This window comes from Macrotis lagotis, chromosome 4 (genome assembly GCF_037893015.1).
Source record: "Macrotis lagotis isolate mMagLag1 chromosome 4, bilby.v1.9.chrom.fasta, whole genome shotgun sequence".
NCBI lineage: Eukaryota > Metazoa > Chordata > Mammalia > Peramelemorphia > Peramelidae > Macrotis > Macrotis lagotis.
Genome location: NC_133661.1, coordinates 48,700,704 through 48,772,631, shown reverse-complemented (window position 1 = coordinate 48,772,631; position 71,928 = coordinate 48,700,704). Strand labels below are relative to the sequence as shown.

Sequence of the window (71,928 nt, the reverse complement as noted above, 5' to 3'; positions counted from 1 at the left end):
TATAGAATTAAAGCTGAATTGTCACCACATTCTTCTCAAAAGAGAGGTTTTTTTTCACCCCAAAAGAGGCAGGACAGGAAAAATAACAGTAGTGTCCTTGTCACTCCTCCTGGGATATTCTTTTTTTTTCCTCTTTAGTTTGAATGTGTTTTATTTTAGTCACCCCCATGACATGTTTTAAAAAATGATGTCTCAGCTCCAAATAAATCTAGGTAAAAAATAAATGAAGAAAGGTCAAGATGACATCAGTTCCTAGGACAATCTTGCAGCAAAGTATCTTAGGAAGAAGGAGTTAAGGAGAAACTTGTGACTTGGGGACTAATCTTATCTCTGGGAAGTGTCTTTTGTAGCTGAGATAAAAAGAACCTCCTCCATCCTCACCCCCCACCCCAGCATTATTTGGGTTATTAATTATTTGCTGTCCTCTCCATCATCTCTGTCCTTGGGCAAGTTTCTTCTGTACCCCATTGATGATTATTCATGTTTGTTCTTCATTCTTAGAAGAGCAGGACAAGCTCGTGAATAGGATTTGAGTGAGGCGGGGTGCTGTGCTAAATCACCAGTCTCACTTTCTCCTCTGGAGACATCTGGGTCCAGTGGTCAGGAGGACTGGAGATGGTTCTCGGTGTGAGACTTGCCCAAGGTCACCCAGCTGTAAGGGGCAAGTGTCTAAGGCTGGATTTGAACTCAGGTCCTTCTGACTCCAGGGCTAGTCTTCTGTCCAGTGTACCACCTAGCTACCCCTGTGATATATACTTATTCTCTGTGCTATCCATGTGGCCACCCAGCCTCTCCAAAATTTTAGGTTAAGAGGTGGCACAGTGGATAGAGCACTGGCCCTGGAGTCAGGAGGACCTGAGTTCAAATTTGACCTCAGACACTTAATAATTACCTAACTGTGTGACCTTGGGCAAGTCACTTAACTGTATTGCTTTGCAATCCCCCCCAAAAAAGACATGATAGTCCTATTGTCTTCTGGTCTGTTCAGATTATCTCTAGATGCTGTATTTAGTCTGGGGAGATTACTTCGATAATGTATTGGAGGAGGGTGGGGCGGCCTCCTTTCTACTAGGTAAAATTGGATTAGATGAGGTCAAAATTTCCTTCCAACTTAAAACTTAGCATCCCCCTTTGATGATACCCTATTGAAAGAGTGAACCTTCTCACAGAGGATCTGTCCTAGGATCTTTGACTCTGATTGCTGGGTGAGGGCCCGGCGAAGCCTCTGTGTGTGTAGAAATCAGAGTAAAGATAATACGAAGGTCAGTTTGAGGGGCATCTCTGAAGAGGGTGGGGGTTAGTTGTGGGGGTATGCGGATGGCTTCCCTGGTTGAGTTGACCCCCCAGCCTCTTGTGAACCTCTTCCTTGAAGAGGATGGGATGGCATGGGATGATGTCAGAAGCCAGGTGCAGAGCAGATGTCTGCTATGGCTTGCCAGGTTTCATTGAGTGAGGAGAAAAATCTCTGGTGCTGCCTTGGATCTAGACCTGATCCCTGGCTTTTCATAGGACTAGGAGGCATCTCCCAACCTTCTACTCCAACCCCCATCATTCCAGAAACATGACCCTGCTCTTGCTCATTGTTAGTAATATTCCCACGGATTTTCTTTTGACTCTATCTCTAGGTAATTAGAACAAATGACAATTAGGGCTAAAGGATTTCCCCTGAAGGAATTAGTTCTATCTCCAGGTGGACCTGGAGTCTCATATACAGGTTATGTGTATGACCAATTCTCCCACCCCCAAGATACCTCCCCCTCTGTCCACTGGTTCATGGAGTTTTCTGTTTGAATGAACAAATGACAGGGAATTATAGGATTTCTGGAAAAGGGAGCATAGCTGCTGACCACACCCAGATGAAATGAAACAGGCATTGTATTCTGGAGGGGCTTTACAGGAAGATAACTCACCATATGAAAATGGAAGTTTAGAAATTGGGAGGTTGACTGGATGTGAGAGTTTACTTAGGAAAATAATGGGTAGTTTTTATAGCAATCACTCCAGGGGATATTTAAATATTTAAATAGTCAGCCCCCCCCCCCCCCCATTTGAAATAGGATTGGCTTAAGGGACAGCTTACCCAGGTCCCACTTCAGTAATACTGTCTGGTTTCTAATGACCTCTATGATAGCTGACCCAGGGATTGGATGGGAAGCAGGAGGCATTGCCTCTCTGACCGGAGCCCTGTCTCCAGCTTCTTCATTATATTCTCTGTCTTTTTCTTCTCCCTTGGGGCAGCCGGGGGACCATAGTAGATAGAGTGCTGAACTTGGAGTCCTGAAGAACTGAGTTTGAATCCTGATTTGGACACTTCCTAATTATGTGATCTATTTATCAAGGAAACCAGTTCTATTGAAATTAAAAAAAATATTGAACAAAATAAAACAAGGTCATGGACCCAAGATTATAAACCTCTTAACAGAAGCATCTATAGAGGGAACTTCAAGTGAAGCTATAGGGGCTCTCAGGGAAAGGTGCTTTCCTAGAACCTTTTGAAGTCCCACTATTGTTGAGTAGTGTCGGAAATGGGGACATACTTGCCCTACTTTGTATCGGGTTGGAGCAGGTAGGAAGATTTCACCTTTTACCTGGGGAAGAAATCTGGGTTATCATGAAAAGATGTTGTCATACTTTGGAGACAAAGGACAGAGCTATTCTATGGACTTGCTCAGCAGGTAGGACTGGATTGATTATAAACTAAGATGACCTGTGACTGACTGATCTTGGTTTCCCAAGGGTACAACTCTCCTTTGCCTCTCAACCAAACCACTTCTCCATTGTGTTGCTCAAATGACCTCATTATATTGGATATCTTGAGGAGAGCAGAAATCTCCTCTCTTGTCTTCTTGACTAAGGGTAGAGGAGGTGAGCCTGGATTTTGGGTCAGAGGCAAACAACATCTGAATCTGTGTCACTTAGGAAGCACTTCTCTTTCCACTCCTGAATTCTAGTCCTCAAGTCCTGGTCCTGCCCTCACCAGGTATCTCTTTCTGGGGACCAGAGATTCTTGATTCTCTCTGTTGCTCTTGCCGTTCCCCTTCTGCAAGACTAATCTTCTCCATCTTCAAGGCCAAGCCTGGAGAAAGGGATCTCTTGACTAGTCACCATTGTCTTTGCCCAACCCTCTAGATCTCTCTCCATCCCACCTTCTCATTCCCAAGCCCTTTTGACTCTCTCAGCATCCCACAGAATTATCCATTCATTTCTTTCATATTTGCAGCTGTTCTTTATCCTTTGCCCTGGTGCCTCGTTCCCACTTTTGATCTATTGTTTGAGTTGGGACCAGACATCATTTCCCTTCTCTGTTTCTATCTTTTGACACTTGCTGCTAAGACAGATAAACACAGCTGTTGAAAGAAGAGGCCCCAGAGTCGATTTCAGTATCCCAGCTGGGGCGGCATAAGAGACGGATGCATAGTGTGGAACTGAGTTGGGGAGAAAGAGGATCCCTACTCTCCTGGCACCGGAAGGGAGTGAGACGGGGTCCTGGGGAGCTCTTTGGAATAGTGGCGGGTGACTGGAATAGGTCCCATATTCCATCTTTGGTCGGGGGCAGGATCTTAAGATAGTGGATTTGGCACTCAAGGGAACCAAAGAACCATTGAATCCAACTACCTCATTTTACAGATTAGGAAACTGATGCTGAGGTTAAGTCCTTCCCAGGGTCATACAGCTAGTGAATGTCTGAAGTGGGATTTGAACTCAGATCTCTCTGACTCTAGGTCCTAGCTTCTATCTGTTATATGGATGAGATGGATGTGGCCAGGTGACCTCTAGTCACTTTGTGAGGTCCAGATTTGATGGTTTGGGGTCCTTTGTCTAACATTGACTAGTGTCAAGTTCAAGGGTTTTCAACAAAGACTTCATCATTCATTGAGCAGATAGATGACTACCAACAAGAAGATGGGCCCCAAGAGCTGACCCAACATTCCAGAACACACCTGCCACGAGAAAGAACCAAGGGATACTCAGGATAAGAACCCCATCTGAATCTTTAGAGAACATCACCTAGGAATGAAGCCTTTCTAGATCCTTTCCAGGATATTCCAAGACAATCTACCCCCCAAATCTTCAAAGTCACTTGCCTCTTAGAATCACAGGATTTTAGAGTTGGAATTTGAAAACTGAAAAAAAAATTTAAAAAATAGTTGAAAAATTAGCCCTCTAGGCTAGACTCAATGATTGAACCCTTGTCTGGAAGCTTTGTATCAAGAGCAGGCCCAGCCCTGTTTTTCTCACTGCCCTGTGGAGGAGGCTCCCTGTGCTTTCCAGCTCTCTCTTATAGATTATCTTTCTTTAACAGAATGTAAGATCCTGAGTGTAGGGATCATCTTGTTTTCATCTCCATTGCTTAAGCACATTCCTATTCTGGAACATAGTAAATATTTATTTATCTTTCCTTTTTCTCTCTACCCACTGGTTGTTGTTACCTTGCATAATTCCTTTTCTGGGACTTTGTGGGGCTCTAGAGAAAGACTAAAAGTAAACTTCCTAAGTGTCACACTAAGCAATACTGATGACTTTCAATCAGGATGGGAAGTGGGGCAGAATTAGAGGCTTCTCTCTAGAGACGAAGCAGATCCCAATCCCCTTCAATGGGCACACTCATGCCTTTGAGCTACCAGGCAAGTGGGTACCTCTCACCTCCTTCTGCACTTAATTTCCATATCTACACGATGCTTCTCAGAGGGCGTTCACATCCATTATTGTCTATTAAGTCCTGACAGCAGCCCATATTATTATTTCCTCCATTTCATCAAACAGGCATTCTGGGAAGTGAATTGACTGAACCCAGACTAAGACTTAGATTTCTCCAGTCTAGTGTCCTGCCCATCCCACCACACTACCTGTAAAAGGAAGGGAGGAGTGAGTGGGGAAGTGAGTTAACATCTCTTAATGAGATTTTTAGGATTAAGAACTAGGAGTGACTTTAGGGATGGTGCTGTCCAACCCCTTTTAAAGAGGTGGAAATTGAGGTGTAGAAAGAAGGAGGTGACTGATATAGAGAATAAGGATCATAGATTTGATCTGAAAGGGACCTTAGCAGCCTTCTAGTCCAGTCCTCCATTTTATAGATGACTTTGAGACTTAGACAGGTTAATGACTTAGAATATCTAAAGACAGAAGACCATATAATCCAATTCTTTCATTTAGCAGATGAAGAAACTGAGACTCATAGAGATTAAATGACTTATTCTAGGTCACATAGAATGAGTTCAAAACATGCTGATGAATAAGTGGCAGAAGCACCATTCAAACTCATTCCAACAAATTTAACCCTCTTCATTGAATCATGATGGTTTGCAAGCTCTGAGAATTTATCTTTATACTGTTACATCTCATAAAGCCTCCCAAAAGGACAATTCCCTTTTGGAAACTTCCAGGGTTTGGACTGGGGACTGGAGGAAGGGGTGAGGGGAGGATGGAGGTGTGGGTGGAGAGAGGGTGATGCTGGCTCTGGGGAAAGGGCATATTATAGGGCAGGTCCTGACCATGGCCAGCAGCCACCCTCTATATACTCCTCCCTCCCCTTCCCCCCCCCATTATTTATTCTTGGAGCTTTTAGCTGCTACTTACTCAGCCACTAATGCGTCAGGATCAGGAACAGAGGGGGAGGGGGGGCCCTGGTGCCAGACTGAGCTTCTTTTAGACTCACTGTCCCAGCCAACAGAGGCCCCAGGGACAAACCTGGTCCATCGGAACTGGAGGGGAAGGGGTGGGGGAGGCGAAAGGTGTGTGAGATGGGAGGATGCTTAGTGGGAGGCAGGAGACATAGCCATGAATAGCTGGGCCTCTTCAGGAAGTGGGAGGGGCTGTGGAGGGGATGCGGTAAGAAAGTGAGTTCAAACCTTGAATGAAGAATTTTCTTGAAGGCTCTGGGCAAGTCCCTGGCCTTCCTGGGCCTGGCTTTCCTCATCTGGGTTATTGATAAGTAGGAAAAGATAGTGATATTGATCATGATCAATGTCTGTGGGGGTCCCATCCTATTGATCAGCATAGGACCACCCAACCCTCAGCTGCCTGGGACCCAGCCCCTCTCTCACAACCCCCAGGATTCTTTTTATACCATGCTGCCTGAAGGCTTCATAGATGATGAGAGTGAATGGGGTTCAATTTTTGAGTCACTGGAAGGCATCGAAATTGGGGCTCTGATCTCTCTTGAAGCTTCTGTCTTCTATTGTCCTACTGCTCTGTGGGGCATCTGGGTGTCACTATCTAGACTCTTTTAGAGTTCTAGGGGTCCATAATGGTAGGGATGATTTGGCTTAGACTTTCCCTAGCCCTTGTCTCTGTCTCTCTCTTACCCACCTTTCAGAAGAAAGAAGGGGGAAAAAGGAATAAAGAAAGAAGAAAGATGGAATAAAGAAAAAGGAAGGAAAGAAGGTAGGAAAGAAAGAAGGGAGGAGAGAGAAACAGAGACAGAGAGAGAGAGAGAGAGAGAGAGAGAGAGAGAGAGAGAGAGAGAGAGAGAGAGAGAGAAACAGTTCAGAGACTTGCCCATGTTCATATAAATAGGACCAGGGATTAAAATCCAAATCTCTTGGTTCCCCATCTAACAATCCTTCCACTTCACCATTCTAGCCTTAAAATTTTAATGACTATCACCTATAGGGCAAATTTCATACTCTTTAGCCTAGTAATCTATAATGCTTCCCCATTGCCTACTTTATCCAGTTTGATCTCAATCTACCTTTCTCCTCTTCTCTTCTCTATTAATATGAACCCCTCCATTCCTGCAGAGTCAGTCTTTTCTCTATTCTAGAAATGCAGCCCGCCTTCAGGGCTTTGCTTGTGCCTTTCCCTCTCCCCCACCTCCTACTGAAAGCCTTTCCAACCCTTTGGATTCTTGGGGAGGCAAAAGGGAAAATGGTCAGGAATTTGATTCTTTGCTCCTTTGACCTGGAGCATGAGTCCTAGAGACACAAGAGTCCTAGAATGCCAGATCTGGGGAGGGCCTCAGAACATAGGACAGAAATATGGAATGCCCTAGCTTTAGAGGGACCTCAGAAATCATCAAATAGGCCAGCTCCCTTATATTATTATTATTAATGATAATAGTTAACTTTTATATAGGGCTTTAAGGTTTAAAAGTATTTTACACATTTGAGCTCACTTGCCATTTATTATAAAGAATAGCAATTAAAGAAATTCTATTAATAATAATAATATGACATTTATATCGTACTTTAAGATTTAGATAATGCTTTCTATGCATGATCTCATTTGATAATTTGAGGTAGGTATTATGATTGTCCCATTTTTACAGTTAAGGGAAGGAAGAAAAAAGAGCTTGAGATAATAGAGAAGTCACTTGCCCAAAGTCACATAGTCCATCAATGACAGGGCCATGACTAAAATACAAATCCTGTGAGTCTAATTAAGCCCAAATCCTTTCATTCCCTCTAGACCATGGTAGACTGAGGTCCAATAGTGAGGATAGAAACCTTAATATTATTGGCCTATTTATTTTACTGAGTTTCTTGGGTGATTTTTTCTTCTGCGCTTTAAACAGTGAGGCAGAGGGGGTGGGAAGAGCAAGAATCTAAATTTAATAACTAATAAAACCCATCCCTGCCAGCACCACTAGAGAGGTGTCATCAGGACATAGTAAATGGTAATCATCAGCAGTGTAGCTGACACCCTATCTATCGTCCTCCATCCCCCCCTCTGCAGGCTCAGGGTTCCCTCCTTGTTGATGGTGAAGGCCAGGTGACAGATGTCTGGGGCTTTCCTCATAACCAAGGGGCTCCGAAGGACTCCTTTAGCTCTCTGGCATTTTTGCCCCTCCCTCAGAAAGATGAGGCCAGCTGGGTATGCTGGTCCCCTACTGCCCTCCTCTTTACTCAGATCACCCAGAGTGTTGATGGCAGCACCCCCCTCCTCATCCCCGAAATGAACAAAGCCTCTCATTCTTGCATTCATCCTGCCGCTGGATGCTTCTGTAGGGAACAATCGGGTCTTTTGAGTTCTGGTTGGCCGAGTGAACAGGGGCCCCGAACAGAGGATGAGCCTGGGCCCTTGTTCAACCCTCCCCTCCTCCCACCCAAAGCTGGTGTCATCTCCTCATCTCCAGCTTCCGTTGAACATGCCACCGCTGCCTTTCCTGGAGCAGTTCCCATCAATGGCTGCTCTTCTTCCAGGAAGCCTTCCTGGATTACCTCTGCCCCTTCTTTCCACATGGTTCAACACGGTTGAACCAGGATTCATTGGATCATAACTATTGAACCAGAAGGATCCATTGAGGCAATCCAACCATCTCTTTTTATAGAAACTGAGGCCCCAAACTGAACTAATTTGCCCAAGATAATTGAGGGAATAAATAACAAAAACAGGATTCAAACCCAAATCTTCTGACTTGAAATCCAGCCTTCATTCCATTGTGAAACCTGGTTTCTGGTTTTCTTTCAATGACTAGATAGTTCTGTGACCTTGAACAATTCACTTAATCTCTGTGGGTCTCCATTTCCTCATCAGTGGGGTTAATGATGCCTGCCCTGTCTACCTCACAGGAGTGTTGTGGGACCCAAAGAAGATAATGGATTTGAAAAGTAAGGCTATTTCAAGGCATTATTAATATTATTGCTCCTTTATCCCAAGTCTCCTGAGTGGGCTGGTCTGGACCACATTAATTGTTATCTGCCTGTGTTCTTAGAGCATTTCTAGACGTGGAGCCTGGCTTTGTCATAGTAGGCTCAGAGAGCTTGGAGCTCTGTTTTCTTCCCTCTGTCCCTGGTACCTAACCCAGGGCTTAATAACACATGCACCACAATATGGGGCGTTGGGAGCAGGGTTGGGCCAGGGACAGGCTAGACCCTGATGCTCAATCACCTCTTAAGAGGTGAGGAGCTTGAGGAGATGTTCCCGGGAAATGACCCAATATCTTCCAGACGTGAATTCAGCGTTTTCTCCTGTTGTGGTGGGGCCTACCCTTAGGACATTTTGTAAGGTCGAAAGGGGAGGCCTCACAGACATTCTGGATCTCATGCCCAGCTCCCAGGGGATGAGTGTGGGGGGAAACTTGGGTCTTAACTCAATGACTTAATGAAATTGGAGATGGCAGAGAGCTGAGTCCTTCCAGTGTAATTTTACCCTCCAAGAGGAAAGAAGGGAAGGAGAACTTTCACACTGAATTGCCCTAGGGCTTCCAATTTGTGAGAGGTCCTTGGGGGCAGCCTAGGACACCTAAGTGCTGGCAAAGACCCAGATGCTTCTTTTCCGAGGAGGAGGAGAAATTGGAAGATTTAACAATCTAGCCCCCAACTTCTACCTCATTGTTGGCTATTTACAGAATTTCAAACAAGGTCTGGTGTGTGTTGGGGGGCATGAAGCAACAGGTCAGTGACCCTGAATGTTTTTCTTTTCCTCATTGACCTTTAACTACTGACTCAGCTCCTTAGGGTATGTACCCTCTCACCCAATGAAGGGAGAAGGAGACTTACCCCAGAACACAGACTCTGTAGAAAGACTGTTAAACTCCTGTAACCTTGGGCAAATCACTCAAACTTCCCAGGGCCTCAGTTTCCCCAAATGCAAAATGAGGAGATTGGGCTAGAGAGGGTCTTAGAGGTCTCTTTCAGCTCTAGAGTTACTCTCCTACTCTCACAGCTATTTGACCTGTGCAAGGCAGCTGTTGGCAGCTGTTGGCAGTGGCTAGACTGATAGAGCTAGATTCAGGTAGACCTGAGTTCAAATCTGACCTCTGACAGTGTTATAGCTGTATGACCCCAGTGAGCCACTTAGATAATATTTATAGAGCGCTTTGTGAGTGGTAGTTACTATTATAGCTTTTATCTAAGACCCTCTCTAGCTCTGATTCCTAGGATTTTATGAGATGATCCATATCAAGGTCTAGAGGTCAATGTCTCTAGTGGGAGATGGAAAAAGGAAGTTGGGAGAAGTTCTAGGAATTAGGATGACCTGGAAAGGCCCTTAGTGGCCATCTCATCTAACCCCTTTGTAGCATGGATGAGGAAAGAAAATCAGAGTGAGGAGGAAGCAACTTGCTCAGACAGCAAGTTCGTAAATTTGTTTGTGAGAAGAATGGCGTTGTGACAATTTCCCCACCTTCTAGAGTATTATCCCATGGTGGATTTCTATCAAATGCAGACCGAATGCCAATGGATTCAAATTGGGCCAGCAGGGACTTGGGTTATAGCTCAGGAGTATCAAGGCTGTTGAAAACAAGGACTGAGGAAGAGTCTTGTCTGTCCCTGCTGGGATATAGCCAACTGGCCACTTCCATTTTGCCACTCTGTTAGCTTCAACCCCATCATGACTGATTTCACAGCCCCACTGAGTCACCGAGCCTGACATTTTGCCCAGCCAGTAGAGGTGTTGAGGCTGGTGACTGGGGAGGGTTACTGGGTTCTGGGAGGAGTTATTTCCCTAGATGTACCCTACTTATCTCCATTCCCTTACCAGTGGAGAATAAGTTATTCTATTACTATTAACTATGGGGATCAGGTTAGGATGACGGTTCCTAAGGATTTCTAGGAAATGGATCAGTGTGAACGTCTTCTGGGGCCTGGGTCTTTACCTAGGTCTGACTATACCCTTAGTAGAGCTGGTGACTCTGCCTACAAGGCTGTGTTTCCTGGCCCCTCAGGGGGTTGGCCTTTCTCTGAAAATTTCTCCCCACCTTCTGTGGAGTCCTGAGATGCCTTTCTTAGAGGAAAGAATAATCATTCCCTATGGAGAGCTCAGGTTTAGGATGAACATGACCTGGAGGATGGAAGGCTACCCTACCCCAAAACAAGTCATACTGAGGGAGAGGGGTCACTAATTGAATATATAATCTCTCCTGAGACAAGAGGTTTCTGGAGAAGGAGAAGGGATGGAGAGGAGGTCCTCTCTCAGAAAGTGGACCAGAAGCAGAGACAGGAGAGCATCACGGTCCCTTCTATTTGTACTTTGTCTGGAGGTAAAAACTCTCCTGCCCCCTTGCCCTAACACTAGCCAGATAGGAATAGAAAATAGAAATCTTATGTTTCTGAATCAACAATGCCTAAGTTCCCTCATGAGGATTATTGGAAAAGGGAAGAGGGGTCTGTTTGCTCTTTGTGACTGAATGAAGGCAATTAGATTGGCAGAATGTAACTGCAAATGCAGTATCCTTAGGACCCAGAATAAGAATTTCTATAATGGAATTTCCATCAAGTTTTAAGGTATCTTCATCCCTGCATGTAGATAATGTAGTTTTTTTTGGGGGGGTCTTTTAATAAATTGAGGGAACTTCTTGTGTGGATCTCTTGACTACCTTGGTCCAGGATTTGTAGTCAATGTGGTCAATGACCATATAACCTTGGGTGAGTAACTCTCTCCCTGAGCCTCAGTTGCTTCATCTGTAAAATAAAAAGGTTGGTCTTAATGACCTCTATCACCCCTTGCATCCCTTATTTAAATCTGGGATCTTGTCATCTTTTGTTCATAGAAAAGTATATTAGTCCCATTGCACAGATAAGAAAACAGGCTCATTGAGTTGGAATGATTTGCCCAAGGTCATGAGGCTGGTCAGTTTTAGCAGGACTCTGGCCTGTAAGCCAGATGCTGCCTGTTCAGTTCTCAGTCCAGACTACATTTGGAAGCAAAGATACATTTTCTCCCTCGAGGCAACAAATCTACTGTTTCCTCTTTGGTCAGAACCTTCCATCTGCCCAGTCAGCCCTTCTTTTAAAGGCACAGGCTGTGGCTCTGGTGCCCCTGGCCCTGCTTCAGAAACCTTGCAATAACAAATGTCTTCTAAGCCCTCATCAATCCACCCGGCAACCACTAAGGCTAAGGAGGACTCTGGTCCCCTCCCTAGCTCCTTTTCTTAGCTTCAGTCTTGTGTCAGACCTTGTGGGAGAGACAGGAGGAGGGGGAGTGGCCCAACCTCGCTCTGGGTTGGGGGGACATGATCAGGCCTTGGAACATGGTAAGAACAATTGGGGAGCAGTCTGGGATTTATGTAGACTCAGGAAAAAAAGTAGGAAAAAAATCAGTGAGGGCTCCTTAGGGGAAGTGGAACAGAAGAGGGAGAAAAACGGGACCCAGGTGGCTTCAGGACAATGCTGTCTCCTAGCACACCCTAGCTCTGAGGCTCTCCAAGATGTAAGCTTCCTACTTTTCTTTCGTATTTCATTCAAGCAAACTGGGTTTGGAACTGGAAAGATCAGAGACCATTTTGCTCAGTGCAGGAGGAGAAGGAACTGGGGTCATGCAGTTTGGGGAGGTGATCGAAGTGGAGGTCTAGAATCCTGGGAAGATGAAAGGGGACGTAGAGCCAGGGCTGGTGTGGCAACGTTGTCTGGACAGTGAAGGTAACCCTGAAAAACAGCTCCTCTTAGCTTCAGTTTGAGGGTGGTAGAGGCTTTGACTGCCTCCTAACAGAAGCTCTCTTGTTCTCTCACTTAACAGCATCCACAATCCCTCTCTGCTTACGGAGGGAAAGTCTGTCTTCTCCAGGCTTGAGGAAGTCATATCTTTTGTGATGCCTCCCTCCTTCTCCCCTCCCCAACTGCTCCCCCATAGTCCATATGTTGTGGGGGAGGGGGACAGGACTTGGGGGAGCATCTGTGGGCAGGCTGGCACCGGCTGCCATCTCTCTGCTTGGCATTCATGCTGTGGGTACCGTCTGGGCTGACGGGCCGTCTCCAGGGAGGCTTTGGATAGGGGGGAGAAGGCTGACAGGCCTTCTGGCTGACTGATGGGAGTCCCGGAGATGGGAATGGATGCTCTATGTATGGTCTCTGCATGTGTTCTAGACATTCCTGGCCTTGGCGCTGGCCCAGTGCTGAACACTGTGATTGGGAGCCACCTGAGGTCAGGCTGGGTGACTTTCCTTGTGCTGAATGGTGCCCAGTACCCAGAGGGCAGCCTTACTTTGGAGGATTCCCAGGACAGCTCTTAGAACTAACCTTCCTAAATAACACTGAAAATAGAACTGTTTGGGGTGGCTAGGTGGCTCAGTGGATAGAGCACTGGCCCTGGAGTCAGGAGGACCTGAGTTCAAATCCAGCCTCAGACACTTAATTACTTATGTGGCCTCAGGCAAGTCACTTAACCCCATTGCCTTGCAAAAACCTTAAAAAAAAAAGAAAAAAGAACTGTTTATTAGACTCATCCCTTTTTAAAACAAAACAACGACAACAAAAAGTATCTCCTGGTTGCTCTTTCAAGGAACTGATCTCATTTCCTTGTCCCTCAAATCCCCTTTCCCTCAGGAACTTATAACTCCCTATTCCCTACTTTCTAATCTATGGTTTGACCTTCAAGACCCCATTTTCCTTTTATGCTACCGTTCTCTAACACATTATCCTCCCCTGTCAGCCAAGATAGTTTCCTCTCTATTCTCTCTACATACTAGGTTCTTTTTTTACCACCATGCCTTTGTCTATGCTGTTCTCACCCCGCCCCCCACCCCAGGATGCTGTTTCTTCTTCTCTTTGACATCAAGTAACAACAGCCAGAATAAAAATGATAGACATTTATATAGCATTTTGCAAAGTGTTTTCTTTATTGCTGCATGTTAAAATAAGTTTCTCAAAGGTTGAATAACTTTCCCAAAGGTATGTCACTAGCTAAGGGCAGATCTGAGGTTCAGACCCAGGTCTCTGGACTACATACAGAATAGTTTCCTAATCACTGGAGGAGTCAGAAGGGGAATGGGGAATCAGGAGGTGATGAGATCACCATATAGTCAGAGGCACTTGTCAAGGGAAGACTCCATGTTGTAGAAGTTATTTCTGCTGAGCTAGGGGCCGATGTCCTGATCCTTGAGGTCCCTTTGAATTGTGGGATTCTATAAATTAGATTGTGACTGCACCATGTGGTATTGGTAGAGAGAGATATAGACTTGCTGTCTGGAGACCTGGATTTTAAATCTGACTCTACCACTGATGGATGAGCAAAGTCAAACCCTGCCTCTTCTCTGGGCTTTAGTTTCTCTCTCTGTACTATGAAGGGGGTCAATTAAATGATTCTAAAGGTCCTTCTAGAAGTAGCAAGTTGGTCCTAAGTCAGGGAGATATGAGTTCAAATTCTATTCCTCCTCTTTCCTTCCTCTTCCTTCTTCTCTTCCTCCTAACTCTTCCCTTTCCCCTTCCCTTCCCTTCCTTCCTTCCTTCCTTCCTTCCTTCCTTCCTTCCTTCCTTCCTTCCTTCCTTCCTTCCTTCCTTCCTTCCTCCCTCCCTCTCTCTCTCCTTTCTTTCTTTCTTTCTTTCTTTCTTTCTTTCTTTCTTTCTTTCTTTCTTTCTTTCTTTCTTCTTTCTCTTCTTCACATTCAGTAATTTCTTAGTACATTCTCTTTTTCTTGCCATTATGATCATAAAGGACCTCACCAATCTCTTAATTTTACTAATGAGGAAACTGAGGTTCAGAAACATTAAGTGAATTTTCTCAGGTTTCACAACTAGTAGGTATCATAGCAGTGTTTGAACTCGGGTTTTCCTGATTCCTCTAAGTCCAGCATTCTATCTTTTACCACATGGCTGAATGTTTTTTCCTCAAGCAGATTGTGAACCTCTTTGAGGGCAGCACACTAGGCATCTTTTCCTTTACAACAGACCCTGAGTGTTTGTTGACTGAATGGCTAGAACTCAGTGTCAGAACCTTGGGTATGAGAGAGAGAGAGAGAGAGAGAGAGAGAGAGATAGAAGGGAAAGTCAAAGGACTGAGGTTTAATTTATTTCCTGATTCTGAGACTCATCCCAGGAGACTAGGAAAGGCTGGCTTCTAAAGTTACTTCTAGTTCTAAATTCCCAGCTTCTCTGAGATGCAGCAGTTCAAGGTTTCCCAAAGACAGTTTCTTTGTTATATAACCTGCTGGCTGGAACTGCTATCATTTTCCTCTGCTTCCAGAAGCCAGTGGGATGGCACTGATGGCCCATCTCCAGGGAGCTTAACCCGGCCTCCAGGAACTCGGGGTGCTTAAAAATATTTTGAAAACTGCATTGAAATAGAATTAGTTTCCTTTAGAAATGCATGTATTTTATTTGATGCATTTGAGAAGGGTCCTAGAAGCTTCACCACATATTGGTAGAGGAGGTTTGAAACCTCACTTCAGAGATGAGGTTCTACTGCAGAGAGCTTGTATGGACACAGCTGTTTGCTTGTCGTCTGGTCCATTAGATTGTGAGCTTCCTGTGAGCAGAGATCCTGTTTTCTACCTCTCTTTGTATCCCTTCCTTCCTTCCTTCCTTCCTTCCTTCCTTCCTTCCTTCCTTCCTTCCTTCCTTCCTTCCTTCCTTCCTTCCATAATCGCAGTGGCAACATTTCCTTTCTTTCCCTTTCTTCCTCTTTCCTTCCCTCCCTTCCTTATTTCCTCCCTTCCTTGCTTCTTTCCTTCCTCTTCCCTTTTCTTTCCTTCCTTCCCTTTCTTCCTCTTCCCTTCCCTCTCTCCCCTTTCCTTCCTAAAAATAATCCAGAATCTAGAATAGCAGGCACATATGGTCCCAAGGTTAGTCAATGGTCCTTTTGTTACTATGTTGACCTATATTGGTGGGATTGAGGGGCAGAGAAATGACCCTTTGCCATTGGGGAACTGAGGGAAGAGGAAAGACATGGCCTACCATGTCAGATGGAATCAATCAGTGGGGACTTCCTGGAGGAAATGACACCTGAACAGGGTTCAGAACATATCTTCTGTCTCTGGGGGAGTGTAGGGGGAGGGATGGGACTGATGCGATGCTGACTCCCCTTTCTCCTCTCTTCTCCCTGCTAACCTACCTCTTCTTTGGTCTCTGCAGGGCAGGAGAGTTACAGTTTCCCACAGGCTGAACCCCACACTGTGCTGTATCATGAACTGGGCACCGACTCTGTCGTGGTGGGAGGACGAGGGAAGCTCTACCATTTTGACTTCATCCAAGGGAAAAATGCCTCATTATACATGGTAAAGGCTCTGCTTCCTTCCTTGTGTCCAGGGCAAATTACAACTCGCCTTTCTCTTCCTTCTCTCTCTACTCCATCTCTTCTCTTTCTCTTTTCTCTTTTTTCCTCCTCCATTCCTTTATCTCTTCCCTTTCTTCCTTCTCTTCCTTCACTCTTTCCTTTTCCTTTCTTCTCTGTTCTACTAGTAGTTCCCTTCTTCCTTCCCTTCTCTTTTCTTCTCTCTTCTTTCTCTTCACCCCTCACTTTTTTTGACTTTTTTCACTATTATCTTCTTATCTCTTCTTTCTTCTTACATCTTCTGTCCCCCCTTTCTTTCTTTCTGTTCTTTCTGGGTCCCTTCTCCTTCCTCTCTTCTTGTCTTCCCTCCTCCTTTCCTTTTCATTCCCTCCTTCCCTTCTCCCTTTCTTCCATTGTCCTTCCTCCCTTCTTTGTCTTCTCTTCCCTTCCCACTCTCTTCCATCCCTTTCTGCTCTCTGTGTTTCTTCTTTCTTCTCATTATTCCTTCTTTTCCTTCCCTTCTTCTTACAATCTCTTTTCTCTCCTGTCCCTTCCTTTTCTTGCCTTCTCATCTTTGCCCCTTTCTTCCTTCCCCTGTCCTCTCTCCCTACAACCTCTCTTCTCATGCCATCCTTTCCCTTTTTCATTTCTTCTAGAAAGGGAAAATCCAGATGAATCTTTCTCTTTGCCAAAACCCCTGAAGGTTTTTACAGTTGGTGGGGGAGGGTAGGGTGAAACACCTCCCTTCTAAGCCCTGGGCCCCTCTGTTCTCTTGGGAGTTGGGAGTAGGGAGTAGGGTGGGGGTGGAGGTGAGGGTGGGGATGGCTTGGCTTCCCCTCCCTGCTCCATCTGTCATAAATGGTTCCTGGGAGAAAAACCCTGAACAATAGGCCAAATGGAAGAGCCTGGGGGTGGAAACTGCTTGATATAATTGCACTTAACAAACATTAGCTAATGAGTCCCACCTCTTCTAGTGGAAAGAGGGCCCTAACCTGAGTGGCCTGGGACCTGGGTTCCAGTCTTAGCTTAGTGACTCATGGTGACCCTCTGGGGACAAATTGCTAAGTGCCTCAGGACCTTGGTTTGCCTCCCTGGAGAATTAAATTGAGTCTTCTTCCTTGGGAGAAAAAGGGAGATCCCCAGGTATGAATGAACTAAGGATGCTAAAAACATTAATATGACTAGATTTTCCTGTTTACCAAAGGCCCTCCTTATCCTCAGTGATCCCAGAGAGGAGATGGCTCTCATGTTTCCCCTAGAAATACAGGCAGAAAATTTTGGCTGTTCTCTGGGAACTTTGGGGTCTGACATAGGGAATCACAGGGTCTACTTTCAGAGAACTTCCAGGCTAATGGGGAGGCAAGGATTTGCTTAGAATGAAGGTGCAATTGAAAAGAGATGTAAAACCCTGTGGTTTATAGCTACTTCCCATTCCTTAGGATTCTCTTCCCCCCCCTTAGGTAACTTGTTCAGAAAAGCCAGTGTCCCAGGGGCTGGGGCAGAGAGATGTGGCTGTGATTCAGACTGAAAACTATGGGCTGTTCTGTGTTCTGATCATCAGATGACACTGCCTAGAGACCTTGTCTCTCTCCTTATTTCACTTTAGTATGAGCAATATGCCAATGATACTTTTCTTCTTTTTCTCTGCCACAGATGAACATTGGGTCTAATAAAACATTCTGCCAGAATCAATTGGTGAGTAAGAGTGGGCCTTATAAAGGTTATGTGGGTTGTAGAGTGGAGTGAGCGTTGCACAGACAGAGGCAGAGATGTCCTCAGGAAATGAGTCTCAGCAGCTAACTCTGTACCTTTCTCAGCCTACCTTGTTGCTATTGGGATAGGGAGTAGCCTATCCTGCTACTGGAGTAAGAGATCCCTACTCTTTGTCTCTAGTCTGGGTATAGGTGTCATGGGCAGAGAGGGGAATAAATAGCTGGAGAAATGTGGAGGGTTGTTAATGTGGAGAAATGTGGGAAGAGAGTGAGGATCTTCTATTGAGATATGATTGATCTTTTCTTAGTAGTAAAAGAGGCCCTGACTCTTGTTCCATGGTCTGGTCCCTTTGGGGATGGGACTAGATAGATGGCTTAGGATAGGGTATCAGGTAGCTTTTGTTTTTGACTTTCTGTGCTTAATATAGACAAGGAACCACAGCTGGTTTTCCTCTTCCTCTTTCCCTTTTTTGTCAACTCTTATAGAATCCTGTAAGAGGAAAAGGCCTCAGAGCATGAATCTTAATTATAATATCTCTGACCAGTGGCCATCCAGTCTCAGTTTGGTCATTTCCTGTGACAGGAGGATTGCTGTCCCCAGATCCTGCTTTTTGGATCAGCTCTGATCATTAGGGAGCTCTTCCCAGGAAGGGAAATTATCCAATTTTATTCATCAGTGAACAACTCTCCAGTCAGTTCAGGAACCCCTTTGATGCCAAACCTGACAGCAATCATCCTACCTTTGTTCAAATACGGCCCAGTTACCCAGGAACTTTCTCTCACACAACAGTTCTTTTCACTGTTAGTTCTGATTGTTAGGAAATTCTTATGTTGAAGAGAAACCCACTTCCAGCAAATTAGGTCTTCCCTCTGGGTTCATCATTTGGCGATCTGGGTTCCTTTGTTGTGAACAATCCTTCACCCTTTGAGGTGGTGGCTGTTTTGCGTCACCCTTGAAAACTCCATGCCTGTTTCATCTTTGCTAGGACTGTGAGAATTACATCACTCTTTTGGAGAAGCAGACAGAAGGGTTGCTCATTTGTGGAACTAATGCTCGTCACCCTAGCTGCTGGAACTTGGTGAGGCCACCTTCCCACCTTCAGCCTTTGGGGGGGCTCTGAGGAAAATCTGGCTTATTCTAGCCAAAAGAGGCTACAGGAGAGTGGGGGGGGGGGCAGGTTAGGGGAATGACAAATCAGCATCATATTGGAAAATGGAAGAAAAAGAGTTCCTGTGTGAAAGACTCCACTCTGAGGAGGAAGGGAGGAAAGGACTATCTTTTGAAATAAATATAAGAACACACATGCACACATATACCTCAGAGATATAAGAAGGGGCAATTTAATCTAGGCCAAGTGTATTAATTATAAGGGAATATGGAGTGAGAGGGATTTGGGGGGTTGAAGAGTTTTGATGGAGCAGAAGGGCATGGATTGGCAGAGAGGAGAGTGGGGAAGAGTCTTCAGGTAGGAGGTTCAGGGAAAAGGAAGAGAGGGCCAGGGGCTGAATAAGAACCCTCATTCTTCATAGATCCGAAGAACAAATTGGCCTTTAGGAAACCTATGCTGACCCTACCCCTTCTTCTCTCCCAGATTAACAAGACCATCACTCTACTTGGGGAAAGACGAGGCTACGCACCATTTACCCCAGATGAGAATTCCCTTGTTCTGTTCAGTGGTATGTAGCAGTTCCAGGAAGGAGGAGGGACCAAGGTCCATCTGGAGGGATTCTCAAGCTTGTAGATAAACTTGCTAATGGCACATATACAAGCAAAATGTGTCTATAATAATGTGTGTAACACTTGGCAATTATCTGGTTCAACTCCCTCATTTCTAGAGAGGCATTGTGTTCTGTTAGAGTCAGGGAAACATGGGTTTGAATCCTGCTTCAGCCACTTTCTAGCTCTGTCAACCTGGGCAAGTCACCTCTATTTCATTTGTAAAATGAAGGGATTGGACTAGATGACTTCTAAACTCAATCTCAGCTCCTATGACCCTACAGTTCAGAAAAGGGAAAAGATGTGCTTAAAGCAAGTTGATGGAAATGTTTCTTTGATGAGATAGTCAAACAGAACAGAGGGGGAAAGGGTTGGTGTTTCCTACTGGGAACCCAGTTCACTCTCCAAGAGCCTTCATCTGCTGCTGTGTGACTAAAACAATGGTTATAGGACATGACTGGAAGACAGGTGGAGCTAGGATTTAAACCTAGGCCCTCTAATTCAAATGATTATTGAGTTATTAAATTCCTGATATGGGAAAGGAACTGGGCTAGTTATTTTGGTGATCTTTCTACTATACCACATTGCTTCTCTTTGGAAAAGAAGGAAACAAGTTCCTACTATGTGAAGGCATAGGCTAGGTGCTTTTTCAATATCTCAGTTGGTCCTTATGACAATCCCAGGAGATAAATGTTAGGGTGTTTATCCACATTTTATAGTTAAAGAAGCTGAGGTAGGGGTTAAGTGATTTGTCCAAGGTCACCCCTGTTGGTGTCTGAATCTGAATCTGAACTTTGTTCTTGACTCTGGACAGTGATCGATGCACTATGGAGCCACCTAGCTGCCCCAAATGTTCTGTGCATGGAATGACTTAGTGGAAATCCTAGGGGGACTTGAGTAATTAGACCATTAGCATTCATAAATTGAAAGACTAAAACAATAAATTTTTATTGAGATATTTTATTTTTATATCCTTCCACAGAGTCATTTTATAACAGAATAAAAAAGGGTAAAAAATTTCAGCAAAGTTAACCAGAAAACTATTCAGAATCATCTGAAACCATATGTAATATTGCATAACCATAGACCCCCAGGACTGCAAAGAAAGAAGAGTGATTGGGAAAGCTCAGTCTTTTGGGTGAGGTGACTGTAGCCAGTGTAAGACTCTGGAAGTCTCAATAGCCTCTCCTAGCATGTGGGCTCCTTTGAGGATAATGGTGACTGATTCTATTCCATCTGCAGATGACCAGGTCTACTCCACCATTAGAAAGCAGGAATACAATGGCAAGATTCCAAGGTTCCGGCGTATTGGAGGAGATCGGGAATTATACACCAGTGACATGGTCATGCAAAGTGAGTCAATCAATCCTCACTCTGTGACTGTAGGGTTGGGGTTGGTGGTTTGGTTAGCAGGAGAGGACAGGAGGAGATTCTTCCCTTTTCCCCCTACTCTTGGGGGGGCTCACAGAGAATTCATTCCCATGAAACATTTGGAGAACAATCCCAAGAAGTCAGTGACCAAGCACTAGATAACGTGACCCAGACTGTAAGGGGAAGGGAGAGATTACTGGGACCTGGAAGAGATTCACAAGGCTTCCTCTTGGAAGTGGGGTTTAAGTTAGAGCAACCGCTGAAGAGTCTTTGAACAGAGAAGGGAGAAAGGTTCTCACCTATAAAGGTAGAAATGAGTCCCAGGTTGAGGGAGGGTGGGCAGGTCTGAGATTCAGGTGAAGGGTTCATGTTAGGGAGGTGGGTGAGAGTAGGAGTTTGGGGAAAGACTGGACTCAGTCAATGCAAAGTGATGGTGGTGGGGTAGAGGGGCAAAGGGGACAGCCAAACAGCTAAATTGGACTTTCCACGGGCCTATTGGGAAATGTGAGTTGACTCTGGGACTAGAAGGAGAACAAAAAAGAAGACAGGAATTCAACTTGTGGGTATGCCATCAGCAAGCTCTTGTGGGTATGCCATCAGCAAGCTGGGGCTGAGACAGTTCTTCTGGTAGCCTCAGAGAGGAGGTAGCCCCAGGGGACTGGGAGTTCCTCTCTCTGCTCTTGGCCTGCTTGTCCTCCTGCCCTAGGGAGGACTGATCTCATCTGGAGGCCTTCCATCCTCCCTCTTACTAACTCATTACCCCCTCCCACTAACTCATTACCTGATTCCACCTCATTGGCCCAATTGACAGTCAAAACATCTGGGGATCTTCTGGCTGTTCCCAGGGACATTAGGTCATTGTTTCTCCAGGGCTGATGTGCTCATAAAGGTTCAAAAACAAATATTCTTCCTCTGGGACCTGGCCTCAGCCCCACCTGCAGTCCAGCCCTGCCTCTCAGTTCCAGACCATTATAGCAAAAGAAATGCAGGAGAAATTCAAGGCATCATATATTTGACACAACTGACTGACTTTTCTACCTCAACAAAAGACCGATGCCTTCCTTAGTCCTTTTCCCTCTCTTATTTTTCCCAGTGATTATCCCTCTCTTCCTCCATCCCCTATCCCAGGATGAGAATGGCCTAGAACTTCCTGCTCTTGTTGCTTGACTCAGAGCATCAGCCAGGACATTGATCATTTGCATACATGTAATAGGAGCCTATGTAAGCTGACATGAGGGACACCAGGAAATGATCCCCTTGAGCAATATGCTATCACTCTGACATGGTGTCTGAAGTCTCCCAATTAGCCCTTCATCCCTTTGGGTTCATATAAAGTGATGTCTCCCTACCACCTGCCTAGGTGTATCTCAATCTAGTCCCCTCTCTCTTCAGGGAGGACGGATTGGGACATCAGGGAGGAAGTCCTAGACAAGGGTGCTGGAACCTTGGTACTGTGGTTGACTGTGGGTGGGGTTCTTTGTCCCTTTCAGATCCACAGTTCATTAAGGCCACCATCATCAATCAAGATGAGGCCTATGATGACAAAATCTACTACTTTTTTCGGGAGAACAACCCTGACAAGAATCCCGAGGCCCCCATGAACGTCTCCAGGGTGGCCCAACTGTGTAAGGTGCAGCCACGGGGCTTGCTTTCTTGGGGGGCTTCAGGGAGGGCTGAGCCACATCTCTATAAGGGAGGATTCCATTTCTACTGTTGCTTCTGGCTACTGGACTCACCAGTGTTGTCCTGGAGAGTGGATCTCATACCGAATCACTGATATAGTCCCACCTTCAGTGATATCCCTTATTAAGAGGTAGGGTGGCCCAATGGAAAGAATTCAGATAAGGTCCTTACTGGATTCTAGCCTCAGCACCATTCATACTTCCCTGAACAAACTCCAGGAACTTGTTTCAAACTCCAGGAACTTGTTTCCCTTCCCTTTGAGTCTCAGTTTCCCCATCTCTAAAAAAGTACCTTCCCTACTTCAAGGTCTATAGAGATCATTAAATGAGGGGATATCAGTGAAAGCACTTTGGATAATCTGTCACTGTTTAAGGGTGAGGTATTACTGTTATCATTATGATTATTTTTGTTGCTAATGGAAGCAGTAGTCCAGGAGATAGAGAGCTGATATCAAAGTCAGGTAAAACGAGGGTTCAAGTCCTGACTCTGACTTACATTGGCTATATGATCCTGGATATGCATTACCTCCCCAGTGGTCTAGGTAATTCAGATTCTTGAGCTTCAGAGCAAGAGTTGACCTGTGTTGACTGAGGCAACTTCCTAATGGAGACATCCACATAACCAATACAATTTTAGGTCAATTAAAATATTTAACACAATATTGAGGTATTATTATTATTAATAATTTTTCAGTAGAGAGATAGGGTGGGAAGAGAAGCCCCCAATTTTACCTCTGCTCCATCCTCTGTGAGGCTGTCCACAGTGATACCTTATCTACTCCCCTTTCATCTCCACCCTGGGCTTGTTTGCTTTGAATCATACTTGAAATTTGCTCAGTCTGGTGGGTAGAGGCTGATCTTTTACTTGGTGGTAACATGGCAGAGTCATATTCTTCAGACATGCTCAAGCCTAGATGTGATATATACTTAAAGGGGAAATTTCCTCTTCAGCTTGGGTTCTGGTAGGGTCCTCTGAGGTTGAGGTTGACCATTGTTACCTTCCTAACAAGGCAGGACAGGCTCCCAAAACCCTATGATCTGAGAATTTCTGAGCTACAATAGACCTTAGAAGTCACCTAATCCAGGCCTTCCATTTACAGAGAAGAAAACTGAGGACTAGAGAGGATATTAAGTTTGAATTTGCACCCAAGTCTTCTGATTCTAGATCCAATGTTCTTTCTATTACACTTTCTGAATTCTCTTTGATGACCACTCCAAAACTTTCTCCACATCTTTTAGTTGGAGAAGCTGGTTGTATATTCTACTGAACTCCTTATCAAAGACTCTATAGTAGCTTGGGATTGGTTCCCAAACTTCTTTCTTTTAGTGCCCCTGGGGTCTGGATAAAAAGTCAGACTTGCTCTCAATCCCCTACAGAATGTCATTAGGTTTTAAATCTAAAATCCGGAGGGATCTTGAAGACCATCTAGTCCAACTCCCTGATTTTAATAGATGAGGAAACTGAGGCTCATGGATATGAAGTGATTTGTTCATCTTATGCAGACTGCAGTTCTCTAAATAGGTCCCCACATGTGAGTTATCTGTGATAACCCCACATCTCTTCTTTCTCCTAAACAGGGGGACCAGGGTGGTGTGAGCTCTATGTCTGCCTCCAAGTGGAACACATTCCTGAAGGCCATGCTAGTGTGCAGTGACCCAGTCACCAACAAAAACTTCAACTGGCTACAGGATGTCTTCCTGGTTCCTGATGCTACAGGAGACTGGCGTGCCATGAAAGTCTATGGTGTCTTCTCCAACCCCTGGTGAGCTGGGGAGGACTGGCCTAAGGGTCTGGTCAGTGTAGATACAGTCGGAAGCTAAGCACCAATTGAGGGTAGAGAGGTGGGCCTCTCATTGAGTTGGGGGAGGTATCTGTTAAATGGGGGGGCTTGGGGAAAGGGAGGAGGATTTAGAGAAGGAGGGAATGGGGGGTCTAAAAGGAATGTGAAGATTCAGGGAGAAGATGAGAGGACTAAGGGAGGGAATATGGTATCAGGAGGGAGATTTTAAGGAGGAAGGAGATGAATACTTGGGAGCTGAATTTTCAGTAAGGGGGATATTGGGTTCAGGCATGGGAATTGGGGCCCAGAGGGAGAGGATAGAGGCTTTTGGAGAAGGATGGGGCATCAGGTAAGGAGACAGGTCATTTAGGTAGAGACATGAGTGAATAAGGTTCTGAATTTCCCCTTACCCCCAACCTAAGTCTCTGTTTCTTCATCTGAAAAATAAGTGAATTTGGCTAGATGGATTCTGAAATCCCTTTCTACTCTAGAATTGTGGTTCTATTATTCTGTGGGGGCTCTGTGAGAGAGATGGTTGCCAGTTCTGGGTCACCAGCTATGTGATTCCAAAGAAGTGAGATGAGGTCATGCTACCCCTTCTTGCCGCATTGGTCTCTTGAGGAGTGTTATCACACCAGGCTCAATTACTGTGCTCAGTTTTTTAAATTTTTGTCTTTTACTCACCCTAATCGATTAAAAACAAGAAAGAGTGTATATGGGGGAGGTTAGAAAGAATCTCACTGCCCATGATTAGGTCAGAGTTGGCATTCCAAGGAGAGAAGAGTGAACCCTGTGAACAGAGTGGAGATAGGGATCCAGCACTAAGGCCCAGGGAGGAGGATTGGGAGCAGACACCATTCTCCACTGGACAGAAGGTGCATAATGAAGTCCAAGATGGTACACCATATTCCATATTTATTGAGGACAGTATTCTATGCTGGGAGGAGGCTAGATTGCAGGATGCCCCAAATCCTTAGATTATAGTGGGGAAGGTTACCTTTCCTTTGAGGCCCTGAGGGCTGATAGTGAAGCTGGTGATAAGTAGGTAGCTGTGTCCTCCCAGAAGCTGGGCAAATTCTTCAGATGTTACCAGAGGCAAGGGACTGGCCTAGATTCTGAGACAGGGTGCTTTCCACAGGAACTACTCGGCTATCTGTGTATATTCCATTGGTGACATAGATCAAATCTTTCGGACATCACCACTCAAAGGCTATAGTGGGAAGATGCCCAACCCACGACCAGGCAAGGTGAGTCTCAGTCCTATTGTCCTCCCCCTTCTCCTACCTCCCCCATCTTCAGACACAGGAATAGAGTACTGGGTTTGGGATTGAGGGAGATCTGAATTCTAATCCTGCCTCCAACTAACTATGTGACTATAGAATCATTTAACCTCTGTCATATTCAGTGTCCTCATCCATACAATGGGACTGGTAAAATCTATGCCTCCCCACCTTACAAGGGTTCAAAAGAGCAAGCACTAAAGCTGATAAAATGTTTTGCATATCTTTAACCTACTGAATCATTTGTTATTGTTGTTATCTTATCTTCCCTTCCCCACTAATCTGTGTCCTTTTTTTCCTTGACCTAGTGCCTTCCAGAACAAAAACTGACACCCACAGAAACATTCCAAGTAGCTGACAGCCACCCTGAGGTGGCTCAGAGGGTAGAGCCTTTTGGGGCCAAAAAGACACCCCTCTTCCATTCTAAGTATCACTACAAGAAAATTCTGGTGCATCAAATGCAGGCCAGGAATGGGTCTACCTTTGATGTTCTCTACCTGGCTACAGGTGAGGCTGACATTTTGAATAGTTTCTCTGTAGAACTGTCTTTGATTTAGTCTATATAATTTTTTTTAAATCAGTGTTTTGGGTGAAAGTGTAAATGACATTCTTTTCAAATTCAAGTGCCACAAAGCTGGCTATAACAGGTAACATCTGAATAATTTGGGATCCCCAGCTATCTTTTTACTCCAGAACACTGAGCTAAAATTGAGAGCATAACATTGGATAGTGATCTATGTAAAAGTCCTTCTCTTGTGTTCAAAAAATCAAGTGTGCAAATACAAGATGAGGGAGATATGAATACATAATAACTTCTGTGAAAATCACTTGGGGGTCTTAGTGACCTCAAGTCCAATGGATGTGATAGCCAAAAAACTGGTGCCTAAATAGAAACAAGAGCTAATGCAAAGATTTTTAGGCTTTCTATACTCTGACCTGACTACATTTCAAGTATTATATTTAATTCTGAATGTAATAATTTAGGAAAGACATTGACAAACTAGAACATGTCCAGAGGCAGCCAGGTTGGCAAAAGAGCACTGGAAATTATTCCATGTGGGTGGGGTTCAGGTGGAGGAACTGAGGTTGGGTGGCCTGGAAGAGAGAAAACTCAGGAGACCAGATAGCTGTCATGAAGCGTTTGGAAGGTTGTCATAGGGAGGAGATTTGTCCTACTTTGCCCTAGCAAAGGAAAATTCAGAATCATGGTTGAATAATGGCTGGATTTAAAGGCAAATTTAAGTTCTTGTTTGGAAAAACTTTCTGTGAATTAGAGGGGAATTCATCCCATGGAAGAAGCCAAATGATCATGGAGCAGGGAAGTTGTAGAAGGGATTTCTATATAAATAAATGTTGGACTTGGGGCAGGTAGATAATGCAATGGATTGACCTTGGAATCAGGAAGATTTATCATAGTGAGTTCAAATCTGACCTCAAACACTGGTTGTGTGACCCTGGGTGAGTCACTTAACCCTGTTCGCTTCAGTTTCCTTCTCTGGAGCTAGAGAGGGAAATGGAAAACCACTCGAAAATCTCTGCCAAGAAAATCCCAAATGGGGTCATGAAGAATCAATCAGGACTGAAAAATGACTGAGCAACAACAACTGAATGACCTTTGAAGTTCCTTCTCACTGGGAGGTTCTGTGATGCTAGAAGCAGGTCCAGGAGGTAGGATTTGACCAAGCTGATGGTTTTCACTGGCTGTCTGCCATGTCTGGTATGCCCTCCCTTAGCTTCTTTCACATCTCAGCTAAAACTTCACCTTCTCCTGGAAGCCTTTCCCAGTCTCTTCTAATTTAGCCTGTTTGATTGCATAAGGTCTTCCCTTGTAAACTGTGAACTCCTCAAGAGTGGGGATCTTTCTTTTTCTCCTCAGTGTTTACCACCTTGGCTATACACAATAGGTGCTTAATAGACATTTACTGAGGAAGGCACTTCATCATCCTCATCTTCATCTTTGAGTGTTTCTGTGTTCAGGGTTCTTTGCCAGACCTTCTCTTTGGAGGAGGCAGGTAAGGGTGCACGGGTATACTTTCCCTGGAGAATTTGCCTAGTACAAGAGGGCTTAAGCAGATAGACACTGACTTATTTATAAAGGATGTGATGGAAAGGATTTCTGGGCAAATAAAGCTTAGATGGGTTGACCTCAGAAGAGCCACTCCACTGAGATTCTGGGAGTCTGAAGTCAGGGCAATGGACTGAATGATCCCTGAAAATTTATGAGTCGCCCTGGAAAACTTTGTCTAATACAAATACAAACCTCAGGGGGTAAAACCCAGTACTGGTTGTGGTTGTGGCCCCAGTAGAGAGACCTGTGAAGGTAGAGAGGGTCCTGGCACCAACCAGGAGCTTAATATGGGTCACAATAGGCACTTAATATTTGTTGACTTCTTCAGTTATATTTCTACAGAAGGAAAGCCCAGGCCAATACTTTGGGAAACCAGGTCCTCTTGCCAGAGGCTAGAGGGTTGGGAAGGTGAGGGGTAGAGTTTGGTTTGGGGAAGAGCCTCCATCACCACCTCAGGCTCCTAGGACTCTAGGGACTGGGTGGGGGAGGAGTGAATCTAGCCTTGGTCCTTGTGGGAGGTCTGATCTGCCTCTGGGCCTCTTCCTGACTTTGACACATGGGCCTGGAGGAGTTGGCCTTATTGTCTTTTTCTCCAGGGAGGGAGTAAGAATAATCTGAAGGCTTCCTCTCCTCATAGTTAACTTCTTCCTCCCTGTCTCCTCCAGTCATAATAGATGCTTTGTAATTTCTTTCTATAGGACATTCAGTCTTCTGGTGCTCTTGTCCTGGCTATCTGTTCCTCATACACTGAATTCTTCCCCCTCCCCCCATCACTTGGAACCTCTCAGTTAAGTCCACCACCCCCAACAAAGATATTTCCTGATTTCCCCAGTGACTGTGTTCCTTCCACAATCAACTAAAAATCACCAAGCATTCACTAATGTAGCTAATGAATTCAATGATAAATAATTAAACCAATACATTTATTAAATGTAACAAACATTTATTAAAATTAATTTAATAATGACAGTGACCTAGACAAAGAATTAAACCATTCCTATTCATAGAGCTGTTTTCATCTGACTAAGGGAAACAAGTGCATATTAAAATAGATATAGCACATATATATCAAGTTCATAAAGACAGGTAGGTTGGCAGACAGAGGGTTATCAGAAAGGGCTTCAAGGGTGAGATAGATGGTCTCTGAGAAGTTTCCTAAGGGAAGAAAGAGTGGAGGTAAGGAGAGAGGGTAATCCAGCCCCAGGGGATGGCTTGTGCAAAGCAATTGAGATGGGTCAGGGAGTATCATAAATGGGAAATAGAGAGAAGACCCCTTTCTCTGTGCAAGTGAGTATTGTACTGTGAGACTAGAAAGGTAGGTTGAGGTCAGACTGTGCAAGGGCTTTCAGAATTAAACAGAGAAATTTCTATTTTATTCCAGAGTACATTGTTGGCTCAGTAGAGGAGTATTTGCTTAACTAGGTCCATATTGTTTTTCCCTGAATAGCTTAGAAAGCCTTTGAGGGTAGGGTTTGTTTCATTTTGTCTTGAGGGTCTAACTCAGTGGTTGGCACATTAGAGACATTTAATAAAAAACTTATTGAGCTGAGTTGGGTTGATGTTAGTAGAAAGAAGCCTGTCATTGCAGTCTCCTTTCTCTCTCCTCTTCCCCCCCCCCCCCCCCCAGCCCTTTGGGCAGAATTTCCCTTAGGTGGCTAAAGGATTTCAGTTGAATATAGGCCTCTGTAGACTGTTTGTTTTTGTAACTTATTTTTACAGTCACTTACTGGGATTGTTTCAGCTGGGACATTGTTTGATTTCCTCCCATTTATTTACAAGCAAAGTTCTTTCTTCAAAGTGGCCAGGAAACCTAGGACCTACTCATGGAGGTTATTGTTTAGCCTCCTGGAAAACAGGCTATTGAGGGGAATTGGATTTTTAATTTGACAAGGTCATTTCATATTACACAAGGAAGGCTGACCAGAATAGCCAGTGCCCTTCCTGATTCTGAGCTTCAACAGAATTCAAAGAGCCTCAAAGGAAACAAGATAGGGAGGCCTTGTAGACTGGCCAAAGGGTGGATTTGATGTAGTGGAATGTGAGTTTCAGTCCTGGCTCATTACCAGTTGTGTGTCCCAGGACAAGGCCTTGAACCTCTGTGGACCTCAGTTTACTCATCTGAAAAATGAGGGATTTGAGCCTGAGGATAAGATTTACACATAGAAGAGACTCAAGTGAATCTAAGCCCAGTTCTCATTTTATAATTGACGGAGCACATCTAAGGGGGTTTATGGACTTGGTCAAAGTCATATAACTACTGAATATTGGAATTGGGATTCAAACCCAAGTTAGGTTCCTTGACTCCAAATCCAGTATGCTTTAAACTGAGATGGTTTCCAACAATCTCTTCCAGATCTTTCTAGGATTCTAAGATTTTTTTGTTCTAGAATTCTAAAATTCTATGAACAAAAGAGGTTAGGGGAGCTGAAAGCCCCATGGCAAGTAAACACCAAGGGACCTGAGTTGATTTTGTTGGGAGAAAAGCAGGCAGAACATCAGGAGGCAGAGTCTTCTTGAACACCTGTGAAGGGGGAGAGTCTAAGAAATGAGAATGATTAATTCTTGTGTGTCTGTCCAGCACATGCCAAGAGTTTAGAAAAGACTTGAATCAACAGGGGGAAGAATCATATATCAGAGGGAAACCCCCAACTGAATTTTATGGCATTTCAATACAATTCAGTTCCATTTAAAAGCATTTTTAACCCTGCTACGGGTCAGATATTGTGGTAGGTGCTAGAGTTATAAGGACATAAAAAAAAATATTTTGGTTCTCAGGGAGTTTTCATTATATAGCAGGAACACAGATGGATAAAAAAAAAGTATATGAAATAAATAGAGTAAGTGGAGGAAGAGAGAGAGCAGTGTTGCTGAAACTCTCCTGTAGTACCTGAGCTGATGGGATTGGAAGGATTCTAAGAATTCTCAGAGGCACAGATCCTGGGAGGGAGAAACTTTCAGGCCTAGGGGCAGCTTGTCAAAGACAGGTGGGGTGGGGAATAACATAGAAGGGGCTATGAAACCCTGACATATGATTTGAGAGAGGCTATTCATTTTTCTGAAGCTATTGATTGTTCCTGGTGAGGGAGGCAAAACTTCATCCAGGGAAGCTTTGAGTTCAATCAAACCCTACTCTGTGGGTTACAAAGTAAGGGGCAGAGCTGAGATATCAACCCCATAGGTTCAAATCCCTGTCGTCCAGGGTTTCCTTCAGACATAACCATTCTATGATTTCAATTTAGTCCAACCCAAAACAATTCAATGTAATAAGCATTCATGGTTCCTTTTAACTTGGGAATTCTATCATTCTAAAAAATGTATGTGAGGCATCATTGGGTCAAACTGAAGTCCAGATCCCCCAACAAACCTCGAGACCTTGTTTCTCTTAACTTACAGGACTGGCTTCCTTCTTAGGGTGATTTCTTCCATTGTGGAAATAAGTACTTGATCTCTGCTCTTGCTTAGAGTTGGGAGACAAGAGGTCCTATTTGCTCACATTTTTCATCCCACCAGCTTGGTCCTTGTTTACCCTGAACTATCCATATCTACTGGGTATAATCTTAATGGGAAACTTAATTGGGTGTGGAGTTTCTGAGAAGTAGGTAATGGACTTTCCAGCTGTCTGTGTTTTCTGGGCTTTCCAGAAACAGTTAACCTGCTCTGGATGACCTCTGGATGGTCCTGAGCTCATGATGTAGAAAAACAGGCCTGCCAACCTTCCCCAACCTATCTGCCTACCTCTTTCTATGACTTGCCCCTTCTCAATTCTGACTTCCCTTTTTTGGTTCCAAAGATTGGTCATTGGACCAGCACAGATCAATGGGAATCAAATGGAGGAAGCAGACTTTCAGAAGGGTTATTTTAGGCTGGGAGAGGAAAGAGGCTCTGGGAAGAGAGTGGAACAAGAGAATTGTTTTATGTGAGATGGACAGAGAAAGTTGGACTCTGTTAGTCAAAGTAGAACAGATGGACATGTCTTAGAGGTGGGTGAAATGTAGGCTGGTCTGGAAGCAGGGGAATGGCTTAGGTGACCCCTAGCCAATTGTTTTACTGACAGATTGTTTTACTGTCATAGAAGGCAGACTGGGGGCTTGGATTCTATTACTAGTTCTGGACTAACTCATGTCTGATCTGACCTTCTTGGGGTCTTGAATTCCTCATCTTTAAAATGAAGGAGGAGGGAGCAGATTATTGCTACTGGTCTTCCAAATAACGATCTTCTTTAGACTCAAAGGATTTAGAACTGGAAAGGGTCGTGGACGTTATCCAGTCTGATCCTTTTATTTTATAGATGTGGAAAGTAAAGGTCACAGAGGTTGTGAAAACCCTTAGGTTAAGCAGGTTAAACAGAGAGTGGGGATCTGAACCCACATCTTAATGATTCCATGAACTCAGTAGCTGGGAGCAGCTTGGAACCAGATCCAGGAAGAACTTGGTGACCGACATAAGATGATAGATTTAGAACTGGAAGGGATTTTAGAGACCATCATCCATTCTCCATTTTGCAACTGAAGAAAACTGAGGCACAGAGAGATTATAGGCTCTTGTCCTCCACCACCAGCAATTGTCTAAGAATTCTAACCCAGATCCTCCTGAGTCCAAATCCAAAGGATTAACTACTATCAACTAGCTAACTAGTTCCTTTCTAGGACTTCCTATAGCCTCCTTAAGAATGAGTCCTTTCTCACAGTTATGGGATCTCTAGGAATTTCAGATGTGGATTTAATTTTTAAAAAATTATTTTTCTATCCTAAAGGGATCATATGGGGTGGGGGGGGAGGGGGAGTGGAGTAGAGTGTCAGATCCTTTGACCAATTACTTGAGAATTACTGACTCCCAGAACTGAAATGGGCCTATAGAGACTTCTCCAGAATTCCCATAGAACTGGATGTCTTTCTTCTAATTGACCCTCTCTCCTCTCTTCTGCCCCTTTTCCCTTTGCTTCTCCTCCTCTTCTTCCCTTATCTTTTCCTCTTGGTTCCTGCCCTTTTCCCCACCCACCCTACTTTTTTCTCTACAGACAAAGGAACCATCCATAAGGTGGTAGAATCAGACCATGAAGCCTTTAACATTATGGAAATCCAACCCTTCCGTCATCGCCCATCTGCCATCCAGTCTATGACTCTAGACAATGTCACGGTGAGGCCCTGTGCTGGTGATATCCACTCCTGCTCTGGGTGCTGCTTTTGCCCAGTCATCTCCATGGTTCTAAGCCCCCCTAACTTAGCTCAGTGACCTTTCCCATCTTCCCTATCCCCCCAGGGGCCACTAGTCTAATGAAGTGCCCTATTGGGAGGTCGAGGCTCATAATCTGGGGCCTTTTTGCTCTTTCAGATGAAACTGTATGTGAACTCTCAGTGGGAGGTCAGCCAGGTGCCCCTGGATCTATGCAGCGAGTACCGAGGGGGCTGCCAGGGTTGTCTAATGGCCCGGGACCCTTACTGCGGCTGGGATGACACCAATGGGCAGTGTGTCTCCATCTACAAGTATAAAGGGTAGGTATGATCCCTAATTCTCCCTTAGGTGTCCATAGAGTTTCTTGCTGGGATCTACCAGAATCCTTTGACCACTGTTTCTACAAAGATATTTGCCTGGCTCTTACATGTGGACAGACAACTCCTTGACTTTTCCAGGGCTATCCTGGGAGATGGGTGTTCCAGGGATTATGAATACTATTTCTTAAAATTAATTTTTAATAGCTTTTTTTGTTATATATTGCATAAATTTCCCTCTGTATCCTTTCTTTTCCTCCTTTCCAGAGTCATGCCAAATAGCAAAAGATTTTTAATATGATTTTTTTTTAGGGTTTTTTTTTGCCAAGGCAATGGGGTTAAGTGACTTGCTCAAGGCCACACAGCTAGGTAATTATTAAGTGTCTGAGGCTGGATTTGAACTCAGGTACTCTAGCTGCCCTAATATGATTTTTTTTTAACTGATGAGGAAACACACCCATATTACAAAGGATTTTTTAAAAGATTCTTCTTTTGTTTTTTAAACTGATCAGGAACAGAGATATGAATTAGAATTGACATGCCTTGAGGCAGGGACTGGTTTGGTTTGTTTTTGTACTAGTTTCTAGGACAAAGAGGCAGTGTTGCCTAGTGGATGGAGCACTGGCTTCAGAGTCAGGAAGGTCCTCTTGCACATATTGATTGTGGGACCCTGGGGATGCACTTTATTTCTCTGTTTCTCGGGCTATTTATTAGATTGTATTGTAGAAAATGTGCCAATCTATATTAGAGGAAGATATTTTCTGATTGGAGTTTGTAATGTTGGAATCATAAGTTCAGTTTTTCAAGCCCTTCCCTCCAAAAACTTCTCTGTTACCAGAGAGACATAACTTAATGGATAGGGGACCAGTTTTGGCATCAAAAAGATCTGGGTTCAAGTCCTACCTATGAGATATACTGACCTGATCATTCAATGTTTTAATATCCCTGATAAGTCTCTAAGACTATTGGCTTCACTGTAAGGGTTGGGGGGTCAGGGAGAAGACTGGGCTCTAGAGGAAGGGGGAATGAGGCATTCTGGGGACCCTTGGGAAAGATAGTGCAGAGTCTGGACCTGGCATGGGGTTGGATGCTGTCAGTATTGGAGCAGGCAGGATAAAGAAAGGGAGAAGGGGGCTGTTGGCTGAGCTCTGGGTGTTGACTCACTTTCTCTCCCTTGCTGCTTGTGTGACCTGTTGTATCATCTGGTTTCTAGGCATGTGTTACAGTCTCTAGGCCCCAATGAACCACATACAGAATGTCCATCGAATAAGCAGGGTAAGTCATACTCTTCTTAAGCTTGAGGGAGAGCCATGATCCTATCCTTAGGGAGTCCCTGCTTGAAGGATGAATGAAAATAAACCACATTTATTTAAGTTGCTTACTATGTGGCAGACATATTAAATGCTGGAACAGAGGCACCAAAGTGAGACAGTTCTAACCTTGATGAGACTGACATTCTACTATAGGGAGACAAGATATATAGGAGAGAAAGTCATTTTGGTCTAGAAAGTCACAGGAAGGATGAATTGATCCACAGACTTATCTGGTTGACAAGAAGCAAGGGTTGTATTGATTTGTCATGGGCACTGACCGCACCCCTGAATTTAGAACTGGAGGGGAGTTCCAATTTCCTTCATTTTACAGATAAGGAAACTGAGGCCTCTTGAGGTAAAGGGATTTTTAAGACAACTGGTAAATGGCAGACCTGGGAAATGAACCCTGGTCCTCCAACTCCAAATACCACATGATGCCCCTAGGGATGGAAGCACCAGCCTAGGCAGAAGTAGTGTGTGTTTGTGTGTGTGTGTGTGTGTGTGTGTGTGTGTGTGTGTGTGTGTGTGTGATCCCTCACCACAAGATCCTAAAACTAGTGTTTTCCAAGCCCAGGGCTGATTGAGGGATACTGAAAACAGTAAGAGGCACAGAGGCAGTTCAATGGATAGCATGTTATCAGTTAGCAAGATGAGTTCAAATCCAACCATATGATTCTGGGCAAATCGCCTAACCTCCCTCAGCTTCAGTTACCTTATCTGTAAAATGGAGGTGACCACGGCACCTCTTTTCAGGATTTATAAGGAGAAAATGAGGTGATTTCTGTTAGCCATTTTGCAATTCTTAAATCAGCCTATAAATAGTCGTAGGAGTTAGTATTCATTCTTATTCATTCTTCTCCAGAGAAGGGATCTGGTGAGCCACAGAGTGTCACGCTGGCCCGGAATTCCCGCTACTACCTGACGTGCCCTGTGGAATCCCACCATGCCACTTATTCGTGGCACCATGGAGACAAGAAGGTACACCGCTGTGAGCCCGGCTGGCAGAACTCAGACTGCATCTTGTTCATCGAGAAACTCACCGATGAGCAGTATGGGCTGTACCGATGCAAGGCGGAGGAGGGCACCTACAGCCGCATCGCTGTTCAGTGGGAGCTGCGCAAGGAAGCCACCGCCAATTACCTGCTGACAGGGGGCAGCGTGGGGGGCCCAGGTGCCCGGGTCTGCCTAAGGCTCCTGTTTGCACTGGCTGTTTTCCTTCTATTTCAATAAGGATCCCTCTACTCTTGACCCCCCTTCCCAGCACCTCCTCCTTCTCAGGGTGTGGGACTTCGTGGCTTGCTCCTGCCCTCTTCTGCCACTTCTGCCCCCCCCCCCCAGGTGCCTCTTACAACTGCTACAGGCCCAAGCCTTGCCTTTTCCCCTGGGGGCTAGGTCTGGAGGAGCAGAAAGCTTCTCCCTTACTTTCTTCAGGGGAATGAACATTTCTGAGCCATAGGTCTGCTTGGGAGGCGGTGGGGGGGGGGGGGAGACTTGGGACATGAGAAGAGGAGGCTGGCCTTGGCTGGCCATGAATACCAGGCTCGGGCAGTCTGGCCAGGGTGGAGGAGGTGAAGAATGTGGGAGATGAGAGAACCACATGAAGGGAGTAGGGATTGTATCCCAGAACATTATCCCTTTAAGAATATTTAAAAGAAAAAAATAATTCCTTAAGCTTATTGCTGAAGGATAGACATTCTCTGGGGGTTACAGGAATGGGAAGTAGGAAAACATCCACCAGAACAGAATGGAGGGGATGTAGGTGAAAGCTGGTCTGTGGGCAGGGTGTAGGAGACAGAAATATCTCCCCCAGGGTCCGAAGGGAAGAGTTTGCCAAAGGTGAATCTTACTTGGAAACTATATTGACTCTATGCATTGGGTGTGTACGGGTGAGGAGGGGTGGGAGGGGAATGGGCAGAAGGAGAAGGCTCAGCTCTGAATCCTGAGCCCGCCCCCCTCAGTTGGAGCCCTGGCACCCGGACTTGGCCTACCTCCTTCTGTGCCCTAGTTGCCAGAGCTGGCCTCTGATCCATCTTGCCCCTGCCCAGCCCCATGGACAGCCCCTCTCCCCACCGGAGGGTTCTTTACCATTGGGTTCAGGGCAAGCTGGTGCATCCCCCCAGAGGGTGCGCTGTCCAGAAGTCCAGGGTGGGTTCCTTCCCCTTTTGAGGGGTAAGGGGAGGACCCTCTGAAGCTTGCATGTTTAACTAGGGATGTTTACTTTCCTGTAGGAAAGGACTTTATTTGTATTTGTTTAGCTTATTTTAAGTTTGACAACTTCCAACTGCATCCAAATGAATCTTAAACAAGGATGGGAAAGGGTGGGGGTGGGGGTGGGGATTAGGTGGCCCAACTGAGGGCACCTGGGGTTGGAATCATAATCCAGAGTTGGCTTAGTTTAGGGGTAGAGGGAGGGAGGGAGAGGGTGGGGACTGAGAGGAGGAGGACTGTCTGCTGAGATCTTCTAGGCCTTGGGGAAGGCTTCCTGGGGCTTGGCTCGTAGCTGACCCTTCCTCCATGGCCTGGAAAAGTAAGAGCTGAGGTCAGGTCTAGGCTAAGGAAGATGGGACCAACAAGGCTATTGATTTGATGGGGGAGACAGTCCCTAGCCCTAGTGAGCCCCAGGCCTGACGGGAGAGACCATTCCAAACAGCTCTGTAGTCCCCCAGAATGGCAGTCATGGGAAATATCCCCCAAGACTTGAGAGTTGAGAGAATTATTGGGGGAATAGGTTGGGGGGGTGGGGGGTGGGACAAGAATGAAGGAATATAATTGGTCCAAATTTCATGGTGTTCATTTCATGGTCCTCATGGAACATGAGGGCCAAGGCCTCTGTTGGCCTTTGGAGTTGAGGGTTGGGGGTGAGAAAGGGGGGGCATCCCATTCCAATCCCCTCTGTTGTCCCTTCCCCAAGGGCTGTGCTTCCATCCGGATTCATGCCTTCAGCTCAGGTCATATTATAACTTAGGATAAACTGTGAATCCCAGAAGGAGCTCTCCCTGGGGCTGTGAAGGCTAGAGCCCCCTCTCCCCAGGGATTTGGGGCAGGGGCTTTCCATGCCCTTGGTCTGTCATTTCAGTAGTAAGCCCAGGCAACCTTCTTCCTCTGTGCCCCTTGGGCCCAGGCCCGGGAATTTAGCAACCTTGGGTCTGCTATGTCTCCTCTTGATGCACTTTAATAATGTAACATATTACTAATAAACAAGCTATTTATTTACCTGTGTCTGGTCATTGACTGTCAACAGAATCCCTGAGGGGTTGGGGGGCTACTTCGAGATCAGGGGTCTTCTGCCAGGACCTACTCCTAGAGATCTTTCTTGATTTTGGTCAACTTCCCTGGAGCCCAAAGGTCAGGAGACCTGAGTTTTAGATCTATGTTCTGATATTAACTGAGTCATATTGGATATGTCCCTTCACCTCCTGGACCTTATTTTCTCAACTGTCAAAAGGGGATTGGTATCTGACAGGGATGGTATAAGAATGAAATAAAGAAATGAACAGTTCTCCATTGAGGCAAAAATCTTGTTGTTAGTATTAATGGAAAGAGCTAAGAGGAACTGTGGCCTCTGGGAAATTTTGTGTATTTGAGTCAAAGGTAAAAAAGTAACATGGCTTGCCTGTTCTCACTCAGTGTGAAGGATAGGTTGCTTCTCCTGCCGATCATGAATCACTCCTCATCAGAGATCTCTCCTGGTGCCACCATCACAGCTCGTGTGGGGATGTGGTCCAGGTAGTCTTTCCCAATGAGGGATGTTTTCTTTCCTCCAAACATTATGGGAAACAAAATCCCAGGAACATGCTCTTTAATCTTTTCACTCATCTAATTGAATCAGCTGCAATGATGTATTAATGACAATGAGGCAATGGGAGGTGGCAGTCTCAGAACTGACCATAGAAGCATCTAAATCCAGAATGCTATTTATCTCATCATCTGCCTCTAATAGTGAACATTTTCATTAAAGATACCGAAGTGGTTTGCCATTTCCTTCCCTGGCTCATTTTTATAGATGAGGAAACTGAGGCAACTATGGCAACCTGTGAAGGATAGTACTACATACAGGTCAGAAACGTAACTAGAACAAGTCAACAGATATTTTGCCCCAGGGTGCTGTCAGGAACTGGGAGGGCACTTTCCCAATTTAATGTTATTCTACTCAGAGAAGAGGGCAAGGACATGTTAGGTTCTGAATGAAATGGACCCAGGAAAAGGAATAGTCAGGAAATGGTGAGGTGCTGATCTTCCTGGATATGGCCCCAGTAGCTTTGTTGTAGTTCCCAGGAAGCCTGGGAAGCAGTCTCCTAAATGCCAGCTGTCTACCTATGCAGATGAGCTGGGGCTTTGGAACTAAGATATTATTGGAAGTGGGTAGTGTTCATCTTTCCACATTCCATTTGAGTGAACCTCAGCCTGGCTTGGGAAAAAAGTGAACTGCCTTGAAAGAGAGGGCACATGAAGTCCAGAGACTCCTTGGGGTCAGGAGCTTGGCTGTGGGACTCAACCAAATAATTGAAAATATTGATTAAGCTGCCATTGTGTCTCAAATAAATTAGGCACTGAAGGTAGAAAGGGGAAAAAAAAGGAAATAATCCTTGTCCAGTATTTAATTCTACCCATCCTTAAGGATGGAGAGAAAGGCATCACAGATACCAAGATGAGGTGGGAAGCGGTCCCTTGGATCAAAGTCAATGCCACCTTTCCCTCCCCTCAAGCATGAAAAGCCAATTATGACTCTGCTATAGGACCAGGACCAACTAGAGGGGGGCTTTTAGTGGCTCATCACAGGACTCTGTCCCAAGTCTTGTTTCATCCAATATTTTTACCAGTGACTTGGTCAAAGACAGAGAGGACAGCTTCCTCAAATGATGATGTGAAGCTGGTCAGGTGATAACAGAATCTAAAATTTCTCAAAGCATTTGAATTAAAGAGCATACTATGGGGGCAGGATTTGAAACCAAATCTTCTTATATACAAGGCCAGCACTTTCTTTATCCATAAAGACTAGATTCTGGCAAACTACCAGGAGAAATTTGGAGGGAGAAAATACTTTGGGCTGGGGCGGAAGGAAGTGGCAAGAGGCTCCATGGACATGGTGGCCCCTGAGTTGGACCCTGAAGGAAGGGCAGGGGCTGTTCTTTGCTTTATTTTTGTTTTACTATTTATAGTTGTCTGAGAAAGAAAGATGAAATGATACCTGGATCTGGGGTCATTGTGGACTACTGACCAATATGCAAGACTGTATATAAATCTTGGAGACAGAAGTCACACCCAGGATTTTTTTCTGAATAAAGAGTGATGGAGGAGGGAACTGGCCAGGAGTTGTCACTATGGTTGGGTTTTTGTGGGGGAAAAAACAAGACAAAATAAAAACCATTCACTGCCCAGATGGGACAGTGAAAAAAAAGCAGGCAGATTTCACCCACAGAAAGTAAAAAACAAATGTTTCTTTTGGTTTTGGTGAACTTGGAGAAAGAAAAACTTCAAACACATTCTTGGGGTCAGTGAGGAGGCTTTGAGGAGCCTGTGGAAGAGAAAGAGAAAGACCAGGCTTTGTGAAGTTGGGCCCTAATCCCAGCAAAACCACAAACTCATTATATGATGGATAGAGCACTGGTTCTGGAGATGGTGATCCTGGATTCAAATTACATCTTTGATGTTTCCTCTGAGCATAACATCGAGCAAATCACCACCACAGGACTCATTTTCTCATCTGTATAATGGTCTCTGAGCTCCCTAGATCTACGATCCTATAATTTTATGACCTTAGGTAAGTCATTGCTCATCCCAGGGCACTCTGTGTCAGAGCCTTGGGAACTCTCTGTAAGATGTAGGAGTAAGAACCCTCCATCTCACGCTTACTGCTAGTTAGACTCTCAGACCCTACTAAGACTACCTCTAGAATTGTTTGGACCATGTTGATGAGTGGCAGGGATTTGGATCAATGATATTACCTCCCTCCAGGAAAAAAAAAGGAGTCCCAGGCAAGGTGTTCCATATCCTGCAGATCATTTTTCCCAGATCTAAATATCTCCTGCCCAGGCTCTTGAACACTTATACTAACAGGGAACTCACTCTCTCCCAAAATGATCTATTCTATCGTTGAATGGTTTTAATTGTTAGGAAATGTTTCTTTAACTGAAATGTCTCCTAGGAGTTCTGTTCTTTATGGCTACAGAGGACAGACCAACATTCTCTTCCATAGACAACTTTGCCATTCTTTGATGATAGAAATCACGGCCCTCCTAAGTTTCTTCTATCACTTCAGCATACCCATTTCTTCAGCTGTTCTCTCGATGACAGTTTTCTGGTTGACCTTTTTGTAGACACATTCTGGTTACTCAATGCTGCTCTTTGAATATGTTAGAATAAGACACGCTCTTTCAAATGATCAGGTATGGGGAAGATGGTATTGATAGGATTATTGAATTAGAATGGGAAGAGACCTTAGAGAGTCCTTTTATGGATCAGGCCCTCAAAGGAAAGGTCATTTTACCTAATTTCTCATTTTAGAGATGAAGAATCTTAGGTTCAGAGATGTCAATGACTTGCTTAAGGTTGAATGAGTGATAAGTGGCAGAATGCAGATTTGAAATCAGATCCTTTGATTACATATCTGAAGTTCTTTCCATTGAACCATAGTCTAGAGAAGGGGATTCCAGCCTGGGCTTGATAGATTTCCTCTGCCCCTCATGAGTTTATTGATCAATTTCAGAGGAGTTCATTAACTTGGATGGGAAATAAAAATGGTTTTTATTTTTTACTAACCCAGCATTTAGCACATAGTTAGGTGCTTCTCATTCTTTGACTCTAACTGAAATTTAGCATTTCCTTCCATTATGAATGCAGAAAAATCCACATTCAGAAAGAACTATGAATGCAGATCAAAGTACACTAGTTTTACTTTTAAAAAATCTTTTTTGGCTTGTTTTTTCTTTCCTGTAGTTTTTCCCTTTTGTTCTGATTTTTCGTTCACAACATGACTAAAATGGAGATATGTTTGACATGATTGTACATGTATTGTCTAGATCAGATTGCTTGCTGTCTTTCGGAGGTGGGAAGGAAGAGAGGGAGGGAGGAAGAAAAATTTGGAACTCAAAATCCTACAATAATAAATGTTGAAAACTATATTGACATGTCATTAGAAAAATAAAATATTAATAATAAAAAAATTAATGGAGATAATAAACATTATTCTGAGAAGGATTTCTCTAGACTAACAAAAGGGCACAAAGAACTGCCACAAAAAAACTAAGACCCCCCCTAGCTCTAGAGAGGAACAAACTGGGGGGGTGTAGCTGAATTGGAAAGCTTCAGGATTTGAGGGTCACTGAATGTGAGAGCCTCATTTCAGATTTGTTTTGTTTGAATTATTATCTGACCCCATTGCATTATGCTTGAGTTTGAATATTTTTCTCTTCCATTGTAAATAAATTCTAGAATTTACTAGGATTTACTAGGGAAATAGAATGAAACAACTCATCATATAATGAGTTTGTGGTCTTGCTGGGATCAGGGCCCAACTTCACAAAGCCTAGAAAATGGAGGTGCTGATGGAGGCGCAATGCGGTATTAATGGGAAGAGGTTTAGTTCTGGAGTCAGAGGATTGTCCAAGAATACTTCTTGTGTGACCTTGGTTAAGTCACCTGTACTTTGGGGTCTTAGATGCATTATCTGTAAAAAAAGAAGGGGTTGATGCTAGAAGATGTAGACCTTGGCATTCTAGCTCTAGACCCATAGCTATACCTTTGAAGATGAGGACATGGGCAAGAGTAGAGAGCACCTGCTGTGGAGTCAGGAGGATCTGAGTTCAAATCTGAACTTAGTCACTTACTAGCTGTGTGAGCCTGGCCAAGTCACTTAACTTCCAGTTTCATCCAAAGGAAAAACAGAGAAGGAAGTGGGCTCTGGACATGAACTCTGGACAGAGGGAAGCACCTGGACAAATGGGACAGTATAGTCAATTTCTCAGCCAAATAAATTCAGGAAAGTCATGGACTTTTAATCCAATTGGGATTCAGTGATCAGAAAAATTTAGAAAGTAGCAAAAAGTGAAGACCCTGGGGCAGAAGGTAAAGTTCTCACATCACCTGTAGGTGGGAGAACTACTTCATTGGAGAGCTGATGGACTTCTGAAGCAGAGTCCAGGGACATGACACTCTTCAGGCCATTGCTGTTTTCACAGCTTCTGCTGCCTTCTTTTTCTTTCCCTTTCTCAATCTGAAGTCAACAATGCATTGAGTAGTGTTTGTTGATAGAGGAGACAGGATAATATACTTGAATATGAAAAACAAAGGAGGCAATTATTAAGCCATAGGCAGAGGTAGAGTGTATGTGGATAGGTTGTGTGGTAGGAGGTCAAGTGGGCAAGATCATTCCAGAAGGGATATTAGGAAAGACTTCTCATTTTGAATATGAAGTTCTAAGATTGCTGAAGACTAAGTCATCCACCTTGCTTCTAGTTCTTTCCAGCATAAGTCTTCCCTTTTCTACAACTCCTCCTGATAGTCAGTCTTGGGTGGGGAGGGGTGAGGATCTCTCAAACTTAATTGGGATCACTATCTCAACAACTTTGCTTCCTCTTTCCTATGGAGATCAATCTTAGCTAATCATGGGTCTTCCCACACAATGAGTAGAGAATGTATTGCATATGGATTATTACCTTGGTATCAAAGCTGAATAAATAGCAAAGAGATGATACATTTGATGGCCTTGGAGTCAGCTTCCTGAGTTCAAATCCAGTCTGGACATTTCCTAGTTGTGTGACAGTGGATAAGTCACTTGAACTCTGCGTCAATTTTTCTCATCTATAAAATGAGCTGGAGAAAGACATGATAAATCATTCTAGTAGCCTTCCTAAGAAAATCTCAAAATGGGGTCAAGGAAGAGTCAGATACAATGAAAACAACTAAACAACAATGCCAACATCAAATAGTAAGAGACTGGGCTGGATGTGGGAAATCACATAGTGCTTTCAGAGATCTCAAATTATTGATATGCCAAAGTTCATTTTTTTTGATTTTTTAAACAAAAAAATTGATACTTTTATCTTAAAATTATTTTCATTTTTGAATATGTTTCTTCCTTTACTAACCATAGAATGATCTCTTATCAAAGAATAAAAAATAAAAAAGTTCAGGTAGCAAAGTGGCACAATGTATGGTGCACTAGAATTGAGTTAGGAAGAACTGAGTTAAAATCCAGCCTCAGACACTTATTAGCTGTGTGACTATGTCCAAGTTACTTAATCTCTTTTAGTCTCAGTTTCCTTATCTGGAAAATGGGGATAAAAATAGCATCTATTGTTCTGAGGATCAAAGGAGAAACTATTTGTAAAATACTTTAATTTACATAATTTATCATTTATTATAGTTTCATTTAATATTTGTAAAGTGTAAACATTAAGGCAATATATAATACTTATTATTAAAATGACAAAAATGAAATTCAGTAACACTTATCAACATGTCAATCAAGTCTGACAATATATACCATACTTAACTGCCATAGTCCCCCACCTCTTTGAAGAAGGAAGGATTTCCTCATTCTTCTCCAGGACAAGCTTAGTCATTGTTGTTATAATGTTCAGTTTTATTTGATTGATCTTTCTATTGCTATGGTTATTGTCATTATGGAAGTTGTTTTCTTGGCTCTGCTTACTTCACCCCATTTCTTTCCATGTTTCTCAGCTTTATATTAATTGTTTCTTATGACAGGAATTTTCTGTTAAATTAATGTACCAGTTTGTTAAGCATTCCCCCAGTGGGGTGGGGGAAATGAACAGAAACCATCTTTTCAATGCCCAGATCTTCCAGTGATGGTATTTGGCTGTGGATTATGAAATGCTATGATCTCAAGAGAAATATAATAGCAAGTGACCCAAAGGATCGCTCCTCTGTATAAAACCAATTAGATTTGAAAGACTCATGGCAGGTGGAAGCCGGCTTCAGTGTATTACTGTTGAAGACTTAAATGCAGTAAGTGGTTTGAAGGACATGTTCAAGGACATTTCTGACAGGAATACACTGTTAATATTTTGCTTTAAGACTTACAAAATGTCTTATAAATGTTATTTTATTTAATCTTCACAACAGCCTTGTGAGGAAGATGCTATTATTATCTTCATTTTACAGATGAGGAAACTGCCTGAGAGATTAAGCAGCTTCCCCACACAATTGCTAAGTGCCATTATTACTTCATTGAATCTGTGATCTCATCAATGTGGGCACTCCATCCATTGATAGAGATTGCAATTCATCTTTGTTTTCTTACCCTACATGACTCTTGACCATGTTCTCTGATAAATCCTACATGAGGGTTCATCCAATATGGTGGCCAGTCTTTCCCCTAGAACTAGATCCTTTGACACTGTGTGGATATTAATGATGGAACATATGAACTACCCATTCATTATTGCTTGTTCTTTCTTAATGACTGGACCACTTCTTTTTCTGGTCAAATATCTCTCAAAGGAAAAACCCCCATCGCTTCCACCACAAAAGAATTACACAATTTAGAGTGAACAGGGACCACTATAGCCATCTAACTCAGTCCATACCCCAGAAAGGAATCCTCATTATAACTTGACCAGTAAGTAGCTAGACATCCTGTGTCTGACATCTTCCATATACAAAATATGACTCCTCTTTCTGCCTACTTACCGTTCCACTTGTGTATGGCTTTAATTGTTGGAATGTTTCTAATGAAGGAGCAGAGGAATATTTAATCTGTTCCAGGAGGTTGGAGAATGCAAGAATGGAACACAGAGGAGAAGAGGAAGAAGGATCATTGAAAACTTGGAACTAAGAGAGAAGTGTGAGGTTCCCCCCCAAAATGAAGGTGATGGACACTTGGAGGAGGAGAAGGAGGAAGTAGAAGCCTGTCCTTCAGGTATGGATGCAAGTACAGTTCAGTGAGATTGTTCAGCATGAGTTAAAGGGCAAAGACACAAAGAGAATCTGGTATCTCTTTTCTGAGACAGCTAAATAATGACCTGGAAATGTTCTCTGTTTTCTGTAAATCTTAATAATATAGGGTTAAAAATCAAATATCAGAAAATATAGGTCAGACATGAAGTTTTATTCTCTAGTATTTACCATGAAATCCATGGATGGACCACCCAGAGTTGAGGGAGACTGGGATATTTATACATGAGCAAAAATAAACAAAACATCAAAACTCCCTGGATGCCATTCTATTAGGTTGCACAAAATCTCTTCAAAGAGAATCATCCTCATATCCTGCTATCTTATCTAAGGGAGGTTACATTCCTTTTTAGATTAAAGTCTGAGGAGGGCAGGACAAGCATTCCTTTCTAAATCTTTAGAGACAACATTCCATCTCTCATAATAATTAAGAAATCAACCTTTGACCAGGAATACAGTTTTGAAAAACTCACTATGCTTTGTTTCTTCCCAGGGCATGGATCCAGGATATGACAGACTTATCAAACTGGATCTAATTCTGCTAATATATTTGGGCACAGATGATATGGCCTGAAGGCACCTAGAAACGATTGGGCAAGAATTTGAACACCTTAGGGCCAAAGGGCATAGGTTCATAGATCTCAGAAACCATCTAGTCCAATTGCTTCATTTTATAGATGAAGAAACTGAGGCTCAGAGAGCTTCAGAGGATCATTGATTTAGAACTGAAAGGGACCTTGGAGACCATTTAGTCCAATAGACCTGATTTTACTAATAAGAAAACTGAGGGCCAGATATTTTTAAGTGATTTTCTCTGTCACATAGATAGTAAGCAATAGAGCTGGGTTTCAAACTTATATCCTCTATTTCCAAATCTAGTAGTCTTTCTACCCATTTTTTTTCCATCACTGATATTTATTGAAGAGAAGAGATGAGAAAAACAGATTTGGGAATCAAGAAACTGTTTAAGGAGATGTGAACAAGAATAGAAATTGAATTTTGGGACTATTGTTTATAATATTGGAATGATGGGTTCCTGGAGTGCAATTAAATTGGACTGATAAAATTGTATTTGCTTGTAGTCTTGTAAATTTAATCAGAACATCATTAAGCTGAAAAGGAAAGGGAAGGAGAAAATTACCTACACATATCTACCAACTGAGACACTAAAGGGCAGTTATGTTATCAGAAGATGGCTTATAGCTGTTTTGTGGGGGCTATAAGATTATAGGAATTAAAATCTAAGAAAAGGTGGCAGCTAGATGGCGTGGTGGATAGAGTACCAGTCCTGGAGTCAGGAGGACCTGAGATCAAATTTGACCTCAGACACTTAATGATTACCTAATGTGTGACCTTGGATAAGTCATTATCCCCATTGCCAAGCCAAAAAAAATCTAATAAAGGAAGCAGTCAAAAACCCCATGGTTGGGGTGGCTAGGTGGCACAGTGGATAGAGCACTGGCCCTGGAGTCAGGAGTATCTGAGTTCAAATCCGGCCTCAGACACTTAATAATTACCTAGCTGTGTGGCCTTGGGCAAGCCACTTAACCCCATTGCCTTGCAAAAAAGACTAAAAAAAAACAACCAAAAAAACTCCCATGGTTTCAGCTATTTATACTGTACACACAAATATGCAAAATATAGATAATGAGCAAGATTCAACTACAAATCCTAAAACATGAAGGTATATTTGATCTCATAGGTCTTGCTGACCCTTGATATGGGGTGGGATTCATAACTGGAATACATATTGGGAAGGACACATCTTATTCAGAAGAAACTGGATGAAAGGGGAGTGGTGGAGAAATAACTTTATTAGGAAGATATAGGTGTCCTCCCGCCATACCATTGAATCATAACCTGTGCAGCTCTGGCTACTTGGTCTCTGCAGCAATTGTGGATCTCAAGTATTCAGAGGTTTTCAACATGGCAGATAATGATAGAAAAAGAAACTTAACTCGACCACCAGGACATGGAAGATGTTGAAGTAATAGAAGAAGAAACTGCTGAAGATGCAAATAGCAAAGCTCATTAGCTGTCTTGTTCAGATAATGTTGAAACCTCAGATTCTCTTACCTCTTCAGGAAAGATTGGCTGTTTTAGGGGCAGCTAGGTGGTGTAGTGGATAAAGCACTGGAGTCAGGAATACCTGTGTTCTAATCTGGGCTCAGACACTTAATAATGACCTAGCTGTGTGGCCTTGGGCAAGCCACTTAACCCCATTTGCCTTGCAAAATCCTAAAAAAAAAAAAAAAAGATTGGCTGTTTTATTGGGAACATCCACTGGATTTTCTAAAAAAGTTGCTAAAATTAGTTAAATGATGTGTGGATGCTCTCAAAAACCTTCAGGTAAAATGGATACAAGATAGAAGTCAGGTTTTATGAGGAAGTTTATACTCTTGAAAAGAAAGTATACTATTCTTTACTAGCAGCTTTTTGATAAGAGAAGTGAAAACAGTTTTATGTATCTACAATGGAAGATTGTGGATAGAAGCCAGACAATGCTGAAGAGATTTCAGAGGAAACGAAAGAGAAGACTAAGCTTGAAGAAGAGAGAAAAAAGATGAAAAAAAAAGAGAAGACCCTAAATGACTTCCTGGACGTTGGCTGACTGTTTTTAGAAATGTTGACTTGCTCAGTGAAATGGTTTAGGAACATGATGAATCTATTCTAAACACTTGAAAGATTAAAGTGAAGTTCTCAGATGATGGTCAACCTATTAGTGTTGCATTAGAATTTCATTTTGAACCCAACGAATATCTCACAAATGAGGTATTGATGAAGACACTGGATGTGGTCAGAGTCAGATGACTCTGTTCCCTTCTTGTTGTACCCAAAATTAGTTGCAAGGAGAGTCAGGTAGATTGAGAAAAAAGGGGGAAATGTTACTTTGAAAACTATAATGAAGAAACAGAAACACAAGGGATATGGGACCATTTTGAATTCTGACAAAAACAGTTTCCTACAATTCTTTTTTTTTCCCAACTTCTTTTCTCCTCCTGAAGTTCCTGGGAGTAAAGACCTGGATGATGACGTGGAAGCTATTTTGGGGAAATTGATTTGGAAACTGGTCACTTTTTATGTGAGTGTGTATAGTCTGGAGATCAGTAGTATACTTCATAGGAGAAGCTATTGAAGATGACATTGATGATTATGATGAAGATGAAGAGACTGATGATAAGGAAGGGGAAGAAGAAGATGAGGAGGGAAATCATCCAGAATATGCTCTGAAGAAAGATCCAAATCCAGTCAAGTGAGCAATGTGTGCTGGTACTTGAGGATTACTGCACTATCCAGTCTAAACACAGGAGTTACTCACAGTCTTTTCTTTTTTTTTTTTGAAGAATCAAGTAAACAATTTTTGTTAACATTTAAGATCTAGTTTAAACCAAAAGTTCATTTTACCTAACATTTTAATAGTTTATTTTCTCCTGGATATGTAGAAAGTCCCCTAATGCATACACATTCCTACATAGCTTGGATCTTGTGAAGTTTTTTTTATGTAAGTATTAGACTGCAGCTGTGAAAATTATTCAAATTGTTATTTGAAACCAATATTGGTTTGAAAAAAAACTTGTTCTGAAGAACCTACTAAAGCATTTTTTCAGCTCAGTTGTAGAATGAATTTAGGTCTGTTTTTGCTTTCAGTGCCTTAGAGAAATGCTGTACCAACTAGGAGACAAAGTATTTTGAAATTTGATTTGAAAAGAGACTAGTGTACAGTTAAGACTTTCCAGTAAGACCACATCTAATGTTCATTAATATCTGTTTGTTTATGATTTTTTGTATCTTAATGTGACATAGCGATCTACAAAGAAAGTTTGCCTTTTAAGGTTATTATTTCCCACTAGAGTATGAATAAAACTTAGTATTTTCAGTAGTTAGCATCCTCTTCTACTTATGTAACTGTCCATTCAAACTAAAGGCATCTTTCCTTTTCTTTGTATTGTGGTGGACCTTCACTGAAAATGATAGAAAGCCATTGAAAGTTCTTTTGTTGCAATTTAAAAATAAAGTACCAAGCAGAATAATAATTTGACACATTTGGAAGTCGACTTTGGGAGCTGTTAATTAATGGACATTTTTAAAGAAGGGACCAGACTTTTTTTTTTTAGGATTTTGCAAGGCAAATGGGATTAAGTGGCTTGCCCAAGGCCACACAGCTAGGTAATTAGCAGGTGTCTTAGACCGGATTTGAACCCAGGTACTCCTGACTCCAAGGCCAGTGCTTTATCCACTACGTCACCTAGTCACCCCCCACTATGCCACCTAGCCGCCCCCCACTACGCTGCCTAGCCGCCCCGGGACCAGACTTTTAAAAGCAGTCCTGCATCTAACAATATGCAAGTATGAATGAAGAATAGTGTACACAATTTTAAATCAAAATAACCACTTAAAGATTATTATTATTAAAGTTCAATTTATTATGGTCTTGGGGTTGAAGCTAGGAAGAAAGTTCTGTTCTAGTTCTCACTGCTTATATTCATTTTACTCATTGCTTAGTACTCATTTTACTCATACCTCTATCTATCCCTATATTTAAATGGGTAGCATTATTTATATGTGAGTCTTAATTAGCCTTATAAGATTGCTGAGGCTTATTAGGTTACATTATATTAAAATTGTTCTTGGTAATTAAAAGGTCAGAGATAATAAAGAAAAGAAAATACATTCTTGTGAGAGGATCCAGCCATCATGTCATTGTAGATCAACAAATCTGGAAGCAGAAGTGATATTGCTGTTGGATTATGCTAGAGACCACCTGGAAAGAAAGAGGAAATTGATAAAGAAGTTTTGGAAGTATCATCTAAAGCAGATAAATACCCTCTTTTCCTTATTTATCTTGCCTATCAAACAGGCATCCAGACAAATTCTGCAAATAGCAAATGTATTCAAGACACATTTTTAAATTTCATCTTCATATTGACTCTTAAGAGTTCAACCTTAATCCAGAACACCCTTGGATTATTCAATTTACATCAACATTTTACTTTTATCTTTTAGCAGAGAAAATGGGAAAAATATTAGTTAAACAGCTTGGCTTTCTCCCATTGTTAGTTATCACCATCTCATCTACTCTATGGAATGGTCCTATCACTTTTTTGATCTTTCTCTTTTCCCCAAAGTAAATTTTAAAAAGCCAATACTTTGTGCAAGCTTCAGCACATTCAGAGCTTTAGCAATTCATCTGTCATTCTTATACCTTGCTCTTATGATAATCCCTCAGTCACCTGTCCTTGCTTTTATTTTCTATATATTATTAAAACTCTAAGATGGTTCCTAAGATCTTTATGTATCCAAATCAGTCTCTTCAAACAAATGTCCCTTTTCTGCTTCACTAGAATTGTTTCCCTTTGTGTCTTTAGAATTTTATTCTTGAGAGTTTCCTATACTTTTTTTTTTAACTCACTACTCTTGTATAAGTTTTGTTTCATAAGATCCTTCCAATTCTTTCTTTGAAATTTGCTCTCTCCAAGCCTAGGAGGCATGTCAGATTCTTTCTAACTTTCCTCTCCTCTCTCAAAAGTTCTAAGATGATAAATCTTCTTCCTTTCAAGGTTCTGATCCCATTACTTCATCCCTACTTTTTGGAAATAATTAGGTCTAGATAAAATTTCCTCTTGCTGACTCCTCTACCCTTTGAAGGAGGAAATAAATTATCATTAAGGAAAGTCAAAAAAATTACTAGTTATTAAGATGTTGAGTGTTGAGACAGACAGACAGACAGAGGAGAAAAGAGGAGTGAAAAAGAGAGAATTCCACCTAAAATAAACAATTGGAGTCTTCTCCACTCCTATCACTCCTACACCATGATTCTGTGGTAGTTGGTAATCTCTTTCCAAAACTTCTTTATCAATTTCCTCTTTCTTTCCAGTTGATCTCTAGCATAATCCAACAACATCACTTCTGTTTTTGTATTTGTTGGTCTGCCATTGACGTGCTCCTTGCAATGCCACCCCACTATGAAGGCTGGATCCTCTAACAATAATGTATTGTTTTTTCATTTCTGACCCTTTAATCACCGAGAACAATTTTAATATAATGTAACTTTAGATAACAGATGTTATTACTGAGCTGTTTTTGGTGATATTTGAAAGATCTTTTATTTTTAGTTTTTGCAAGGCAATGGGGTTAAGCGGCTTGACCAAGGCCACACAGCTAGGTCATTATTAAGTGTCTGAGATCAGATTTGAACCAGGTACTCCTGACTCCAAGGGCCGGTGCTTTATCCACTGTGCCACCTAGCTGCTCCTATTTGAAAGATCTTAAAAGATCATTGGAACAAAAAGGAAGGCATAGGATGGGAAAAAAGTCAAGTGGTGTCTTGATTTTCCAACAATAAAAAAGGGGGGGAAATTGGCTTTGTAGATCAGGGAGCTTGACTTTGATTCTTGGAAAAAGCCTTGAATGGATTATGAAAGGGATGGTTAATGAGTGTGTAGAAAAGTAGAAAATGGAACATGAAGAGTCACCCTGGTTTCATTAAGAACAGGTCATGCCAGAGTTACCTAATTTCTTTTTTTAACAAGGTTACTGAACTGGTAGACCAAGGAAATATTTGCCTAGATTTTAGCAAGACATTCAACAAAATCTTTCATGTTATTCTTATGAAAAAAGATGAAGAGATATAGATTAGATGATAGCAAATTTAGATGAATTTGGAACTTGATGAATGACTGAACCCAAGGATTAGTCATTCATGGTTTGATGTCAACTTAGAAGGAAATCCTTCAAAGAGGACATCACAGAGTTGTGGGTTTGACCCTCTGTTGTTTAATACAAAAGCATACATTTATGGATGGAAGGGATTTTTAAGGTCATGTAGTCCAATTCCCTCGTTTTTACAGATGAGGAAACTGAGATATAGAATGGTAAAGTGATTTATCCATGGTCACACAGGTAGTAGATATAGGAGACAGATTCAAATCCACTTCACTTTTCTTAATCCTGAATCAGTGTTCTTTCCACTATGCCACTGGAAGGGGAGGTGGGTCATTTGAGTGAGTTGCTTAAGAAAGGGTTGAACAGTGTATGGTTGTCTCCACCTTCCAGCTCCTGAAATAGCAGGAAAACCACAAAAGAGATCCAACAACCCATTCACTGAAAAGAAAATTCTGTTGAAGAGGTCTTGTCAGAAAACCCAGCCTATTTCTTTTCTAGATTGGAGCCAACTCAACTGGACTAAGGAAGGACTGGGTTGGTTGATTGGTTGGTGCATAATACAAGTCTAGATTAATTTTACATATAGGTTTTTGACATAATGTGAAGAAGCATGAAGGTTTCCTCCAACCCCCCCCCCCCAATATTTCCTCATATATCCTTCCCCACTCCGCATGCTTATATCACAGAGCCTGAAATAGCCCCCATTAGTGCTCTCAGGGTTGGTGGTACTTTTTTGATTCCTATTCAATTTCCTTTCTATTCCCCTGTAGAATTAGTGTTTCCAAGAGGTAGATAGCAACTTTCTTGGGATAGGAGTCCTGGGCCCAAAGACTTGGAATTTCTGTAAGGGCTGCTCCTGTGTTCCATGGTAAATTGCAGGGAGGTTAGAGGTTTAGTAGGGATTTGGAGGGTGTATATGTGTTTGTGTGTGTGTGTGTGTGTGTGTGTGTGTGTGTGTGTGTGTGTGTGTGTTGGGGGCAGGATTTCATTCCATTCCAATGATATATGAATACCATGCAAATGATATGCTAAGCAGCATGTAAATGAGTAGCTATTATTGGGGCCTTTCTGTTGCAGGACTGTAGCAGGGCCTCTGCTGGGGGATGGGATCTTGACTTAGGCTCCCTAGTCCCCTTGGGGGCAAAAAGAGGAAGCCACAGGGGCAGCCTGAGGCCCTGGATTCAAATCCTAAGTAGAATTGACTATTTTTGTGTCTTCCCCTGATTGGCACTGCTGATTGGTTGGAGCTGGAGTGTTCTTGTCTCTGAATTCTAGCAGTCTTGTTAAGGAAGCCAACAAGGAATCTCTAAAAATAGCCTGCTCTTGGCCTCCCCCTCCATGCTCCAGATCCTAGCCTCCTCCTCCTCCTCCCCCTCAGCCACCTAATTGGGAAACTGCCTCCACACTTCAGTTCCTCATTTTGTTTCTCCCTTCCCAGCTTTGCTAGCTTGTACCAGGTTGGAGCAGCCCCTCTCCTCACTCCCTCCCTAGAGGAAATATGTCCCAGCTCTCTGCCCTTGCTCAGAGTGGGAACTGAAGAATGGGATAAACTGGGGAAGGATCTCTCTGGGACAGGGAAAAAGAGATCTAAGTAAGGACTCGTCAGTCCACATGAGATCTGGTTGGTGGGAAATGCTGACCCTAGAAATTAGTGGGATTTGCCAATGTGGACGGGCTTGGTAGAGTGGAAAGAACCCTATCTCTGAACCTAGAAAGGGGCATTTTGCTCAAGTCATGCAACTAGGCCTAGATGGACAGATCAAAATTATCTCCAGGGAAAATTCTCCCCTCGGTTGGTTAGTTTAATATATTTTAAAACTCTTACTTAATTTGAAAATTAGTTTTAAAATCCTGGTCTTTGCCTTGAATGAAGGACAAGGAAGAACATTTCCACCTAGGCTAGGTAAGTATTAGTGGCAAAGGCAAAGAGACAGAATGGTAGACTCCATCCATAGTTTTGGGGGATTAGGAGAAGAACCTGAAGCATAGGTTTAGTACAGAGTAAAGAAGGAAGAAAATGCCCAAGTGTTTCTGCCCATCTGATCAACCAACAAGGATTTACTAAGGTCTTTCAATGTGCCAGTTACTGTGTTGACTGGTCATCTGAAATACTGGTCATCAGACTGTTCATCCCAAACCACTTATTGCATCTCTGGAGCTAATTTAGTGTACTCACCTCCCACCTCTGGTCTTTGTTTAGCATTTCTTGCCTCAGGTTGGGAGTTCTTATCAGTCATTCGATAAACTTCACCAACCACCTACTATGCATCAGACACAGGACTAAGTGATGAGGATAAAAAGAAAAGCAAAAGACAGTTCCTGCTCTCAAAGGGGCATCACCTGCTTCTAATGGTGCCCAGACAATATCAACTGGTGAGTTCATTTCCTGGGAAGGAAATGATAGATGATTGCATCATTGATCTGATACTGGAAGAGAACTCTCATGAAACCTAATGACTCCAACCACCCTTGTTTTATAGATGAGGAAATTGAGGATCAGGGAAATTGAGTAATTTGTTCCAAGGTCACATAGGTAGTAAGTGTCAGAACTAGGATCTGATTGGGTCAAAATGCACTTTCCATCTGTCTTATTGTCTTGTAACTTGGTCTTCACACAACATGATCCATTTACACTGGATTCCTCACTATTTCTCATATAGCACACTCTGGCTGTCCTCTTTGTTTGGAATGCCTTTTCTTTTCACCTTTGACTTCTAGATTTTTTGAAAATTGAGCTCATATTTCATATTCTGTTGGTTCCCTTAGCTGCTAGTTAGGGTTATCCTTTTGAGATTTCTTGAGATTTATACTATACCTAGATTTTTGTGTGTGTCTCCCTATTAGAGCAGAAACTCCTTGAAGGCAAAGGATTATGGGTTCTATTTTCTTTCTAGCTACAGTACCGTGCCTCATCTATAGTAAGTACAATATAATAAAAATGACTTAGAGAATGTATGGCCCTCAGCACATAGTAGAGGATTATCTCCTTCTGCTCCCTCCCCCTTCCCAATAACATTTAATAAATGCTAGGTGACAGACTGACCTTTTCCCTTTTCCCTCCTACTCATGTCATTTCAAACAGGAACTCAAAATTATACACTTCTTTGTGGTAACAAAGCATTTTTTTTTATACATTAGTTCCCTAAATCTTCACCACATTCTTGGATAAGCAATACTTAAAATAGCATTAGACCCATTTCACAGAGAAGGTAGTTAAGATTCCCAGAGTATCCAAGGAGTCATAAATGGCAGAGCTGGACTGGACTCTATGTTTCTGACTGATGAAAATCAAAGTCTCAGGATCGTGGAAAACTAGGTCTGGAATGGACCTTCGAGATCTAACAGAATCCCTTCATTTTGCAGGAGAGGAAACCCTTCTACCAGACCACTCGAACACTCTTGTGTCTTAGTTTAGGGAGATCTATTTCCAAGGCACAGCACTTTGTCTCCCTTCACTACATCCTGTGAATACCAAAAATTCATCTCACAGAGACACCCAGGGAAGGAAATGCATATCAACATCAAGGCAGAATATTACAAAGAAGAGCACAAATAGAAATGCAGAAACACATTTCTGTCTGTGTTACATATCTCTTTCTTTCTTAAAATAAGCAAATAGACCAGTCTTAGGTTGCGAAATGTCATGTGTTCTAGGAAAAAAAAATCTTTGAAATCAAAAAGGAATCATGCTATGGAAAACTTAGAGCCTCTCCACAAAGCCTTCCTCTGAGGCCTTATTATAGTGGGAGAGTTGCTCCTGGGAAGTGGAAAGTTTGGCTAGTAAAACAGGTTCTGAAAGGTTCTATAATGCTGAAAAGCCTTTGAGTGTGGTTCCAGATAATATCTTTTATTGGAGGACTAGCCTACCTAGGTGTGGAAAGCTTGTCATCAGTAGATTGGTCAGAAGAATCTTAGAATTTTAGGACTGAAATGGATCTCTAAGGCCATCCTGACAAACCTGAAAAAGGACTCATTCTACAACTTATCTAGAAATAGCCATCTGTCTTTTTCTAATGGGGGGGACATTCATTACTTTTCAAGGTAGCACTTTCCACTTTGACATACTTCTAATTTTCAGGAAATGTCTTTCAACATCAGGCCTACATTTGTCCCTTTGCAACTTCTATCCTTTGCTTGCCCTCCAGGGTCCAGCTGAACAAGCCTAAACTCTCTTCCACATGGCAGCCTTTCAAATATCTGAAGACAGTTATTGTGCTAGAGGTGAAAGATTTTATATCTTAAAATGTACAAATAGATAAACAAGTCCCAGGTGATTAATTCTTTGGTTATGGTGATCCTTGAAACAAAGACAAATTTCAAAATGGTCCTGTGTGGCTTCTTTCTGTTTTTGCAGTAATGTTGGCAGAGAGGTTGAAAAGGGGACAGAGGGTGCTAAGAATTGGATAGTTTTTAGACCATCTGCAAACAATGTTAATTTGTAATAGACTAATAGTACTCCAATGAGAGATCATTGTTTAATGATGAACATACTAAGGGAAGACCCAGACTGACTTTTGTCAATATTAACACATCCACTGTCAATAAAATCAGAAGACATAAGAGACATTGCAGCTAAATGGAAGATTACTAAATCCTTGACGATCAGGGGAGGAAACTGTTTTCTTCCAGTGCCTAGCAAGGTATCTGGCGCTTTCTTTAAAATATTCAAAATATCATTTTGGCATTTCCTCAAATGATCATAGGCTAGTACATTTAGGTCTGGAAGGAACCCCAGTGACCATCTAGAAAATTTCATTCTCTCATTTTTCTGATGAGAAAATTGAGACTGAGACAACCTGAATGATTTGTTTATATTCACTTAGTTTGTATGTAAGAAGCCAGGATTTGAACACGGGTCATATGATTCATATCTAGCACCCTTTCCATTGCAACATTCAACCTCTAGAAAGGAAGCTCATAACCATCCATACCTGCTCATTCAAGTGTGACTTTAGTCCACATCTCCCATTAGCCCACCATGAGGATCCTTCCAGCAAACTGGAATTCTCCTTTCCTTTTTCTTGGTATCTGGAGGATAATTGTGGACCTCTTGGGCAGACCACTCATGTGACCAACTCATCATCTTTTCCTATCATACATTTCTGTGATGATAGATACCCTCTATTCCAGTTCCTCATCAAAGTTCCTTTTTTTTTTTTGGCTATATGTTGTAGTCTGCTCACACCAATCATGCTTTGACATAGAGATGATTAATAAATGCTTACTGGATTGCTCAAAACTCACAATTTATCCTTGGAGAAGGCAAACAAGACAGTTGGCTTCATTTTGTGGCCAGAATCATGAAGAAGCATCATTTCATGGGACACCTGATTATCTCACCTTGTAGAGCTCATACTAACAGAGCACTAAGGAGAGGTCCAGCTTATGTGCCAACATTTCTTCCAGAGGGTGAAATAGAAAAAAAGTTTACAATGAACTTGTCCAAGGATCCTTTAAAATAAGAAAATAGATCATCTCGGTACATGATGATTTCAATGAGAAGATGGAAATTGATAAAAAAAACAATGTTGGAAAATATGATTTGACATTAAGCAATGAAAGAGATAAAGGTGAACTGATGAGTCAGAATTCAATTTCATATACACAGATACTCAGACACACATACAGAGTCACAGTGCTTTCTTCCATAGCAGAATCAGAAGTCATTGTATGGGGAGTACAGAGTACCACAAAAATGGAAATTGAATTCATCTCAACACAGGAAATTGAACTCTGCTTACTGTTAACTGAGATAGGTGTTCTTTCTGAAACATAGTCAGACTTGGACTGGTTGAAACTAAGATCTAAATCAATACTAATTAGAAAAACGGGGAGAAGAAGTTATTCACTCTAGAATATGGAAGGGGCTTTAGGGAAGTCTGAGCTAAGGAAACAGAAACCCAGAATAGGAAAAGGGGCATTTCTAAGGTCAGATTGATAGTAAACAGCAGAGACAGATCTGGAATTCCAGGCTCATGTTTCCCAGCTCAGTGTTGCTTTCATCTTCTATGCCATTATTTTCTCTCCAAGGAAGTCTGACCAGTTTTTTGATCTGATCCCTATGACAGAGGTCCCTGGAACTAGAGTTTAGGGACTCTTCTCCCCTGTTGCTCCATTTATGCAAGGTAATAAAGTTCATGAATTCCTCAGAGATTACTTTTTTTAAAAATACCATCTTGAGTATATGAAGGGACAAAGAGAGACAGGAAGCTGGAAAAAAAAACCCAACAAGAAACCAATAATCCATGTGCTTCTTTGGGAAACACAACCACAAATCAAATGGGTCCCATGATGTTGTCTTCTTGTCTGGAGCACCCACAGGCACTTGGCCAGCTGTATAGGGTGGGGTTTTCTTCCTTCCTTGTGTCTTCTTTGACCTTCAAAACAAATTTAATCACACTGCAAAACCAGAAAAAGAGAGAGAAAAGAAAAATTGTTACCAGCATAGGATAACTGTCTTCTTTGTCTTCTTTCCAGGCTCAACATTACATTCTTCAAATATACCCTTGTCATTCTTGATCTCCCGCTCACTCACTTATGCACATCCTCTAACCTGGGCAGAACTGAGAGACAGATGCTTTCATGTATTTGAAGAATAGTTATTTGGGAAAAAAAAGAACTAGATTCCTTTTGACTGGTTCTAAAGGTTTGCAGTGGAAGTTGTAAAAATAAAGATTTCGGTGTAATGTATGAAAAACTTCAGATATTTGGAATCATGCCAAAAATAGAAGCAGGTGCCTCAGAATACAACGGAATCCCCTCAATGCAGATCTTCAAACAGAATTTGAATGACAGTTTGTTGATTTTCTTTTTTCTTTTTTTTTAATAGTTTTTAAAATGTATTTTATATTATTACAGTTATCTTGTGAGAGTAATCATAAACCCCTCCCCCCCACAAAATGATAAGAAACCTTAAGAATAGTGAGAGAGAGAAAAAGTGTATTTTAGTCTGTGTTCAGATTCTAATGGCTCTGTCTCTTGGATGAGTTGCCTTCCCTATCATAGCCACCAGATAAGTTGCTTCAATATTTTTCCCACAGTTACTATCACTAGCTGTATTTCCCTCCTCTCTATTCCTCCCCACTTTCATCTATTCCCCTTAACTTCACGCATTCCACTCCACTGTAAAAAGCTTTGTCTTGACTCTTATGTGAAATATCTTAACCCCTTCTTCCTCTCCTTTCTCTTCCTCCCAGTGCTTTCCTTTATCACCCATTGACTCCATCTTTTTATTATATTATATTATACCATTATATTCAGCTCCTTCCTATGTCCTGTCTATATATGCTCCTTCTAATTGCTCTTATAAATAAGAAAGTTCATATGAGTTATCAGGATCTTCCCATGCAGGAATACAAACAGTTCAACATCACAATCCATAGTCATATGAAAGATTGCTCTAAATCACTAATTATTAGAGAAATGCAAATTAAAACATCTCTGAGGTACCACCTCACACTTCTCAGACTGGCCAACATGACCAGAAAGGATAATGATCAATGTTGGAAGGGATGTGGGAAATCTGGGACACTAATACATTGTTGGTGGAGCTGTGAACTCATTCAACCTTTCTGGAGAGCAATTTGGAATTATGCCCAAAAGGCAACAAAAATGTGTATACCCTTTGATCCAGCAATACCATTACTGGGTCTATACCCTGAAGAGATTATGAAAAAGGGTAAAAACATCACCTATTCAAAAATGTTCATAGTAGCTCTGTTTGTGGTGGCAAAGAAATGGAAACTGAGGGAATGTCCATCAATTGGGGAATGGCTTAAGAAACTGTGATATATATATATATATATATATATATATATATATACATACATACATATATATCTATTAGAAATCAGGAGTGAAGGGAATTCAGGGACACCTGGAGAGATCTGCATGAATTGATGCTGAGCAAGATGAGCAGAATCAGAAGAACATTGTACACCCTAACAGCAACATGGGAGTGATGATCAACTTTAACAAACTTGCTCATACCAACAGGGCAACAATCAGGCACAATTTTGGAAGCGGTAGAGAATGCCATCTGTATCCTGAGAAAGAATTGTGGAGTTTGAACAAAGACCAATGACCATTACCTTTAATTAAAAACAAGTTATCTTATATAATTCTGTCATATCACATACTATATGTTTCTTCCTTAAGGATATGATTTCTCTCTCATCACATTCAACTTAGATGAATGTATACTATGGGAATGATATAAAGACCAACAAACTGCATTCTGTGGGGGATGGGGGAGGGAAGCAAGATTGGGGGGGAAATTGTAAAACTCAAAATAAATAAAACCTTTCTAAAATTAAAAAAAAGTTGAATATCATTAAGTTCCTCATAGTTAGTCATTCTCTTCCATCCTCTATATGGTACATCTGAATCCTGTACTTGGAGATCAAACTTTCTGTTCAGCTCTGATTGTTTCAATAGAAAAGTATGAAAGTCCCCTCTTTCATTGAAAGTCCATCTTTTCTCCCTGAAAGAGGATGTTCACTTTTGCTGTGTAGTTGATTCTTGGTTGTAAACCAAGATCTTTTGCTTTCTGGAATATCATATTCTCATCAGAAATGGCTCAGAGAGGAAATAAGATACACAGTTAATAAGATATAGAAATCTATTTTACCCTAGAGAAAAATGAGAGGAAAGGGAGGGATAAGGGGGAACAGAGAGAGGGAATGGAGGAGTAGGTGATAGAAGAGAGGGAAGATCATGGGAGAGGGTACTCAGATACAACACACTTTTGAACAGTGACAGGGTGAAAGGAGAGAGAGAATAGAATAAATGAGAGTGGGAAGAGATAGAGTGGAGAGAAATACAGCTTGTAATAGCAACTGTGGGAAAAGTAGTGAAGCAACTTCTCTGGTGGACTTATGATAGAGGGCAACTCATTCCAAAGACAGAGAAGAAGAATGCCTTAAAAAGCAGAATTGTGGGGCAGCTAGGTGACGCAGTAGATAGAGCACTAGCCCTGAAGTCAGGAGGACCTGAGTTCAAATCTGAATATACTTGATAATTACTTAGCTGTGTGACCTTGAGAAAGTCACTTAACCCCATTGCCTTAACAAAAAACAAAAAAACAAAAAAAAGTAAAATTGACCAGCTGGAAAAGGAGATAAAAAAGCTCTCTGAAGAAAATAAGTCCTTCCAAATGCAGAATGGAACTAAAGGAAGCTTGTCTTACCCCATTCCACTCCACTTTAAAAGTGTTTTCTTTGACTCTTATTTGAAGTATCCTTCTTCATCTCCTTTCTCTTCCTCCTAGTACTTTTCTTTATCACCTATTGACTTCATCTTTTTACTATATTATACCATTATATTCACCTCCTTCCTGTGCCCTGTCTATATATACTCCTTCTAACTGCTCTTATAAATGAGAAAGTTCATATGAGTTATCAGTATCTTTTTCCCAAGCAGGAATACACACATTTCAACATCATGAAGTTCCTCATAGTTAGTCCTTCTCTTCCACCCCCTCTATGGTTCCCCTGAGTCCTGTATTTGGCAAACAAACATTCTGTTCAGCTCTGGTTGTTTCAAAAGGAAAATTTGAAAGTCCCTCCTTTCATTGAAAGTCCATCTTTTTCCCCTGAAAGAGGATGTTCAGTTTTGTTGGGTAGTTGATTCTCAGTTGCAAACCAAGATCTTTTGCCTTCTAGAATATTATATTCCAAACCCCATGAGCCCTTAATGTAGATGCTTCCAGATCCTGTGTAATCCTGACTATAAAGCCATGGTAGTTGAATTGCTCATTTCTGGCAGATTTTAGTATTTCCTCTTTGACTTGGGAGTTTTGGAGTTTGGCTATAATATTCCTGGAAATTTTTCTTTTGGGATCTCTTTCAGGAGGGGATTGGTGAATTCCCTCAATTTCTATTTTATCCTCTGCTTCTAGGATCTCAAGGCAATTTTTTTGCATTATTTCTTAAAAAATGAAGTCTAGGCTCTTTTCCTGGTCATGACATTAAGATAGCCCAATAATTTTTAAATTATCTTTTCTGGATCTGTTTTCAAGGTCAGTTTTTTTCCAATTGTTTTTCCAATGAGATAGTTCACATTTTCTTCTAATTTTGGAGTTTTTTTGGTATAGTTTTATTTCTTTCTGAGTTCTAGCAAAGTCATCAGCTTCCTTTAGTTCCATTCTGCATTTGAAGGAATTATTTTCTTCAGAGAGCTTTTTTTTATCTTCTTTTCCAGCTGGCCAATTCTGCTTTTTAAAGCATTCTTCTCTCATTTGCCTTTTGTGTTGCTTTTCCATTTGGCCTAAATTGGTTTTTAATATGTTATTTTCTTCAGTATTCTTTTGTATTTCTTTCACCAAGTTGCTGATTTGATTTTCATGATTTATCTACATTGCTTTCATTTCTCCTCCCAATTTTTCCTCTACCTCCCTTAATTGCTTTCCAAAGTCTTTTTTTTGAGCTCCTCCATAGGCTGAGTCCATTTTCTATTTCTCTTGGAGTTTTTGGATACAGAAGCTTCTCTTTTGTCTTCATCTGAGTATGTATTTTGATCCTCCATAGACCAAATAATTTTCTATAGTCAGATTCTTCTTTTTCTGTTGTTTTCTCATTTCCTCAGTCTATGACTGATTTACTGCACTTCTAAGGCTTTGGGATTTTTTTTTTGGGAAAATCCACAGGGACCTTAATTTCTCCAAATTTTATGAGATGCTCTAACTGCTCTCTTGACTGTATTCAGGCCCTCCCCTCTGCCCTGGAGCCGTGAGGATGGTCCCTGCTTGGTTATGGTAGTGTTGTGGGGATCCAGACTACAACTTGGATCTGAGTGTGGGCAAACAGCTGAGTCCTGCCCCAGAGAGAACAGAGAGACCTCTGCAGTTTCCCCTGACCCCTTACCATCTATGGGCTGAGAGCTCTGGATGTGCTGGGTGGTTCTGCCAACTCCTGCTGCAGGTTCTCCGCAGGGCTGCTCTGAGACTGGAGCTCTGCTCCTCACTCACTCTGGTGTGGCAGAGTTCTTTCACCACCTCTTCTGACTTTCCCAGTTGATCCCTGGACCAAGATGTCTGGAAACTGCCCCCTCTGCTTTGGACCAAGGTGCCCAGATGGCTGTGCTGCATTGTAACTGTGGCTGTGCTGCATCATTTTTCATCCCCCAGTTCCAGTGAAACAGACCTTTCCTGCAGAACTTCTGAGTTGTCTTGGACTGAGAAATTGTATCACTCAGTCTTTCTGTGGGTTCTGCCCCACTACATTTTAGCTAAAATCATAATTTGACAGCTTTTGGAGTTTTTTGGGGAACAAGTTTCCAGGAATTCCTGCCTTCATGCTGCCATCTTGGTTCTGCCACCCTATTTGTTGATTTCTTGAGGGGGTTCTTGGGCAACTGTGAACTGAACTCATTGGCTTTGGAAATATCTTTCAACCCTGAGATTCTGTGATTCTATAATAGGGGACCAACAAAGGTTTTTGAGTGTAGGACTTCCAGAATCCTATCTATATAATGGAGAGATTGTTTTTACACTTGAGAGAAGGGTGATTTGATGAGGAGAAAAATTGGAGTAACAATGACATGTTAGAAAGTTATTTCAATTGCTTTAGAGAGAAATAGATGAGGCTCTAAACTATGTGAGTCAGGAGGAGGGACTGGAGCAGATTTGGGGGTTGAGTAGAAATGATGACTTTTGTTTTGAACAGGTTGAGTTTGAGCTCCATCTGAATGAAGATGGTTGGCAGGCATTGAAGATGCAAGACTGGAGTTCAGTGGAGAGACAGGGGGCCTGAATGTAAAGAATTAGGATCCATTTGTACAGAGGTGATAATTCAACTTGGGAATGGATGACATCATTATGGGAGAAAGTCAGCAATAGAGCCTTGGGAACACCTAGCTTAGTGGGAAGAAGAAGAAAAATGAACCTCAAAGTCCAAGGGCACTGAGAAGGAGAAGATGGATTCAGGAAGGGACTGAAGAGAGAGGAGTTTAACTGAAGGGGGGAGAGAGAGAGAGAGAGAGAGAGAGAGAGAGAGAGAGAGAGAGAGAGAGAGAGAGAGAGAGAGAGAGAGAGAGAGAGGTGGGGGAGAGAGAAATAGACAGACAGATAGACATTTGGAAAGAGACACAGATTGAGGAAGTCAGAGACAGAGAAGGAGGAAGGGAAGAAAATTGAAGAGGAAGTGAGGAGGAGTTGAAAGGGAGAAGGAAGAGGAAGGAAAAGAAGAATCTTTGAGAGAAATTTCATTAGTACCATAGGATCAGAGATATAGAATAGAAGAGACCTTACAATATATTGACTCCATCATTTATTTATTTGTTTATTCATTCATTCATTCCTTCATTCATTTGTTTTTTAGTTTTTGCAAGGCAATGGGGTCAAGTGACTTGCCTAAGGCCACACAGGTAATTATTAAGTGTCTGAGGTTGGATTTGAACTCCAGGTACTCCTGACTCCAGGGCCAGTGCTCTATCCACTGCACCACCTAGCTGCCCCCTCCATCATTTATTTTTACAAAAAGTCTTATCTTAAATCAGAAATACAGATTTTCAGATATTGGATTTTAATACAAAATAATATAGGAGTCAAATATGTTTTTCTGTGCTCCATTTTATTTTTTTCTGATTCTATCTTTTTCATAGTAAGAGTTAAATAAATATTTATTGAACTTAGTTTAAGACAGAGTAGGCTGATTCCTCAATTGATGAATGATAAGGGATATGAACAGTTTTTAGATGAGAATATCAATGTTATATATTTAAATCATTTAAAAATATTTTAACTCATTATTGACAGTAGAGATATGAGTAGGAATAATTCTGGATACCTACTGGATTGGCAAGTAGGATGGGAGAGGAAGATGACAATTGTTGGAGGGAATGTAGGAAAGATGAGACATTAATGCATTGGAGGAGTTGTGAAGGGATTCAGCAATTCTGTGGAGCAATTTGGAACTATGTCCAAGGGAATATAGGATCATGTTTCTCCTTTTATCTAGCAATGCTAATACTAGATTTATATTCCAGAAGAGATGAAAAATAGGAGGGAAAAAGGACCTAGGTGTATAAGGATGTTTGTAGAAACTCTTTTCTATTGGCAAGAATCTGGAAATGAAGTAGATGCCCATCACATTATGGAATGTGATTAAGATGAAATACTATTCTGTTATAAGAAATGATGAATAGTATGCTCTCAGTAAAAGGCTTTCATGGGTAAATGCAATAGGAAATGTGCTATATACAAATGTTATAGGATGATCAGTTTTGAATGACTCACCTTTTCTTGGCAATGAAGTGATCTAAGAGAACTCTGAATGACTTATGTTAAAGACTATCCATCCCAAAGACAGAGCTGACGGTGTCTGAATACAGATTGAAGCATACTTTATTTTTTTTTTTTTAAGGTTTCTTTTTTGGCGGGGAGGGACTTGTGTTTCCTTTTACCACATAGCTATTATGGTAATGTTTTTCATGACTACATGCTTTTAACCTATATCAAATACCATTTTTCTCAGTGAAGGAAAGTAAGGGTGGGAGGAAGGGAAAAATGCAGAACTCAAAGTTTTAAAAGTGAATGTTGAAACTTGTTTTTGCGTGTAACTGGGGAAAAAACAAAATAATTAAAGTGAGAGTAGGCTGATTCTATGTAATACATGAGACTTCTTTGGTTTATTTCCCTTTGTATTCTCTTTCTTTTTTATATATTTTGTTTATTTATTTTTCCAACTACATGCAATGATTATTGAAAACTATCATTGCATGTAGTTGGAAAAATAAATTAAAAATATTAACAAAGAAAATAAGAGAATGCAAAAGGAAATAATCCAAACTCTATGCTTTATAGATGAAAAAATGGTAAAGAGATTTAAAATGATTTGGTTTAGACATTGTAGTTAGCAATGGGTAAAACTGGGGCTCAAATCAGGTCCTTGGACTCCATTTTCAGTGCTTTTTCCACTATATGTTAATGACAAGATTATATGTGATTAAGAGTATTGATGGGAGTGAGGGATGGGGAATGTAGCTTTTGTAGGAGTAGCTATCTCATCCTCTGTGCAAAGGAGGTATGGAATAGGGGAGATAAGTGAGCTGGGAACAGGAATTTCTCATTAAACAAGGCAGTTAGGTCAGCTATAGAGGGAGGAATAGGATGACATTAAGGGATTGAGGAAATAGGAGGTGGTTTGGAACAGTTGGCATGAGGTGTATGATAGGGGGCCTTGATTCAGTTTTCTATGAAGCCAGGCTGAAGGAACTTGGAATGCTTTGTACTGAGAGGAGACTGAGGGTGATCATGGGTTCTTTCAAAACTTGTAAGTGCTCTGAAAGATTTGTCCTGTTTGGTCATTAAGAGTCTCCAGGTGTAGGCTGGATGACTCCTTAATCAGGGACATTAGGGTGAGGATTCCTTTATCAAACCTGTCTCTTCCAACCCTTTACTCTGTGATCATGTGATTCTGAGTCAAGCATATCCAGTGGTGAGAGTAATATGTAATATGAGTCAAGGTGAGAGAGAGAGAGAGATTGAGATTAGATATCTTGGATTAGTAATGGTCCCAGTACTTCATGGACAGCAGCCCATTCTTCCTAGATTTTCTTTCAGGTCCACTTTGTATTTGCCTAAATTTCCTCATATATTTATCTACAGTAAATGAAGGGACTATGACTCCAAGAGGGCCCTGCCCTTATGCTATATGCATGTCAAGGTGTGTCTCCCAGATTCTAGATCATGGAAAGTTGTCATCAGCGAGACTGATGAGTTTGTCAACTCCCCTGCCCGTGCTTCTGCATGGTTTCCAAAAATCTAGGGTAAATATCAACGGAGAACTGGATTTTTCTCTTCCCAGTGTCTCTGGGGTTAAGTGGCTTGCCAAAGGCCACATGGCTAGGTAATTATTAATTGTCTGAGGACAGATTTGAGCTCAGGTCCTCCTGACTCCAGGGCCCGTGCTCTATCCATGGCATCACCTAACTGCCCCTTCCCAGTGTCTCTTAAGCAGCCTCTTTGAGGGAAGTAGAATCAGCAAGTGAAATATGATTTCTTTATCAGCTTTGATTGATGTAAGGATTAGGTAGTGGGAATGTGAATGATGGGGGCAAAGTTTTATGGAGCTGGAACAGTTTGGTTTTGTAGTGGAAAAAAATGAATTTGGAGTTAGAAGACCTGGGTTCATTCAGTTGAGTTCTTTGGAGTACATATTAAACACCAATTATGTGGGAAACAAAGATAGAAAGGGAAACAAGTCCTGCCATCAAGGACCTTATATTCTCTTGGTGGCCATGGGGTAACAACTAGAAGTAAAATATTTACAAAATAATAAAGTGTAACTCCCATTATCAGCTAGGGATTCCAAGAGAAGATGAAGATCATTCCAGATACTGAGAAAAGTCTGAATTAAGGTATATAATACCAGGGTGACTTTGCAAGCCATTTTACTTTCTTAGGTCTCAGTTTCCTTAATTATAAAAAAAAGGAGATTGGCTGAGGTATCTAGAAGTCTAAGGTCTCTTCTAGCTCCAAATGTATCATCCCAAGACCCTAAGACTTCAGACTGGGCTGAACTTGTTCCAATCCAATGAGTAAGTAAAAGACCCTGAGCTAGAGAAGCCGTGTTTCTCCATGTTACCTGGTGGAGTTTCCAAGCCTCTTGTCTCCTATATTGATCAGTGAATACTTTTCCAGTATCTGCGATGCCCAATGGACTCCAGTCTCAGACCTGCCTTATAGGGTGATGAATGAAAACGAAAATGAGAATAATCTACCTCACATTTGTGATTAATTTTTCTCTTTTTTATCCTTAGTACCTAGATCAGTGTCCTTATAAATACTCATTCCTTGATTTGTAGGACATTTCCTACTTTCCAAAGTACTTTCTCATCAGTTGTCATTTGATCTAGATGTTATGATCCCTATTTTGTGCATGAGATGACTCAAATTCACATAGAAGATGGCACTCAAGGTCAATTGCAGAATGAGCACTAGAACAACCCAGGTCTCGACTCATTCTATTATATGGTTTTAAAGTCACCTTCATGGGGTGGCTAGGTGGCACATTGGATAGAGCATCAGCCCCGGAGTCAGGAGGACCTGAGTTCAAATTCAGCCACAGACACTTAATAATTACCTAGCTGTGTGGCCTTGGGCAAGTCCCCATTAACTTAACCCTATTGCCTTGCCAAAAAAAAAATCACCTTCAGTGGGAGAGGAAGGAAAGGGAAGAACAAGAAAGGGAAGGAAGAGAAGGATAAAGGGAAGAGAAGGAAAGAGAATAACTATTTAAATAGTACCTACTATGTGTTAGACACTTAAGTACTTTACACATTTATTGGATATTCCCCAGTAAGCTCAATACCTGAAGAGGGGTTATTGGAGTGGGGAGGATTATGCATTGTAGGGATGGCTAGGTTCTAATTCTTCTAGGAGTTCATACATTTAGGGCTATAAGGAACCTCAGAAGTTGTAAAGTTGAAATCACAAAATTCATTTTATAGATCAGCAAACATTTGGGGAAAGGGACATTGACTCAGAGCCTTGGTCTTCTGATTCCAAGTATAACTTTCTCTCCATCATTTAAAGTTTACACGACTATGGTCTCTTTCCAGGAAGTGGGTATTGAGGCTGCTGTAGATGCTGTGGGTCCCCGACCACTGAGACGAGGGAACTTGTGAGTTCAACACTTAAACAGTTGGGGGTGTAAAGAAACAGTCATCTCCTTCCTGTGGGGGTGGGTTGGTAATGGGAAAAGATAGAGTAGAGGGCAGGCAAGAATGAGGAACCATTCTCTCAGCAGAAAGTTAAGAGGAGTTAGAATAATCTTCCCATTTGTGCCAGAATAAGCTGGCATTTATCATCTGATCTCATACAAAAAGAGAGAGACAGTATTATGACTGCATTTAAATCATGTCAGAAATCAACAGTATAACCAACACTAGGATTCCAGGCTCACTGCATTTAGAAAGAACCTTTAGAGACTACTGAGTCCAAGAGATGAGGAAACTGAGGCACAAACACAGGTTAAATGACATGTTCAGAATAATACAATTGAAAAGTGTATCAACAGAATTTGAACCCATGCTGTCTCATAACTGTTAAGTTCTACTCTGCCATAAATGGACTACTCTCATGCAAAGGGATGGGGGGGCTCCCCCAGTTCCAAAGCCAGTCTTCTCATGGGTTCACACTCTATTCTCCAACTACTGAAATCCACCTTAAGTGGTCATTCCTTGCTAGTCCTCATTCATTCACACTCATTTATTCAATAAACATTATGTCTAGAGCTCTATGCTCAAAACTGGGGGAATATGGGATCCCCTCTCTTCATGGGGCAAGGGACAAGAGACCCAAAGTCAGATATCAGACATACTCAACATTACATAATAAGAGTATTATTAATTAGAGATATAAACAAAGTGCTAAATGATGGGAAAATTTTTAATCTCTGGGTGGATCAATTTTGGGGCCTGATGGGGGTGGAGTGGGATGGAGTCTTATAATTAACCTACCTAAGGAATAAGGTCTCATCACCTTTTTCACTGGGGCCTCCTTTGGTTTGAACAGGAGGAGAGGCGTGATCTAGGGGAACTTTTCACTTTCTAGTTTCTACTCGGAAGTTACCTAGTCACCAGAAACTCTTTCATTGCCGATATTAATGATGAAGTTACTCTGTTCCTGACCTGAATTGTGATTCAACCTGGCCATGCTAGCCTCTGACTCACTGCTTTGAGTCATCCCCAAAACTGGGTCCAGAGAAGAAATCCCGATCCAAAGTTCTAATTTCTAGGACTAAGTAGAAAACATCCTGGTTGTTCTCAAGGGCTAAAAAAAAAAAAAAAGAACTCTAAATGAGTCTTCCTGGCCTTTCCTGGAGGCTCACCATTGTGGAAAGGAGGGTAGCCCTCAGTTACAGGTTGGTGCTTGGTCTTCTTGATGTCATGCTGAGAAACTGAAGAAGCCTTGGGAAGGGGAGTGGGTACACAGTTATCCTTAGGGGCACATCAGTGATCATTATGAGGAGACTTATGACAGGTGTGGAAAAACTAGCTCTGATTCTCCTGCTCAAATCATTCACCTTCTTATGGGTGTCAGGTGACCTTATAAACTAATTGTATGGCATTATTGGAATGAGAAAGAAGAGGCAAAGTGTCCAGGGCCATAAGCTTCTCCCTGGCTGTGTAATACTTTGGATGGTATGTCACTGAAGTTTATATCCATATGCCTATACACCCATATGTGAACACACCTAAAACAAATACCAACAAAACATGTTGCCACAAACAAGAATGAACAGACACACAGATACATAGAGATATATGTAAATGGGTGCCCATATAAACTAACAAGGTGCACATATGCAGACTAATAAACATGAGTGCCTAGAGAGGAGGGCTACTGCCGCAGAACAACTTTTGACAAGGAACCCAAAGGCTGGGACCCAGACTCTGCAGTGTCACTAATTAGTCTGATTTTTGGTTAGAGATTTAAAGATAGCCCCACCTGGAAAAGAGGCAGAAGACTTTGATTCCTATGATCCTTTGTAGCCTCTGATATTTTATAGTACAGTTCCATGGTGGACAGTGCCATGACGTAATGTAGAGAGCACCCTGGTCTTGGGAAGAAGGAAGATCTGGGTTCAAATCCTTCCTCAGATGCCTGGTGTTGGACTCTGACCAATACTTTCCACCTCTCTGAGTCTGTTTCCTCATCTGTAAACTGAGGATCTTCATTGTTTTCCCTCTTACTTCACAGGGTCATTGTGAAGATCAAATGAAGCCATTTATGTGAAGTATCAGAGAAATGTTTCTTATTGTAATACAGAGAGAGATGTGCACATATATAGAGATAGTTCAACCAATCCATCCACTGCCTTCAGAAGCAGATGATGGAATTTGTCCCTAGGGAGTGAAAAGAGAAGATTGTGGTTTCTTTGACATCTTTGGTGGACTCTAACAATTCCCATCTTGTTCATGACTGGAAGGTTTGGGGCTTTTTATTTTGGGGTCTTTCCCTTTGGCCTGTGTCTTCTCAATCTTCCTCTCTTTTCACCCTTGAGAACAATCAGGATTTTTTTCTACTTGGTCCTGGAGAGCAGAAGCAATAGGTGAAATTTGATCCTCCTTAATCATCTTTATACATAGCATGTCCCAAATATCTATGTGCAGTTTTTAACTTAGAGTTGAAAGGAACCTTTGAGACCACCTGCTCCAATCTCTCTCTCTCTCTCTCTCTCTCTCTCTCACTCTCTTTTAAGACAGATGAAGAAACTGAGATGACAGGGGTGCACTAAGACTTTTGGGACAGCCTGTATGATTTGTACTTAAATCTGTCTACAAGTAGTTTTCCTTCGAGAAGGATGCGCCTGCTTTGAAGGCAGGGATTGCTTTTCATTTTGGTGTTTCATATGGTTTAAGTACTTAATACTTGTCGAATGAATGAAATTTCAGAAACCTGTTTTGGCTAATTGTAAGGAAATAAATCTAGTTACTAGTATTATTCAAAAGCAGAATGGGCTCGCGACAGGAGGGGATTTCTCCTTATTGAAGGTCTTGAAGCAAAGGTTGGAAGACCATATAATAATGATAATTGTTACACTGATGCAGATAGCTAGCATTTAAATATACATATATATATATATGCCTACACATGTATACACATACATATATATATATAAATAAATGCATATATATTTATATAGATATCTATCTAAATGCATAGTGTATCCTGACTCCAAAGAGTAGCATTCTATGTGCTGAACCACTTAGCCAAGAGTTTGTGAAGCATTTCATAAAAGGGATTTAGGATACAGGTAGGACTGGCTGGACTCCAGGTTCTCCTCCTACCATAAGATCCTCCTGTTTTAATGCATCTGTGTTTTTCCCCTGAGGCCTGAAGCTCAAGCCTTGCCAGTTTAACAGTAGAGTCAATAGGGAGTTTCACTGGCGTCCTTTGCTGGGCCAACTTCAGATTTGAGGCCACCAGCTCTGATTTGTATTAGCTATCCGATTTTTGCTAAGTCCCATTCTGTTCTCCTCTACCCCAACCCTCAGGTGCAGCCTCAGTTTCTTTATCTGTTAAAAGGATTGGCTCTTCCTTAAGGATATGATTTCTCTCTCATCA

The 71,928-nt window shown here is 42.1% G+C and overlaps 1 protein-coding gene, 1 long non-coding RNA gene and 1 pseudogene across 3 annotated transcripts; all 3 read left to right on the top strand.

Moving 5' to 3' along the window:
• Positions 1-15,784: 15,784 nt before the first annotated feature.
• Positions 15,785-36,594, top strand: SEMA7A (semaphorin 7A (JohnMiltonHagen blood group)). Its single transcript, XM_074232697.1, has 13 exons — positions 15,785-15,868; positions 17,518-17,559; positions 18,563-18,655; positions 19,169-19,253; positions 20,536-20,646; positions 22,155-22,294; positions 23,925-24,109; positions 25,266-25,374; positions 25,716-25,914; positions 32,493-32,611; positions 32,807-32,967; positions 34,178-34,239; positions 35,140-36,594. The coding sequence occupies exons 1-13, from the start codon at positions 15,866-15,868 to the stop codon at positions 35,505-35,507; spliced, it is 1,677 nt and encodes a 558-aa protein (XP_074088798.1). The 5' UTR covers positions 15,785-15,865; the 3' UTR covers positions 35,508-36,594.
• An 8,020-nt stretch (positions 36,595-44,614) lies between these two features.
• LOC141520827 (uncharacterized) lies at positions 44,615-54,138 on the top strand. Of its 2 annotated transcripts, none has more exons than XR_012477750.1 (3): positions 44,615-44,859; positions 45,006-45,159; positions 54,058-54,138. It is a non-coding gene; the product is annotated as an uncharacterized LOC141520827 (long non-coding RNA). The 2 variants fall into 2 exon arrangements; XR_012477749.1 differs by having other exon boundaries at positions 44,978-45,159.
• Positions 47,131-48,451, top strand: LOC141520445 (nucleosome assembly protein 1-like 1 pseudogene; annotated as a pseudogene).
• Positions 54,139-71,928: the final 17,790 nt, after the last annotated feature.

What these genes read in the sequence shown, in the direction of transcription:
- SEMA7A (XM_074232697.1), top strand. An exon ending in GGTGTCTTCTCCAACCCCTG is followed by an intron (nt 24,110 to 25,265) that starts GTGAGCTGGGGA and finishes TGCTTTCCACAG; the next exon opens with GAACTACTCGGCTATCTGTG. An exon ending in TGACTCTAGACAATGTCACG is followed by an intron (nt 32,612 to 32,806) that starts GTGAGGCCCTGT and finishes TTGCTCTTTCAG; the next exon opens with ATGAAACTGTATGTGAACTC.